Source organism: Schistocerca piceifrons, chromosome 2, assembly GCF_021461385.2.
Source record: "Schistocerca piceifrons isolate TAMUIC-IGC-003096 chromosome 2, iqSchPice1.1, whole genome shotgun sequence".
Lineage (NCBI taxonomy): Eukaryota > Metazoa > Arthropoda > Insecta > Orthoptera > Acrididae > Schistocerca > Schistocerca piceifrons.
In genome coordinates this window covers 3,263,588-3,335,676 of record NC_060139.1, presented here as the reverse complement: position 1 = coordinate 3,335,676, position 72,089 = coordinate 3,263,588, and the positions used below count along the sequence as shown (strand labels likewise).

The following is a 72,089-nucleotide window of genomic DNA, read 5'->3' as shown; positions in this document are numbered from 1 at the left end:
GGCAGGTCTCCAACTACCAGGCACGGTAGCCAGTCCGTGTGTGGCGGCATACGGTGGCAGCCCCTCTGGCTACGCAGGGAATGCACTATTCGTATCCGAGCTCTTACCTCCCCACCCATGAAGGAGAGCAGGTTGCTGTCTGTTTCGCAGCACCGAGACTCCGGACAGTAGCCGTCAAGCCACGGTGGCCGTTACTCTGGCTGGGCAGTCATGAAGGACTTGTCAGCCGGTGGCCGCGAGCCCCAGTCACCGACTTCAGACTGACTGCAATTCTTCACTGCACATCCTTACGACCGTAGCATTTTCCCCTCCTTGGCCTCGCCAAGGGAAGAAAGCAAAACCAAGCAAAGTGCAGAAAACCAACCGAACTTCAGAAACTTACTCCTCTGTGCTCCTCGGTCGCACTTGGACAGCTAAAGGGTCCTTTCTACGTACTTGATCAATGTTCCAGGCGGAGAATGTTCAGAATGATTTGGAGAACTCTTTCTTAGTAAACTTCGAAGTGTGTGACTGGAACGGAAATCCTACCTTACGTAGCGTCTTTCTCTTGAAGAAGAAGTAGTTAGTCGTGTACTCGTTAACTCGTTAAACGCCCTGTAAAAGCTTGAACATCGTACGGATTTTGTAAGTTCTCTACGATTTAATGCTGGAAACGGATAAACTACACGAACATTTTAGTTCAGGGGTTCACTTTGCACATCGTGTACATAGAGGTCCAACAGACAAAAAGGTTGAGTGCAGAACAATCATCTTTTTTGAGGATGACTCGGCTTCCTGAGGAAGTGAAAAACATGGATTACCGTTGTGACATGAAGCCGTATTTCCACCTCGATGTGGTGCTTTAACAGCGCTTCCCAGTGTACATACATACCGATTTGTGCAATGTCCCCCCCCCCCCCCCCCCCACACACACACAGTTGATGAAATCTTACTGTGGAAACTTACCCTCTCTATTTCAGTATACTACCTTAATTAAGGAAAGCAAAATCGAGGAACATAGTCTGATAGCCTCTAATATTTTTGAAATTCGGAAAATGTGCTGTTTTTTATATCCTGACTTTCGCCACTACTATGGACAGCTCATCAGCTATTCGCTCTCTCCAATCCGACGTAAACCTCTGGTAGCTGTGCAAGTAACTTCGATCATTAGGGGGTCCCTTCCCTCTTGTGGTTCCTACATCACCACCGTTGGGAACCTCGACACCCCGCATTCGGTCCGAGAAGCAGCATTCTCCCCTGTCTGCCGATGACAAGGCCCCTTTCCGGAAACCCTCCCCTGTAAACCAGCTACCCGACACCCGCCAGTGGCTGAAGGAGCCAGACTGCAGGTCCCAGGTTGCCTACTCCTCTTCAGTTCCTATCTGCACGCAGGTAGTCCCTAGTTCCCACCGTTCAGAGTAGTTGAAAAGAAGGAAAAATCCAGAGGCTACTCTGCTGACCTCTCTCCCCTCACGTCATCGAGCCCCAAACTGATGTTTCTTCCACTCTCACTGGTGATAATGCTCCTGGATTGTGACCTGTAGTAACAACTGCTTCATGCCCAACCTGGACACCCTCAACTTGATGATCCAAAGGAACGGCAATGGATATTACTGTCACCTGCCAGAACTATAAATCAAATTCCTCTTGTTATGTGATCTGTGTTGCACTCAGTGAAACACATTTCATTAATCACCATTCCCCATCTTCTAGAGCTAAATGTGCATTCTGTTAGAACCATACTGTACGCAAGAAAGCATCTCGTTTGCACAGATATTAATCACTGGGTTCCCGTCCGTACCATGTTCGAAGCACGAGCGGTCACCATTCGTAACATCTATTTACTTTTAAGCAGGACACTTGTTCACTTTGCGGTAACCAACCTCCCCCCCCTCCCCCCGCCTCCTTCTTCTTGGGGATCAATGCACACCGCCTTCTGTAGGGAAATACCATATTGCCTGGTCGAGGCCTTCTGATGGACCAATGGGCCAGGTGCTTTCTGATTCTCTCTCTCTCTCTCTCTCTCTCTCTGATGGTACTCCTACCCACTTTGGTGCTACCCACGAGACCATATCGGTTACCAGTTACGACCGTACAGTGTCTTTCCTAAATCTCTTGGATTTGCTGCAGTGGTCGCTACATGACAATCTTCGTGACAGTGATCACTTTCCATTGATTTCGTAACTTCATTGTGTAATCTCCGCCGTCCTTCCTAATTTCAGTTATTGTCCACAATAAGCAAAGTCTTCTATGAATAATTTGAGAGGAGCGAAGATTACAATAAACTTTCTAGTTTACTTAGCTTTTCGTGTAGAGTTGGCTGCAGTTCTTCTTGTCTATGTGTCTGATTCTTCATGATGAAATTCTCACGTTTTAGGTCCTTATGGCTGAATTTATGAAACTTCCCCTTTGTATGTAAAGAATGACTGTGCTGGTAACACTTCTACGTCATTTGATTTTCAAACTCCAGAGTGAAACTGAACGTACTCAGACAGTTTTCTCTTTACTTACTCTGATCATTTCCAAACTGACACACAATATTTTAGCGCAACGCAATCTGACTTTTAATAATCCCTACAAATGAATGGCCCTGGCTAACAATAACCTATACCTTTCATGAATCACTTACCTCACAAAAATCTTCGTTACTCGAACTACTGCAATACAGCGAGCGCCAATAGTGCCAGCTGAATAAAAGATTCTAACTACTGATAGGCATATAGTTAAGAAATGAAAGATTTTAATAGAGAACAAACAATGTATTTGCTGTAATAGTGTTCCAAAGTCATATAAAATTTTTGACATCCAGTTTAACAGATTTCCTTTTTCTGATGGACACACGTCCAGACTGTCCGCTCATATTAACATCTCAAAACTCTGGCATCTCCCCCCACACACATCCACCATTGAGGGCCGCTCACTTTTAACTGCCCAACACAGCGGACTGTTCACATCCAACTGCCCAATACTTTTGATAGAGAGCGCTACGTGAAGTTACCAACATAAAAACCTAAACAGCCTCCTTACAAATTGATCGAAATAAATTTGAAGTTTGCTGTTGTATAATTTTTTTTACGTTTATGTGTTTTGTCACATTTCAGTATATCATACAACCTAAAATACAAATGTACTTTCGATCACATCAGAGGCATGGGTATTACTACTTCACTCTGCGGTAATAACAGTATTCCAAACGGCTTACAATTTTTCTTGATAAATGAATTTCTATTCATTTCGATTATTATTTCATAAATGAATCCAGAAATAAACATAGTAAACAGCACTAGATTGCGTAATTCATAGTAGAAGTTTTAAGTGTGGCAAATAATACGCAATTTCAATTGGTTTTAAGAAAAACTAACTGTACTTACCGATTGTAACATCAAAAATAAAGTAATTCCTTTTCATAAATTTTAGCTTGTTATATTTAGACATTGTGTATAAAATTATGAAATTCTTCAGAAAAGCAGCTGAGGTAAAATCGAGCTGTAAAAAATTCGAAAAATAATACAGGTATCGACAACTACTGTTGAGGAAAAGTAATGCTACAGGAGGATGTCCCGTTAAAATTGTCACTTCCTCTTCGACCAGTTACCACGTTGCGTTCTTCAAGTAGCCAACTGACGTGTCTATATCTCTGAAACGACCGTAGTCTCCTGTGACAGGTTGCACTGACAAGGTCGACGACGCCTAAGACACGATGATACTCCCTGGTAGCCGCTCCTCTACAGTTCCCATCCACCAGCGGCCAGTACAATGGTGGACCAAAGACATTGCAACAGCTACGTCGAAGGGCCTTGAAACGCCTCAAGCGACATGTTTGACTCCCTCCTGCGCCTCACTTTCAAGAGGTTCTGTACAGAGGCTCACTGCCGAATTATCTGCAGAGTGAGGAATGCTGGGAGTGCTAAGAGTCTCCTTTGGGAAAGTGTGCATCCTGATCCTAGGTATGGGGGGAAGGTCTGCGGTCTATTGGTCCGCCGAAGGTCAAAATTGTCCCAGGCATAATCTTCCATTATGGCTTATCTACCAGTGCATCGGTTCTTGCTGAACATCTCCTGACCCGCTTCGTGTTAGTGTCTTACTCTTCCCTAGCTACCTTGCGAACACACAAGACAAGTTCACGACATCACTGTATCCTTTACAGACATAACTCTGAATTACATAATGAACTTTGACTGGGAACTGCTTCAGGCTCTTGAGTCGTCACACAGTATGACCCCAGACCCCGATTAGATTTATAATCAGATGAGCGAATATCTGCATGTGGCTGTCAATCTACTCATTGTCTTCATTCGTAATTGCCTAGATGCTCCTCCTCCTCCCCAGTGGAGATATAGTGCAACCATATCAAGCCACCAGTCGGTTAGCCTCAGGTATATGCTCTGCAAGCTGCTTGAAAGAATGGTTGCCTGACGATTATGCTGCGTTCTCTTGTGAGCACTGTGGCCTGCAAGCCGACCCTACCCTACCCGTATAATGGCATCTCTTTGTAACTTATTTCTCATCTCTGGCATCCACATTTACTTCAGTGCTTAGATTTTACCGCTCATACAAACTATTAAAATTCGATGAAATTACTCGGAGAGAGCACTAATTCAAACTGGACTATTTCTTGATTGAGGGATTGACGACGACGCTGTCTATTCATTTAACCCCCTCCTCTCCCCAAACCAACAAATTAACATTTCGGTATACCCTTACAAAGTAGGTTGGAGAAACGGCATATACAGGCAGTGTCCTGTCTGACTCATCATCAACCAGCCCAAACGGCCGAGGATAGAAACTTGAAATTCGAAGAGAGCGTTGATCTTACATCGTTCAAGAAGGAATTTTTTTCGAAATTCCACTCCTAAGGGGATGAAAAGCTTTTTGAAAATATGTCGTTATTAAGGCAATTTCGAAGTTAGAACTGCGAAAATTGATGTTTGGTTTCGCAGTCACAAACAAAAAAGTTTTTCAACATTTTTGGAAATTCAACCAGTAAGGAGCTAAGTAGTGGGTGAATTTTTGAAATAAATAATTATTGGAAACCCTGAGACTCCAGCTGCCAGAATCGCTTTTTGCTCAGAACAACATTCGGAAAAGCTATGCTTCTACGGCCCTAACAAGGGTAGAAGGTTTAGAAGGTATTGCAATTTGTGAACAACATAGTAACTTCTATTACAGGAAAACAAAATCCTTGCAGATCACACAATCTGCACGAGCGAAGCAGCGGCGCTAAATTAGTTCTGTGTATAGGGAAATACCGCACAGTTATCCAGAAATCGCACTTGGACGAGACGATAGCGTTCTGACACCTGTAAGCAGGAGAAGCTTCAAACAATGTGTCGAAATTTTACAGTAGCGCGATCTCGGACAGTCGGGACTGGGGTTTATCGTTCCGTGATACAGGTCTCGCGTAAGTCTGGATCCCACGACTGTCGTGCGAAATTGAATCCTAGGGAGAAGGCCACACTTACATCATGCAGGGTATTTGTCGCTCCAGGGTGCGAGGGACTGTACAGCCACGTCACCTCGAGGCAGGGAAAGGGATTCTTGCAGCAAAAAACTATCCAGACGGACAGTCCGACGCCTGGGAGCACCACGGATTCTCAGCACGGCGACAGCCGTTGCGGCTTCGCTCGACGCGGCAGCAGAGACAGTGGACGCACGGGAGTGTGCCCACGATTTCTTTTTGGATGACTCGCAGCTGTGAGTTGAGCACCAGGATGGATTTATCGTTCTGCTGGAGGTCTGAACAAACCGAACATCGCCAGACAGCCGTCACCTTCAAACGGGCTCTGCAACCATCCTGATGGTATTGGGCGTTACTAGGGACACGAAATGATCACCAGTCGTTCTTGTAGCCAGTAATTTAAACAGCAGCCGCTGCGTTTGACTTCGCAACTCCGGTGGCATTGCCCTTACTTAGAGGTGGCGTTTTTTTATTCCAACTAGATGACGCAAGACCGTGCTGTCCTTAACTACCTGGATACAGAGCTTATTGGACTGATCCTGTGCCAGCACATTCGGCAGATCCCACTCACTGTAAACACCTGCTGGTGGTTTGCCGGTAGACTGGCACACCCCCAGTTGCCAGCCACTGAGGTTGATGCACGCTGGCATAGGTGAAGCAACGTCGAATGACTTATGCGTATCTGCAATCAAAGCTCAGTTCCACTCCCTGAGCAGCCGTATATACCACACTGAGGTGAAAAGTCAAGGGACAGCTATACGCACAGCTACACATGTCAGTACTGTCACGTACACGAGGTATAAAAAGGACGGTGAACTGGCGGAGCTCTCGTTTGTAATCAGGTGGTTCATGTGAAAAGGTTTCCAAGGTGACTACGGCGGCACGGACTTCGAAAGCGGAACGGTATTTGGAGCTAGACGCATGGTACATTACATTTCGGAAATACATCAAAAAAGGTTTTGCATCACCCTGGTTCCCAGAACTCCTGAAGATAGACGTTGACTGTGGGTATTTTATCGCAGACACGGTTCCTTTGACTGTTCACAGATGTCAGTAAACCCGCCCAGAGATGTAAACAACCATGCATGAGCAGCGCGTAATAGACGGAGGGGGTCCGACAGCCGGGCAGTTCCAGTCATTCCACGAGGAAGGAGGTACACGGCTCGTGTTGACTGTAGCTCAACCGTGCCTAGACGGTCAATACTACGGTTCGATCGCGTCCGCATTGTTACTTTGTGCCACGAAGGGCTCTCAACGAGGGAAGTGTCCAGGCGCCTTGGACTGAACCAAAGGCCGCGACCTACGGATTATGGCTCGGAGGAACCCTTACAACAACGCCATCATGTTTAATAATGCTTTTCGTGCTGCCAGAAGACATCGTGTTAAGACTCAAACTGTGTGCAGTAGGCTGCTTGATGCGCAACTTCACTCCCGATGTCCATGGCGAGGTCTACCTTTGCAACCACGACACCATGCAGTGCGGTACAGATGGGTCCAACAACATGCCGAATGGACCGCTCAGGATTGGCATCGCGTTCTCTTCACCGATGAGTCTCGCATAAGCCTTCAACCAGACAATCGTCGGAGGCGTGTTTGGAGGCAATCCGGTCAGGCTGAACGCCTTAGACACACTGTCCAGCGAGTGCAGCAAGGTAGAGGTTCCCCGCTGTTTTGGGGCGGCGATATGTGGGGCCGATGTAAGTCGCTGGTGGTCATGGAAGGCGCTGTAATGGGTATACGACACGTGAATGCCGTCCTCCGACCGATAGTGCAACTATATCTGCAGCATGTTAGCGAGGCATTCCTCTTCATGGTCTACAATTCGCACCCCCATCATGCACATCTTGTGAAGACTTCCTTCAGGATAGCGACACCGCTTGACTAGAGTAGGCAGCATACTCTCCACATATGAACCTTATCAAACATGCCGGGGATAGATTGAAAACGGCTCTGTTTATGGACGACGTGAACCACAAACCACTCTGAGGGATCTACGCCGAATCGCCGTTGAGGAGTGGGACAATCTGGACCAACAGTGCCTCGATGAACTTGTGGGTGGTATGCCGCAACGAATACAGCCATGCATCAATGCAAGAGGACGTTGCAAGACAGTAACTCGGCGGAGGAGTGAACAGTAGACAGAGAAAATTCGAACAACGGAGAGGGAGCAGGAATTTGTAGAACATACTGCCCTTGATGTCAGAATCCAGTATGTGCGTAGAAAGGATACAGTGAGCCCTCAATAGGACCAGAAAAAGTTTAAGGTGCCGAAACAAGGAATACAGCTAGCTGTGCGCAGAGCAGGGAGTCTTACGCGATATAACTATTATTCTACACTTAAGTATAGCGAAACAACTCCATTTTTAATGGTGGTGGTGGTTAGTGTTTAACGTCCCGTCGACAACGAGGTCATTAGAGACGGAGCGCAAGCTCGGGTTAGGGAAGGATTGGGAAGGAAATCGGCCGTGCCCTTTCAAAGGAACCATCCCGGCATTTGCCTGAAACGATTTAGGGAAATCACGGAAAACCTAAATCAGGATGGCCGGAGACGGGATTGAACCGTCGCCCTCCCGAATGCGAGTCCAGTGTGCTAGCCACTGCGCCACCTCGCTCGGTCCCATTTTTAATGAAAAGATGCATCTTTTTCTACGGAATTAGTTTAAACGAAGCAGCTTTTCGTAAAAAAAGTGGAAATATTTTTAATAAAGGGTATGTGTAGCAGAAAGGTACATTTTCACCTTCGTTTCCTTCTAACCAGATTGAAATTTGTGGTTGCCAGCAGACCTTAACATTAATTTACTTGGTTCCCAGCTAGTGAGACTGTAAACACTGATATGTGATGCAGCAGTGTACTCCTCTTTCCAAGAAGTATGCAATTCCACTACACTAAGAACTATGGGGTCGCCTCTGTGAGCGTGAAGGGAATCAACCTGGCTGGATCGCTGGTTTTCTTTTTTTTTTCTTTATTGTGATTTTGATCACCTTACACAAGGCGGGCTGTCAGCAGCAGAGTACGCCGCTCTTCAGCCTTGAGTTTTACAATAAGTAATACATATAGGTGGCACAGAGAATACAATCAAAACGGTGGGTAAAAAGGTAGACACCTAAAAAACAAAAAACATGGAGCCGTTCACGCTGGACGAGAAACATCACTGACACTAGTTAAAACGGCGCACATAACATGGATGATGGCGACGGTACACGTGAACAGCGGTGGCATGACGGCGAACTAACACTAAACACGAACGAAGGCACACACACACGAGACACTGATGGCGGTGATCTCCGGCGCGCGAAAGTCCACGTAGCGTGTGCGAGTCCGGGGACCTGCCAAGAGAGGAGGAGGGGTGGGTGGGAGAGGGTGAGGGGAGAACAGAGAAGCCACGGGCAGGGGAGATAGGGGGTAGGGAGGAAAGGGGAGGGGAAGCCCGGGGGAAGAGGGATGGAGGAAGAGGGATGGGGGAAAAGGAGAGAGAAGGGAGGGAGGGTGCCTAAAGGAAAGGACACCGGAAGTGGGGGTCCCAGGATCAAAGTTGATAGGAGGGGTAGATGGAGGGGAGGAGGACATCATCAGGGAGGGGGAGCTGGCGGAAGCCACCGTGGGAGAGGGTAAGGAGGGTGGTGAGATGGAGACCGGGTGGGACGTGGGAGGGAATACAGGTGGGGCAACGGGCGGGGGTGGGATAGGATGAGCAAGACAAGCGGGTGAGGAGGATCGAGTTGAAGGGAGGTGTACAGGATCTGTATCCTCTCAAGGAAAAGGAGGAGGTGGGGGAACAGAGTCAGATCGTACAGGATCCACGTGGGGGAGGGGAGACGGATGCGATAGGTGAGGCGGAGAGCATGGCGTTCAAGGATTTGAAGGGATTTATAAAAGGAAGGGGGGGCGGAGATCCAGGCCGGATGGGCGTAACAAAGGATAGGGCGGATGAGGGATTTATACGTGTGGAGGATGGTGGAGGGGTCCAGACCCCAAGTATGGCCGGAAAGGAGCTTGAGGAGATGGAGGCGGGAGCGTGCCTTGGCTTGGATTGTCCGGAGATGGGGAGTCCAGGAGAGGCGACGGTCGAGGGTGACGCCAAGGTACTTAAGGGTGGGAGTGAGGTCGATAGGACGGCCATAGATGGTGAGATAGAAATCAAGGAGGCGGAAGGAAGGGGTGGTTTTGCCTACAATGATCGCCTGGGTTTTGGAGGGATTGACCTTGAGCAACCACTGGTTGCACCAAGCGGTGAACCGGTCAAGATGGGATTGGAGAAGGTGGTGGGAGCGCTGCAGGGTGGGGGCAAGGGCAAGGAAGGTGGTGTCATTGGCAAAGTGGAGAAGGTGGACGGGGGGTGACGGCTGCGGCATGTCCGCCATGTACAAAAGGTACAGAAGAGGGGAGAGCACGGAGCCTTGGGGCATACCAGTGGAGGGGAAAAAGGTGTAGGAATCCGTGTTATGGATGGTGACGTAGGAAGGACGGTGGGAGAGAAAGGAGCCGATCAGACGGACGTAGTTAATGGGAAGGGCGAAGGTTTGGAGCTTGAAGAGGAGACCAGAATGCCATACGTGGTCATAAGCACGTTCGAGGTCCAGGGAGAGGAAGATTGCAGAGCGACGGGAATTAAGGTGGTCGGAAAGGAGACGAGTGAGGTGAAGGAGAAGGTCGTCGGAAGAGAAGGACGGCCGAAAGCCACACTGGGTAACGGGAAGGAGGCGGTGCTGGCGGAGATGCTGGTTGATGCGTCGGGTGAGGATAGATTCCAGGACTATGCTCAAGACTGAGCTAAGGCTGATGGGACGGTAGGAGGAGACGGCGGACGGCGGTTTGCCAGGTTTAAGCAACATCAGGATACGGGAGGTTTTCCACAGGTCGGGGTAGTAGCCGGTGGACAGGACTACATTGTAGAGCCTGGCCAGGGTGGAGCGGAAAGAGACAGGAGCTTCACGAAGGTGACGGTAGGTGACACGATCGTGACCAGGAGCGGTGTTGCGTTTTGTGCGGAGTGTATCAATGAGATCCTGTGTAGTGATGGGGGCATTGAGTTCCGTGTGTGCAATGTTGTCCAAGTACTGGAAACCAGGAGCGAGGGAGGGACAGAGGGGTCAGGTCAATCGCGGACATCCGGGAAGAGGGAGTAATCGAACTGGGGATCGTCGGCGATGGAGAAGACATCGGAGAGGTAGGAGGCCTTACTAAGGGTGTCAGCGAAGGGGGTGATCATCATGGAGAAGAGGGTAGTAGGGGGAGGGTTTAGTTCCGGTAAGGCGACGGAGGGCTGACCAGAACTTGGACGAGTTGATAGGTAGGGCAGCATTTAAACGGGTGCATGTCTGTCGCCAGTCCCAGCGTTTCTTAGCCACGAGCAAATGACGAATGTGTCGCTGGTGTTGTCGGTGGCGTCGTAGTGTGTCCGGATCATGCGTGCGGAGGAAGGCACGGTAGAGATGGTGGGATTCACGGAGGAGGAGGATGGCCTGTGGGGCTAAGGCAGGATGGTTGGGGTGGATGGCGACAGTAGCGACGTGGGCCTCCACGGCCTCAGACAAGGTCTGCTGGAGAAAGGAGGCGGCATGGGTTACATCGTCAGGGTGGTGGTAGGTGAAGGGGAGGCTATCGACCTGGGTGGAGAGGGTCTCCCGGTAGGCATTCCAGTTGGCACGGGAATAGTCATGGACGTACTTAGGGAGAGGGTCATTACAAGGGTCGGGGAGGGGGCGACGACCGTCTGAAATGGTGAGGAGGACAGGGAGATGGTCACTACCAATAGGCTCCAGGACATCCACCGTTATGCGGCCAAGGAGGTTGGGGGAGGAAGGATAACATCGGGAGTGGAGTTGGATTAGGGACGGGTGTGCTGGGGGATGGGGATGAGGTCGCCTTGAAGGGAGGAGAGGCACCGATGCCACTGCCGTAACTGGGCGGCGGAACGACTATGGATGTTGAGGTCGGCGGCGATCACGTAGGAGGAGAAGGTACGGTCAGTGTGGGAGAGGAAGTGGAAGGGAATAGGGGCGTTAGGGCGGACATAGATTGAGGCGCAGGTAATGGTAAGGCCGGGGAAGAAGAGACTAAGGATCAGGTGTTCGGTGGGGTCCAGGACCGAGAATGCTGCTGCTGCTGCTCGGCTGGATCGCTGCTGCTGGCTGGGACCGGGACCGGGACCGGGACCGATGCTGCTGCTGCGGCTGCTGCTGCTCGGCTGGACCGCTGCTGCTGGCTGGAACCGGGACCTGGACCGGGACCGCTGCTCCTGCTGCTGCTCGGCTGGACCGCTGCTGCTCGGCCGGACCGCTGCTGCTTTGCGGGCTGGCTGGCTGGCTGGCTAGCTGGCTGGCTGGCTGGCTGGCTGGCTAGACCGCCGTCACTGCTGCTGCTGCTAGTGCAGAAGGAGGACTGGTTGGCTGCTGCCGGCTGGACCGCTGCTGCTGGCTGGGACCGGGACCGGGACTGGGACTGCTGCTGCTGCTGCTCGGCTGGACCGCTGCTGCTGGCTGGAACCGGAACCTGGACCGGGACCGCTGCTGCTGCTGCTGCTCGGCTGGACTGCTGCTGCTCGGCCGGACCGCTGCTGCTTTGCGGGCTGGCTGGCTGGCTGGCTAGCTGGCTGGCTGGCTGGCTGGCTGGCTAGACCGCCGTCGCTGCTGCTGCTGCTAGTGCAGAAGGAAGACTGGTTGGCTGCTGCCAGCTGGACCGCTGCTGCTGGCTGGGACCGGGACTGGGACTGGGACCGCTGCTGCTGCTGCTGCTGCTGCTTGGCTGGACCGCTGCTGCTGGCTGGAACCGGGACCTGGACCGGGACCGCTGCTGCTGCTGCTGCTCGGCTGGACCGCTGCTGCTCGGCCGGACCGCTGCTGCTTTGCGGGCTGGCTGGCTGGCTGGCTAGCTGGCTGGCTGGCTGGCTGGCTGGCTGGCTGGCTGGCTGGCTGGCTGGCTGGCTGGCTAGACCACCGTCGCTGCTGCTGCTGCTAGTGCAGAAGGAGGACTGGTTGGCTGCTGCTGGCTGGACCGCTGCTGCTGGCTGGGACCGGGACCGGGACTGGGACCGCTGCTCCTGCTGCTGCTGCTGCTCGGCTGGACCGCTGCTGCTGGCTGGAACCGGGACCTGGACCGGGACCGCTGCTGCTCAGCTGGACCGCTGCTGCTCGGCCGGACCGCTGCTGCTTTGCGGGCTGGCTGGCTGGCTGGCTGGCTGGCTAGCTGGCTGGCTGGCTGGCTGGCTGGCTGGCTGGCTGGCTGGCTGGCTGGCTGGCTGGCTGGCTGGCTGGCTGGCTGGCTAGACTGCCGTCGCTGCTGCTGCTGCTAGTGCAGAAGGAGGACTGGTTGGCTGCTGCCGGCTGGACCGCTGCTGCTGGCTGGGACCGGGACCGGGACTGGGACCGCTGCTGCTGCTGCTGCTGCTCGGCTGGACCGCTGCTGCTCGGCCGGACCGCTGCTGCTTTGCGGGCTGGCTGGCTGGCTGGCTAGCTGGCTGGCTGGCTGCCTGGCTGGCTGGCTGGCTGGCTGACTGGCTAGACCGCCGTCGCTGCTGCTGCTGCTAGTGCAGAAGGAGGACTGGTTGGCTGCTGCCGGCTGGACCGCTGCTGCTGGCTGGGACGGGGACCGGGACTGGGACCGCTGCTGCTGCTGCTGCTGCTGCTCGGCTGGACCGCTGCTGCTGGCTGGAACCGGGACCTGGACCGGGACCACTGCTGCTGCTGCTGCTCGGCTGGACCGCTGCTGCTCGGCCGGACTGCTGCTGCTTTGCAGGCTGGCTGGCTGGCTGGCTAGCTGGGTGGCTGGCTGGCTGGCTAGACCAACGCTGCTGCTGCTGCAGGAGGACTGGCTGGCTGCTGCCGGCTGGCCCACCGGTGCTGGCTGGGACCGGAACCGGGACCGAGACCGAGACCGCTGCTGCTTCTGCTGCAGCTGTTGCTCAGCTGGACCGTTGCTGCTTGGCTGTCTGTCTGGCTGGTTGGCTGGCTGGCTGGCTGGCCGGCTGGCTTAATGGTTGGCTGGCTGGCTGGCTGGCTAGACCGCCGTCGCTGCTGCTGCTGCTAGTGCAGCAGGAGGACTGGCTGGCTGCTGCCGGCTGGACCGCTGCTGCTGGCTGGGACAGGGACTGGGACCAGGACCGCTTCTGCTGCTGCTGCTGCTGCTGCTGCTGCTGCTCAGCTGGACCGCTGCTGCTTCGCGGGCTGGCTGGCTGACTAGCTGCCTGGCTGGCTGGCTGGCTGGCTGGCTGGATGGATGGTTGGTTGGCTGGCTGGCTGGCCGGCTGGCTGGCTGGCTGGATGCCTGCCTGGCTGGCTAGCTGGCTCGCTGGCTGGCTGGCTGGCTGCCTAGACCGCTGCTGCTGCTGCTGTTGCTGCAGGAGGACTGGCTGGCTATTGCCCGCTGGACCACTGGTGCTGGCTGGTACCAGGACCAGGACCGCTGCTGCTGCTGCTCCTGCTGGCTGCTGCTCGGCTGGACCGTTGCTGCTGGCTGGGACCGGGACCGGGACCAGGGAACGGGACCGCTGCTGCTGCTACTGCTGCTCGGCTAGACCGCTGCTGCTTGGCTGGCTGGCTGGCGGGCTGGCTGGCTGGCTGGCTGGCTGGCTGGCTGGCTGGCTGGACCGCCGCTGCTGCTGCTGCTGCTGCAGGAGGACTGGCTGGCTGCTGCCGGCTGAACTTCTGCTCCTGGCTGGGAGTGGGATCGGGACCAGGACCGCTGCTGCTGCTGCTGCTCGGCTGGACCGCTGCTGCTCGGCTGGCTGGCTTGCTGGCTGGCTGGCTGGCACCTGAAAAACCTAGCACTTCGATTAGTGCTGGAATGGCACAATCGAATGGCAGTAACTTTGCGGAGTACCGCCGGAGGTGCTAGATCACTGTTTGCAGTGTAGACACTTAAGTGGTACAGATGTTTGTATCCAGAAGGTAATAATCTCGCACTACTTATGGGGCAAATACAGATGGGGTGCTTAGTCGCACTGCTGAGTGCGTGGTGAGAAAATGTCTCAAACACTGTCGAGAAAATGATTTGTGTATGACTTGCCAGCAGATTCCAGGTGAAATTAACTATGAAACATACTGTCCATGTTATTTCGGACACCTCAGGTATCCATTTTTGGCGTCGCCCTACTCGCTTGAAAAACTGTAGTGACTAAAACGGGCATCCAAAACATGCCGACGGCGGGGAAGAAAGAATGAGCCTTGACGAAGAATGTTTGCAGTAACTGCATAACACTTGTTAGAATTGTCGAATGTACACCATTTTCCTCTGATACTGTTGTGTACACAGTTCCGCGTAATCAGCGCGTACACAACTTTCCCACTAGAGCGCACCCCGCTAAGCACAACAGCGCAGGCGCAGCGCTCGTCCGTCTCCGCACTACGAGATGGCGCTGTCTTAGAGACGGACCAAATTCTGCTTCCGCCGATCCGCGTATTAATATGTAACGCAGCTAATGAGATTGCTGCTAACGTAGAACCTTTTCTCCTCGCGGATCACACTCGCGCAGTGATACCTGAACGCTCGAGGTATTACAACGAGTGTACAGACCTCCGATTAGTCAGTCTGCATTAGTCTGCAGTCGAGTTTCAGTCTGCGCCTATAAGGTTATCATATCCCTCTACATAGCCATGAAGATAAATGAGTAGACACTTTGTCAATTATCAGAGACATGTGAGAATAAGATTAGCGTACCAAGATCAAAGGAATTTCAGATTGTCAATTGTAAATAGCATCCAGAATCAACTTAAGTAAGGTTTATGATTGTTATTAGTTTAATAAATGTGTGTGAAAATTAATCAAGTTCTGTTTAAAGTTGGTCACCGTCAATTTGCTACCCTAAGCGTGCAAGTGGCATTTCTATCGTCTGACCTAACGGCAGAAGATAAACACGCCACGATAAGACCACGAGACATATTGCTGACACTCGCCTACTTCGCTAGAGCGACAAGTCAAATAATCTGATGGTATGTGTACTGAAGGTCTTACAGTACGCACACCACAGATACCAAAGCTGACAGAAAAATGTCCCACGTTCCAGAGCCACGTGTCAGGCTTGCAAACAGTTTCACACGAGGCAAGGGCTTGCGGCGTTGGAGATAAATAACTCCCCGCTTACAACGCTGATTTGGATTGTCAGGAGTTTTGTAAACAATCTGAGCCCCGACTTAGTTGCCAGACGTTCGTTTGCACACGTGGATACAGAGGATACAGAGCAACGTGTATTTAGTTTATCAACCAAGTTTGCAGGACCCATACGCTCTCTCTCTCTCTCTCTCTCTCTCTCTCTCTCTCTCTCGCTCACGCGCGCGCTAGTGCTGTCAGGTCGCCGGCTATCGCCAAATAATTTTCAGATGCACTTTGTAACCGGCCTACAATAACGGCGACACCATAAAAAAATCGTCTGAAATCTACAGGAAGGAAGCACTACAGAGTCTTAGCCAACAGACATCCAGCTTCAGTGGCGTATGAAGTCAGTGTTCACAGAAATGAATTCCTCAAGAGATGGTCTTCTTAGAAACATATCGGAACCTAGAAATACTAATACTTTCGTCACTTTCTTACTTAATATTTATTTTTTCGCTGCCTTTGCACTTTTTGCTTCCTCAGTGCAATAGCATTTCGTTTGATTTCTTTCCCCATTCAACTTCGTGTCCGCCCTGTACAGAAAAAGCGCGAGTGAGTGCGTGGTATGCCTTGTGCGTTCTGTTCGGAAACACACTTCTGCTGAGTCACGGTTCTTGCTGTTAACAGTAATGACTATTTTTACACTTGGCCCCTCGTGCTTGCATTCACTGCCTCTGGGTTGTGTGTGTGTGTGGTTGGTTTTCCCGGCAAGGCTGAAGCAGAATGGATAGGATTACTGAGGAGGAGGTGGACGACATGTACCTCGTCAGTAGGTACACTGATAGCACAAAAGTAGCGGGACAATGACGCGTTGCGAAGGTATTACCAGAAACAAAGGTAATTTCTTAACAAACCGAATAAGTCAGTTATATTTTTGCTCTGTAACGAGTCGCCAGAGACTTGAGGTACCGCGTACAAAAGTACTTCCAAAACCCCTCTGAACAACCCCTGAAATTTTGTCGGTAGAGTTAAAGTTCAGCCAGCGTACGTAAGTATAAAGAAGTCCTTAACACGAAGGTTGCCTTGAACACTGCTGTGCTTCACTAGACACGGGTCTCTTGGAGGTGGCAACACTTCCTTCCTGTAACCTTTGATCTGGCTCACCAGCCAGTCTTCGGACGACCTAAGGTTTAACATAGATTCTGAACCCAGTGCAACTCGGCATTTTTTTGCGATAATAAATCATTCTCTGGTATCAAAGAACCATGACTGTCATAGAACCTAGGATTGCCTGAACATGGAACGTCCTACGTTTTGTGTTGGGAAACAGAGTTGCAAGACGGCATTTCCGGCACCGTGGGTTTCATTTCGTTTGGTTGTAGCGAACATCCTTCAAAAACGGAACACCATAAGAAGGCTATTTGTAGCATATGGAAGGCATGTGAACGTGAAATGTGTTAGTTTCGGACCACATGCAGAATGGTGGACTGCAAACATACCCGTTCCCAGATACGAATTCCGTTCGTAACCTAGTGATGTACGATGGGCGAGATTGATTAATCAAACAAGATGTAATATACCACTGAATTAAGAAAATAACTATAAATTATCTTTATGCAGTGTTAACTCGAAAAACTTGTCATTTAGTAAAAAAAAGGGTAGAGGAAGAAAGACTGCAAAGCATCGGATGAGAGGCCAGCAACAGATGCTACATAGAAGTGAAATTAACATGATTTGCAGGGAATAAAATCGGAATGTCCGTACTAATATGCACATAACTTTAAAAACGATAGTCGTAGAAAAAGTAGTCCCATCTAAAAGATTACTGAATATCGTTTATGTAGGTGACTATGAACCGTAAACAGATGCCTGCAATGTAAATATTTGTCTGAGAGATAGTGGTGGCTGAAGATAAAATAGAAAGGCGGATTGATAGAAATCTGAATTACGTGGGATCAGCAAGACATTGAGTTTATTGTGCACCTGACAATTACCTAATTTAGTGGGAGATGGGAGATGTGACATAACAAAATAAGCACGTCGTTTGGTTCCTAATGTACGAAGCACCTGACATGCGCTTAGATTTGTTGAGATGCTGGATCGTCGCACAGACACACGATAAATGTGAGAACTACTAGGCGACCAGGTTTGCCTTCTCAGGTTCGTAAATTTGAACGTATGGGAAAGAAAAAGTTGATGGCACTAAGCGAAGAAACGCTTAGCATAAAGTTTATTAATTTATCAGAATAGCAGTTTCGTTTGTGTGCTTAGTAATGGAATCAGGAAAAAAATGTGCCCAACGGAGTTTGTAGATGTAAAGAGACCCATTTCAATTGTACGATATAATGCTCTAATGCCTGGGAAGAAAGATCTTATTCTAGAGAGGCAAAACCACTTGAAACTTAACTCGCCATTTCCTTACCTGATATCCTACAAGCCACGGATGGCGGGCAACAGGCAGAATCCACATTCCTCTGTTTCCGGAATGCATTTGACACGGCGTCCCACTGCAGATTGTTGACGAAAGTCCGAGTATACAGGTTAAGTTCAAACATACGTGAGTGGCCGATGACTTTTCAAGTAATGAAACCCAGACCGCGGTCTCGACGGCAAGTATTCGCCTGAGACAAGGGTGTCATCAGGAGAGACCCAGAAAGTGACACAGAACCTCTATCATTTTTTTTATACGTAAATGATGGGACGGACAGGGTGGGCAGCAGTCTGCGGTTGTTTGCTGAAGATTCTGCGGTTGTTTGCTGAAGATTCTGCGGTGTCGTCGTTGAGTCACTGCAGGAATATTCAAGATGACTTAGACAACGTTGCTAGTAGGTGTGGTAAATGGCACCTTGCTCTAAATGCAGAAAAATGTAAGTTAATGCATAAGAGTTCGGAAAACTCCTGTAATGTTTGAATACAGCATTAATAGGGCGCAGCTTCACACAGTCACTTCGATTAAACATGGAGCGTTAACGTTGCAAAGCTATATGAAATGGAATGAGTGCGTCAGCTTTATACTAACGAAGACGAATGCTATATTTCATTTTATTGGGAGAATTTTTGAAAAGTGTAGCTCATCGATAAAGGAGACGGCGTATAGAATGCTAATTCGGCCAATTCAGGATTCCTGTTAGTGTTCGGGTTCTCCACCAAGTAAGTTCGATCAACACGTAAGTATGACGGAGATGCTTCGCGAAATAAAATGGGAAACACAAAATGGAAGGCGACCTTCTTTCCGCAAGGCACTAGTCCGCAAATACGAGAACCGGCGTTTGACGCAGACTGCAGGAAAATTCTACTGCCGCCGACGTACTTTCCGTGAACGGACCATGAAGATAAGATGCGACAAATCTGGCCTCCTCCAGAGGCTTTTAGATAGTCGCTTTTCCTTCACCCTGTTACCGACCTGAATACGAGAGAAAATGGCTACCAGTGGTACAAGTTACCCTCCGTCACATACCATACAGTGGTTCACAGAGTATTAAGTAGATGCATACGAAATGATTACAAAAACGGATTGGGAATAATGAAATTCGGGAATCGAGTAAGAAACACGTGGAGGGAAGAGAGAGAATACGTAGTTAGAGAATATTGTTACTGTTTTTGTATGGCGAAGATGCACAGAATATGACCGCACAGGGAATATGATGGAAGAGAAATGTAGAGCATACAAATCTCTTGGAATAAAAAGAAAGGCTTATAAAATTTGGAAATTGAGAGTGCAAGATATTTTTTTTTGTTTTGGGAGGGGGGAAGGGGGTGGGGTGCCAGAGTGCAGCCATGCACACTAGACAAGGTCCTGGATGTAGCTGCAAACAGGCAACAGAGCGAGCACGTGGCGCTCGAGACAAAATTAAACCATTTTGTTAAAATTCACAAATTCTAACATTATTTAATAAACAAATGAACACACAAATATTCCCTCTTTTTTTTAACCTGTAGAACCATTTACAACTGAAGCTGTTGATTATATGAATGTACTAAGTCTTCATAAGCTGCAGTACATTTTACCCATTCGGCTCAGAGTCATCGTGTTGACACTTCTCGCACACTTCACTTATTGTAACATGTTGGTTCCAAACAAAATAACACCTTTCTGCGGGCTTTGCGTTCTTTGCCCGTCCACATGTTACACAGGGTCCACGTTACTTCGGACTAGGCTCTTCTTTAATCTTGTTTGTGGTCCTCAGTATCTCTGACGTTTGCTGAGTGGCAATTCGTTTTTGCTTTCTCTTGAAGGCATAGTTTTATCAGGGATGCAGCCAACTGCTTCAGAAATAAACGCCTGGGTGTTTAGGAGTTATTGTGTTTGCCAAAGTAGAGAACTTTCGAATTATTCCTCCCCATTCACATCGGAGAACAGAACACTATAGTCGGTCATCTTGTCGTAATGCGAGCGACGGAATGTGTGTCACTCATCTGCTCCACAGTATGAACACCATCTTTTGTTGCATTGTAGCTCATCACAGTATCTGACTCCCCAATTTTTAATCTGTTGCACAATCGTCATTCATAGGAGAGAGTATTAACACAGATTTTTCTTTCGAACAAAGTACAAAGTAATATCGTTTCGTTACCCAAAAAGAGATTGTGATGGAGCTCGAAAATCGTAAGGTAGAATTCTTGGATCTCTTTCTTCTCGGTTCCCCTGTGCATGTCAGTCGCTGTTCTAAGAGTGACGAAGCTAAAGCGTAGTTTGTATCGGTTGTCCACGCTCACATTTTTTTTGTATCTTGAAGAGTTCGTCATATTTTGCTAGCTTGTTAGGAATACGAGTATGTTGAATAAAACTGCAACGTCAAGGGGAAACCTGCAGTTTTTTGTCAGTGATGACGTATTCACTGAGACCGTAACTACTTTGCAGTTAGCCACGAACTCATCCAGAGAGCCACGGATGGGTGCTAATTTTTCTTTGCTTTTCTTTGATCTCAAATAGTCTTGTTATCAAAATTTAAATATTTAAGAAGGAATAGAAACGTCTTGAAACTCACCACAGCATGACTTATGTCCATTCCTGATCCCTCCGTGCCCCCTAGTTCAGTGACATCACTATGATTTACTTGACATTTGAGGAAAAGTAATTCCCAAAGTGTCATTATTTCTATTCTCGACGTCGAATGACTCTCGAAAACAACACTGTTAGCTTTAATTTCAGTATAAATATTTCTGTATTTCAGTGTCAATGATGTCCAAAAATACGATGCTTTTGAAAGCAGTTAATTCACTTCTAATAGTACCAGCAACAGATTTTGGTCCAAGAAATATTTTCATATGTTTTGTTTTACTTTTGCTGACAGTGCAGATTTTCTTCCATTTACTCTTTCTTTCCCTATGACATACGTCTCATTTGGCGGTGTAAAAAGTGAAACTTCTAACTCAGTGCAATCACAAGTACAGCCATTTACGTCACATAGACACTCGCAGACTCTCAACAAAACCTATGGGGTACTTAACGTTGACGTATAATCATAAAATTTGGCAAGGGGCAAGGTTTCACAGTAAAAGTAAAGAAAAACAATCCGAAAATTATCATCACAGACCTTCTCGTCTTTTGTTATCTGACTTCAAACGTAAAATTAAAAAAAAAAGAACCTCCAAAATCTTGGAATCCCCGGAACCGATATCTTGCCATTATCAATTTTGATAACAAATCGTAGAGATTCTCGATTCTCAGTATCCATGAAGTGTCTATATACATAATCCCCAGAGCCCGACTCCTCCTCGCACCTGGCCAGTTTCTTCTGCTACAGAAGCAACGACGACGCACACGATGGCATTACAGTATTTCGTAATCAAGAACGGTACAGCGTAGCCAAAGAGAAAGGTTACCTTAGATGCACCGCTTGCTTCAAAAATGTAAATCTAACATAGCGTAAAATATAATAATACCAGTCTTCTGAGGACGGTTTTTTTTAAACTTGGTAGAGCTTCACCTCCGGATGAGCGTTAGATTTTTGCTTGCTGTATTAGTGGGAAAGGGTCTGTTTGTTTGGCCTCCAGAGTTCGTACTCAGTTTAGCCATCGAGAATGCATGCTTCCATAGAATACGTAATTGTACAGAGGAAATACATAAATTGCATCTTTACCATCGAGGTCCTCAGTGGTATTTACAGAATTGGAAAGTCAAGCGGTCAATTTGTTTTCACAACAAATGTTTAACAAACTGAATAAGTGAACTAGACATTTATGTTACCAGTTCACGCTACTACTTAAATGTAATAATAAATAATACAAATTAATGGAAATCTTAGATTTTTCCCTATTCTCCTAAGAAAATTGACGATCAGTTTTGATACTCCTGTACCTCTTTAGAAATCAAAACTGAAGACTGTTTGAGGGAGCAGGTAACCCATACTCATCAAAGTCTTCAGAAATTCCGATCGTTCATTGTCAGATTTGGAACACGAAAACAAGATGTGGTTTACATCGGTTACTGACTCAGTCACACTCACATGCAAGGGAATCGTAAATGTTGATTCTGTATAGATGTTCAGGAAACGAGGCATGGTTAAAGCGTATTTAAGTGAAGGTGGAAATTGTAGATCGGTCCAAATGCAGCCTTTTAAACCACCGCCTTGTAAGAATTTGAGGTTGTAATGCCTCATAATAGCCACCTTTTTTCTGTTGTGAGACATTCCGCATCTCTTGCCATTGTTTTCCGTTGCTCTCGACTTCGCGTAAGTAGTCTGTATATGGCAATTTCAAATCTAGAACAGTTCCTGTAGATACAGCTAGCTTCGCCAAAGCGTCAGCTTCCTCATTATAGCAGATGGCAGCGTGGGAATGCACCCACAGCAAAAGATTGTCTGGCTTCTCCGTTAACAGCGAACATATTCCAGTCTCACATCCAAAATACAACGGTTTGTTGTTTTATTTCATCTCCGGTGTTGGTAATTTCCAAGAATGATTGTCTATCGAAGTCGCGGGGTCAAAGCGATACGTATCGAACGTGCGATCGTAGATCGATCACGCGATTCTGGTGGCGGGCGTTATGAGTGTTTATGGTGGTCGCTACAGCAACGACAAAAGAACGGTGTTGAATACTTGGAACAGCGCTCTGGGAGTCGGACACGAAAATACCTTTAAGAAGGAAGTTGCTACAGTCTTCGCTGTAAAAATTGAAGCACTTCTAGGCAGTTTGTAGGCTTTACTGATTTGTATCTGAGGGTGTAGAAAAGCACACACAGTATACTCCCCTGGTGTAATTTTTAATCCAGATATGACCAGAACACTAAATTCCAGTGAGACAACTAAATCTGCAGTTCACGTTAACACTGAGCTATCTTGTCATAATAATAGATTGGAATCTGGCAGCTGAGTGTGTCAAGATCTTGATCAAAGGCAAATCACGTTTCATGTATGACAGGTTACCAAGGGTCGAAGTTTGTACAGACGGCTGGAATTTTAATTCTACTGTTAGAGCCACTCCGTATACCGAATAACATAGCTTACTAGACACAAGTGTGACGTAGCTAGTTAGCAAGGAAAAAAGTAATCCAGCTTGGGCGAGGTCGAACGAAAACGTAGCCTTGTGACTTACCTGCACCGCAGTAGTTCTGTGAAGGGTGAAACCCTCACCAGATGAAAGCATATTAATCACTGAGAAATCGTGCCGTTTTCTTCAGTCAGGATCGAAACAGTATATCGATAGATCATGGGAAATGTGATAAATTCTAGTGTCCGATACCACCCATCGGCTTTGACCAATGACGTCATACGTAAGGCAAAGATGCTGCAATGGACAATCTATGAATGGAACGGATTTTACTCGTAAACAAACGAATGTAGCATGCCATATAAAATAATACGTTTAATGCGACTATTATTTACGCGCGAATTTCATTTAATCGAGTTGAAGATGACTGAAATAAATAAGAACACGAGAGCAATTGTGAGTGCATGTATTATATTTTCCACATGTACTGCAAGAACAATGTAAATAATGAACCGTCGACTACTTTGAATTGGTAACTAGAAGAAACCTATGTAGGTCATTTCTAGTTATCGATTCCAATATTACTGTTTGTTGCGCAAAAATCTTACCAGAAACGCGCTTAAAAATGATTTTGTTAGCAAACTACAGAATACGACTAGACTTTCAAAAACTGAAAACCTTTACACACATTAAGCAGAAACATTGAAAAGAAAAACATAAAAGTGGCTAGATCAAAAGAAACTTACCGCGTATGAACTTCCAAAGGAGTCAAAGACCGAGACTGACAATAACGAAATAAGGGCATATCAATAAATAATAATGCTTGAACGTCATACTGTAACGGAAGGGGCAAAATCCAGAATAAATAGTGAAAAAAATAATAAGAACCACAAACTGCCAGGAACGAATGAGGTACCATTCTTCCCTACCACCCGCCCTCAATCGGACGCAAAATTTTAAAATAATAATAAAAATGAAGCCACGAGTCAATCACATAAACCCTCCGGCAAAGACACAGCAATGCCCCTCGGCCCACCATTGTAACCAGAAAATATTAAAATGACAGAAAAACTACCTTCAGAGAAACCATTTGTGCACTCGCACAATACAGTAACACAAAAAAACGCAACGTAATACCAGAAAAAAGTTTCAGACCAACCAACACCTAACAAACAAAACGAGGCTTGTTCATTTTACTGACTACTTTCATAAATGCAAGAAATAAACAATAACTTCTAGGAATACTCTTCCTCCAACAGTATTCATCTAAATGGCATTACAACACTGAAATCCTTCTCTTTCCCCGCCCGACAACAGATTTTGTAGCCCCTCCCCCCCCCCCCCTGCCCCCCCCCCCCCATACCCCTCGATGGTATTAGTACAGGCCCCCGTCTTATAATCTTTAAACTGAATACCGTGATTCACCGCCAAATGATGATAACCCCTTTCACCCAATCCCTTGTACGAAGCAAACCCATCCGACATGACTACAGAACCTTCTTACACATAATCTTCTATTAAAGATGTCAAGACTTCCTTAGTTCGATTTGGTACAACCCTAAATACAACATCAGCACAATCTCCTCCAGAAACTACTATTCCAAAAACCCCAAGTCCAACAACCACGTGCCCCCTTTCGTACTTTCTCTTTTCACAATGTGACTCATCTACTTCAGCTATAACCCCTGCCCCCCCCCCCCCCCAATGACCCCCCTATACTTTATAAATTCCCCGCAGACTTCTCTACAAAACGAGAACCAGTCGACTACAGTGCCACACGAAACCCCTGCTTCATGCATGACAGATTTGCAAGAATAATCATAGCAAAAATAGTAGGTTAGCATGACAATTAATTCTAAATTCAATCCCGATCTTTCGAACCACGTCCCCCTGCGTATGGATGTCCATATGTTATTTTTTCTGCATCTCCACATGTATTCGTCGGAAGTTCATGATAACGCAACCTTCTTCAAAACCATATAATTCCCACAGACACTGCACTTGCGTAATTCAGCAATGATTGCAAAAATTTTATAGTTGACTTACTGTCACTCATTTTCTGAAGCAGAATTTTCACAGTAAAAACAACTGACTCATCCATAACGAACAACGTGAGAAATCAAGACCTTATAAATCATGACTGCTTATAAATCACGACTACTTTCATTAACAAAAGATGCCGAAAACAATGACGAGATGAAAACAAAACAATCTACATCGAATTTTTAATATACGCGCGTAACGAGGAAATCCAGAGAAATCATTTAACGTTCATCGACAGCAATCTGCGGCACAAACAAAATATCACACATTACGTCATTGGTCAAAGCCGACGGGTGGTTTCGGACACAAGAATTGACCTGGAAAATGTAAATGGCTCCTATTACAGATTTAAGAACTGATTGAAAAATTCCTGTGCCAGTAGCCTGATACTGCACTAGAGTATAAACGTCAGTTAGACAAAGTACTATTTGCTCTCAAAGAACTTCTAAACCCACGCGTAGTTCTTTGTTGTTCGCTGAATGTGAGAGTATCGCTGACGTTTCAGGTGACGTCAGATGCTGAACCTTCACTTTTATTCATGGAAAAGCGCATAAACCGTTTGGTTGGAGGTGAGACCCTATCCTTAGTTTTACGACCTGCACCTTCTACGTTAGGAAAAGCCAGTATTTTATAATGTCGGTGCAATGACGATGTTCTCGTGACCCTTGACATTTAGCATCGACCACTAAAGGGAAAGTTCACCACGCCCATCTCCTGTTGCTCTTTCCGTGCAAATCAGCTTGCTAGTCGGGACTTAACGCCGTCCATTGTGCTCTACACTTTGAAGTGCACTACCATTAGATTTTAGTAAGGTGCAGCGCTGATCTGATTTCTGAAAATATTTTATTTTTCACAGGTTTTTGTTTCCCGGTTAAAATTCAGTCAAGAGAGATGACAGCGCACAGTTAATGAATACTGCGCAGTACCGCAGCGTAACATTAAAGGAATTGACTTTACGAGAAAGCATTTAATGCGCGTTTGCTACAGAGACAAAATTGTAGCTCTTTAGTGCAGGGCGTCCGCGAAGTCTTGACTTTGGACAGTGCAAGTAGTTTGTGGCAAACAATCCGGGTGCTGAGAGTCAGAAATCACAAACGCTCGATTAATCATAACACACTGAACGAGCAAGCGAAAGCCCGCAACAGAAGTGAAGCAAAGAACATCGGCACCAGAGAAAGAAAGTCAAATAACAGAGTTAATGTTTGTCACATTGTAATAAATACAGTCGCGACACAATGCGGTGTGAAAGTTGTTACACTAGCGCTCTAAGTGGTAACAAAACAGTGACATACATCGAAAGATAATGAATGTATTTACTTTCTTGATTAAGTAACGAAATCTTGTATTTTTGCTTTCCATGCACCATTAAATTATCAAGAGACATGAATTGTCGGGAAATAAAGCTAGAAACAACTTAATTTCACTGATTTAGTGAATAAGCTAAAACTTATTGATGAAGAAATTTCTTCGAATTTATGAATAATTGCGGCTTTCTACGCTGATAGCAAGAGAAAATAAATACATACTTCGTGCACAAAAAGCATATATTTCTGTTGTCTGTTCTTATAATGATTGGAACTTTCCTTGACATGTAAAAAAAAAAAAAAAAAAATATGGAATCCAATGAGTCGCCCATTCTTGGACTTCATTCGATTTTCTGATACATGAATATTTTTGTAAATGTGATTATTTTTACTTCAAAAGCGAATATTTGAAGATTTTTGCCGTTTGTGACTCACATGTAGAAACAACTGTGGAACTGATTTCTTCCCTGCTGCAAAACAGTTTTGTAGCTTTTCACGCTTTATGACGCCTGTGCTGTTTTCCCTTCAGTTAAATGTGAGGTGGCTTTTTTGGTGCAGTAAAGAATGTAGGTATTATACTCCAAACCGGTTTCCTGCGTTCCACGTTTATTGGTTTGGCCGGAAGTGTAGCGATCAAAACTTTGCGTTGCTGGGTAGATGTGAAGTCTTATTGTAAAGCCGGCCGACGTGGCCGTGCGGTTAAAGGCGCTGCAGTCTAGAACCGCAAGACCGCTACGGTCGCAGGTTCGAATCCTGCCTCGGGCATGGATGTTTGTGATGTCCTTAGGTTAGTTAGGTTTAACTAGTTCTAAGTTCTAGGGGACTAATGACCTCGGCAGTTGAGTCCCATAGTGCTCAGAGCCATTTGAACCATCTTATTGTAAAAGGTCAGGTCTTCTGGCGTTTACCGGCAACTTTTTGTTGTTAAAGGCTAATGACATCCTTCAGTTAGTATCCGTGTGTCGCAGAAGACTCATAAAGAAACTGTCCTGTGATCTAGTTTCATACCTCCCAGGATCCTTAGGAAACTAAAGAATGACGAATGTTATTTTTTTAATTATTGTCGAATTTTACGGCACTGCTTAGACTTTTGTTGTAAAAACTGTTAAAATTTAATATAAACGATAGTGTTCGCACCCATGCGATACCGTACTCAGAAGTGTTACTTTCTGGCAGCTTGGCGCGCTCTTCCGCAGTGGGTAATAAAGTGGGACTTTCCATCTGAGGTCATCAGAACTACTTAAACTTAACTAACTTAAGGACATCTTACACATCCACACCCGAGGCAGGATTCGAACCTGCGACCGTAGCAGCAGCGCGGTTCCGGACTGTGAAGCGCCTAGGACCGCTCGCTCACAGCGGCCGGCTGGGTAATAAAAACCAGAGTATCGGGACTGTTATGTTAGACAGTGATGTTTGTGGTCGTTAGTCGCAGCAGATTGTTTCATTGTTTGGCCTGCTTTAAAGTTACGGGAAATCATCGTTGCCGCTGTTGTATTTTTTTGTGTCAGTATAGCAATGTTTGTTATGAATCCACGGCTAATGTGATCGGACACAGAATTTATTGAGAAACTATATGTATGTGTGTGTGTGGGGGGGGGGGGGGGGGGGAGGAGGAGGAGAAGGACACCACAAATATTGCAAGCAAAGAGAGAAAGACAATGTGTTCGCTTAGACATCGCTTTGGAAAGGCCCCACCTCGTAAAGCAACCGTGCTTGATTAGGAGAAACTTAACTTTGGTTCCAGGCAGCGTCAAGAACTGTCCGCGAAGTGAACGTACAGAGAACGCCAGAGGGAAACGTGCCGCTCAATTGAGCTGTTTCCGAATAAATCCATTCACTAAACAGCAGCGGAACTGAAGTACCGCGGTCAACAATGCATGATCAAATTTTAAAAAATGAAAATAAAATGATACACACAGATGTTTGTGAACGAATTATCTGACGACGACTCGAAGCAGCGAGTTTGTCTACAGTGTTTTGTTGGAACAATTTGAGTTTTATTTTTGTGGTGGATGTACGATAATTAAAATTCAAACAGAAGGAATGTTATTTTCTATTCCTACGAAACTCTCCGTGTTGAAGCCTTTTCAAATAATGAGATGCTCTAGAAGATGTAAAGGACAGGGAGGCGCAGAGATCTCTGTGTCGTAAGAATTGATTTACTAAGAATTAATTACTAAGAATTTTCTTAGGCATATCGCTATCAAGTGCCAACTCTGACTTCACCATGTTGCATTAAGCATTATGAAAACAGTATGTGTTGTATATTAGCAACAAGACCAAACCACACCCACATCGTCAGATACTTCGTAAATATGTAATTCGTGTACCGTATGGTACTGGACAAGTATGTAGAAAACTTTTCCTCTATTTCGAGAAATATTTCGACGAGAGCTCCGCTTTATACAGGTTTCTGGGTTTGTAATAGTGACAGCTTCCAGAATCACATTAGCTGATGAGTTAGTCTCACTGTGATACTGCTTTCCCATTATGTCACGGGTCGACAAATGAAGCAAGAATGAATGCAATAGTGTAGATCAGTGGTCAGCAAACTCATTCGTCACTAGAACCAAATATCGGCTGTAAGGCGATTGAAATTTCCTTTGAGAACAATTTTTTTATTTAAACTGTATACCTAGGTAAACTGTATACCTAGGTAAACTGTATACCTAGGTAAACTGTACACCTAGGTAAACTGTATACCTAGGTAAACTGTATACCTAGGTAAACGGTTATTAAATTAATTGGGGCATTCCTAAGTAGGTCTTCGCTAAGGACTTGCTTAGTGTAAGAGCCGGTAGTTTAATCCTTCCAACATCTCCATCAACTTTCGTGTTACGCACATGTTTCGTCTGTCTCAACACAACTTTCTGAATATTCGATCCGACACATTCTTTCACACTATTTTGTAGGGAGTGAACTGTGCTCATGTGGGAGCTATATAGATGCTTGAAAAACAATAAACTGGTAGCCAAGATCGCAGGAATTATTTTTATTCCCTGATTCCAGGTTTCGGCGAAACTAAAGCCGCCATCATCGGATCTAGGGAGGACAGAAAACCCTATAAAAGTGGGCTTGGATTCCACTTAACATGTATACATATAAATTTAGTTATATACCTTAGGACACATACAGGTTACATCATCAAGGCAAACAATGGTGATATTAATATTTACCTATAACACACACACCATTGTTTGCCTTGATGTTGTAACCTGTATGTGTCCTAAGGTATGTAACATAAATTTATATGTATACATGTTATATAAGTGGAACCCAAGTCCACTCTTATAGTTTTTTCTGTCCTCCCTAGAGCCGATGATGGCGGCTTTAGTTTCGCCGAAACCGGTATTCGTGGAATAAAAATAATTCCTGCGATCCTGGCTACCAGTCTGTTTTACATGTTCTTTCACTCCACACTGCTTCGTATAATTAACTCAGTAACGGTTACTTAAAATTTCAAGTCTCGGTTAGACTATGACACCTGAGGAGCTACTTGATTGGGAAGTGTCGGCTCCAGTCACAAAACTGACATACAGCCGGGAGAGCGGCGTGCTGACAACATGCCCCTCCATATCCGCATCCAGTGATGCCTGTGGGCTGGGGATGAAACAGTCGTCGGTACTGTTGGGCGTTCATGGCTTATTTGGATGGAGTTTAGTTAAACTAGAGGTATGTTGAATAAAAAGTTATATTACACTCAATAACAATATTATTTAATAATTATATTATAAAGTATCCGTAATATTAAATCATGACAGTGACTGACGAAGACCAAGTTAAGCAATGGCCTTGCATATCCATGGAAATCGTGGGTGAATCAATTTTACTTGCTGTTGCTTTTAACTTTAGGCGCGATTCTAGGTCCACATCAATAAGACGACTTCTTCCTCTGCTCTTCGTAGCGTTCATTCTTGAATATGATAGTAGTGGGACAAACTGCGTTCTACGCCACTTTTGATATGAAACTGATATGCAAATTAGATAAATTGTGACAGCTGATCGATTTATGAGCTTTAACTGTTATTCTACTATGTGGTTCTTCATGTAAACCCCCCCCCCCCCCCCTCCTCAACCTATTGTTCTTTTACTCTATTTAAGGCCCCTCCGGGGATAATTCATCCTCCTAAGACTCATCATCATCCTCCTCTCTGGGAAATCCCCTTGCTGATACAAGCACACCTCTGATATCGAATTAATTGACAAATTAAATCGATAAATTCACCCCTCCCCCTCTGGTAAATTCCCGTCCCTCACCTGGAAACTGGCAGTAAAATGACTCAATCTGAGCTGGAGAGGCAGGATTTCATGGCAGGAAATTAAAGGCCATGTCAATTACCTAGCAAAGAATATATAGTGTTCGTTTACAAAATTCAGTTTGCAGGCGTTGGATCTCTCTTTCATTCTGCAGGGAAAACCACATCATTAGCTGCTGTTTGGAAGATGCAGGTCTTGCAAAATACATACGAAAGAAATAATTAGACTGCTTTTTTTCGATCGCGCAAAGTATATGGTTACGAAATAGACGTCAACGTAACTCACCACACGTAATTACGCTGTTAAAAATCTTCCAACCGCATCTTCGCACCGACCGCAAGGCAGACGTGCCGCCCGCTTCCTGTATTCCTGCAGGAGCAGGTCAGGAAAGAGTCCCGCGCAGACTGGAAGTTGTGCTAATCCCCAAACAAAGCATCAGGTGGCGGCAACTTATTGCTATTGATAACTGAGGAGTTTCTACAGAAACATTGGCTTATTCTCTCTCTCTCTCTCTGACTGACTGATCAATTAAATTGATACCCTCTATGTGGGAAAGTTTCTCCTTGCCTCCTTTTGATGGATACTAGGACGAGTATATTTGGTGGAACTCGATCCTGCAACTACCTGGCTTCCAAACTCTTCTGGTTTTGTTCTCCCTTGCGTCCTGATGGTGGATACCGGCACAGTTACGTCATTTGGTAACAAGTCCATTACTCTGGAGGTAGATGAGACTTCCAAATTTCACCTCTGTTGCTTGCTTAAACAATCTGTGGAGCAGTTGGATTAATGTGTGTGCTCACAGTACCACTATTGGAAACAATAAATTGACGAATCGGGAATTTGATGTCTCGATTGGAAGCGGTGCTATATAAAATGATAGTTGGAATTTCAAACAATGGAAAGTCCAGGATGGAATGTAACAATACCAGAAAAGGTAAGTTGCTACTCACCATATAGCGGAATGCGATAGGCACAATAAAGAGATTCACACACTCATAGCTTTCGGCCATTAAGGCCTTTGTCGGAAGTAGACACGCGCTCGCCCACACACACACACTCACTCACTCACTCACACAAACGCAACTTGCACACACGTCTACACTCAGTGTAGTTTCAGCTCTCTGAGACTGAGTGTGTGAATCTTTTTTATTGCCCCTATCACTACTCAGCATCTCCGCTATATGGTGAGTAGCAACTTTCCTTCTCTGGTATTGATAGTTGGAATTTCACATTTCAGGGTGAATTTGTACCGTCACGATTGTGGAATTCCTGACCACTACAGAATTCCCAAGCTTGTGGTCTCAGCTACACCAGGATGGTGGTGCTGGAGGAGGAGGAAGAGGATAGGGTCTACTGTGTGATAGGATAGTAACAACAAATGCTACTACAAGACAGAGCGCACTGTAATGTGTTGAAGCGCTAAACCATGATCCTAGTAGTTGTCGTGGCTAGATGCTAAGAGATCACTGGAAACACTCGCACACACAGCTCCCTCACCTCCCAGATGTCTACACGCAGCACACCTCTCTCCTCCTACACTGCCAACGCCAATGGTCAGAGGCTGGAGAAAACTGCTGCTCTGACGACATCAGCAGTAATGGATATGCGTATCTATGTGCACCATCCCGACTGAAAGGCTTCTGGGAATGACTGGAGTGGTAGCAATTCGGATTTTATCAATACCTTGAGTGCCAAAACTTGTCAGAGATCGCTATTGAGTCTTCTAAATATTCATGTAAAATCGGAAAATACTCCAGGCACACGAAATCACAAAGCTGCCCAATGCATACTGAGTATTAGTTCACTAGTCACCACCTATAATGTGAAACCGTTGTATCTGTCTGACTGGTTCATGAGGCTTAGTGACAGTTCGCACCTTAAGCCGGAAATGTCCATTCATTCCAGTCATCGGCTGCCTCTGCCACATACCCGGATCCCCCCAGGGGGTCCACAACTCTCTTGTGGATACGTGTGTAGCGAGCACAGGACCCCGAGCTAGTGTGGCCCTCTTTCCTTTCCGGGCTGCATACCTTCCTTTTCCACATCCTTCCCTATCCCCATCTTCCCTCCCCCTCCCCCCTCAACTCCGCCTCTTCTCTTCCCTTTCTCCCCCTTTGGCAGTATGTTTAGTGCCTACGTCCGGAGATGGACGCTTGAAACTGTAAAACAGCCTCTCTTCTTCGCTTTCTCTGCTGGCAAGTCTCTGTCCTTCCTTTATCCTTCTCTTCTCCTTACCTCTTCTCCTTACTCTCTTCTCCGCTGTGGCATTTCAGACCTCTCTGCTTTCCTTTCCTTTTCTTTGTTCCTTCCTTTCTCTTTTTTCCTCCCTGTGCATGTCTGAAGGCTGATCCACGCATTCCCACGCGTAGCCGGTGATGGGATAACGCGTAATTCCCTGCCCCGGGTAGACAGGTAGGACACGTACATATCCCCTGGTAACGGCCAGGCCCAGGGAGGGGTGATTAGTCGAGCTGGTACCTTCAGAAAGTGCCGATTGGTCCCTCCATCCGTTTCTCTGGAGTTGTGACCTTGGGTGTGACCTGGGGTGTGACCTGGGGTGTGACCTATCACAAGGCGGGAGTGCCCTCAGAGAGGGCCCCAACAAGGAAGGAGCGCGCCATCGGAGACGCCGGTAATCGTGGGGGATACTTCTGCAATGGTTTCCTCATCATCTACTATGTCTGCTCACAAGCGAAAGTTAGATCAGACTCAGCCACGGACAATTCTTCCATCAGTGCCACCGTTCCTTGTTGTTTCTCGGTCTGACGAAGGTCAAGATTTCTCCACAGTCAATCCTTTCATTATTCAGAAAGGTGTCGACGCAATTGCAGGTCCTGTAAAGTCTTGTTCCAGATTACGAAATGGCACCTTGTTGTTAGAAACAGTCAGTGCCCTCCAGGCACAAAAATTGCTGCGTACTTCACCGCTACACACCTTCCCTGTCCGGGTGGAAGCGCACCGCACCTTAAATTCATGACATGGGGTGGTTTATACACGCTCCCTTGACGGATTGTCCGACGAGTAAATTCAAAACTACCTGTCTGACCAGGGCATAATGGCTGTTCATAGAGTCATGAAAAGGGTTGACAAGGACTTGGTTCCAACCTGTACTGTCTTCTCGACATTTGACAGAGTTCAACTTCCACTGAACATAAAAGCAGGCTATGAGATAATTTCCGTTCGCCCTTGCGCCCCAAACCCTACGCGTTGCTATCGGTGTCAGCGGTTCAATCACACCAGCCAGTCCTGTTCCAATCCGGTCAAATGTGTTACGTGTGGCAAGGATGCCCATGAGGGTGCTTGTCCACCTCCATCCCCTCGTTGCATCAACCGTATGGGTGACCACGCTGCTTCCTCTAGAGATTGCCCCATTTTCAAAGACGAACGGCTCATTCAGGAAATCAGAGTGAAGGAAAAGGTGTCGACCTTTGCTGCTCGAAAGTTATTCGCCAGTCGAAAGCCCACTGTGCCTCACACAGATATGTACAGCACTGTCCTTGCCTCTCCTCGGCCTACAAAGGAGGCGGACACGCTGACTTGTGATCCCACCTTTAGCGCCACGGTCGTCAGATCGGCCAGTGCAAAGATCGCCCGCTCAACCTCCCCACCACCACCTGCTCACTCTATGGCTCATCCTTCATCAGGTTCTGCTAAATCATGAGCCCCAAAATCGGACACCCGGACTTCCAAAAAAGAGCCTACTCGTGAAGATTTTTTACATACCCCAACTTCACAACCATCGGTTCCTCCCTCACCCCAACGTCCTGTTTGCAAGAAGGCTAATTAGAAACCCAGTTCTTCTCCTTCTCCGCCACGGCGTGTCTCATCTACAACACCACCTGACGGTAACCACCCTCGGCCGTCTTCTGTGTCGAAGAGGCGCACTGCTGGCGGACGATCAATCGGCCGATCGCTGGTGTCAGGAGCTGCTCCTGACCAACCTATGGATCAGGATCTTCTGCCTTCGGCTGAATGCCATTCCATGCTGTCGGCCACCGGCTCTGAGCAGGCGTTGAGTTGAGGGCAACCTTGGTCACATTCTTCCCTTTTTCTGTCCACCCTATGTCCATTATCCATTGGAATACCCGCGCCATTCGAGCCAATGGGGATGAATTGTCATCCTCTTACGATCCCACTCGCCGGTCATCTTCTGTCTTCAGGAAACAAAGCTGCGTCCCCATGACCGCTTTGTCTTCCCCCATTTTCAGTCCGTCCGATTTGATCTCCCCTCTGTTGAAAGCACTCCAGCACATGGAGGACTCATGATTCTTCTCCATGATACTCTCCATTATCACCCAATCCCCTTAAACAGTTCCTTCCAAGCTGTTGCTGTCAGTCTTTCCCTTTCTGGATACACCTTCTCTCTTTGTACAGTATACATTCCATCGTCCACACCAATGGCAAGAGCTGATCTCCTTCATCTTCTTGGTCAGCTTCGGCCCCTCTATTTGCTGGTTGGGGACTTCAATGCCCACCACCCGCTTTGAGGATCTCTGCATCCTTGTCCGCGCGGCTCACTATTGATAGAAGTCTTCCACCAAGCGGATCTTGTTTGCCTCAACACTGGCGACCCTACATTTTTGTCTGCCTCCACCACAACTTTCTCTCATTTGGACTTTTCTGTCGGTACCGTTCCACTAGCTCGGCGCTTCGAATGGTTCGCTCTTGCTGATACACACTCGAGTGACCACGTTCCAAGTGTCAGATTGCAGCCACAACTGCCATATATGCGCCCGAGACGCTAGAAGTTTGCCCAAGCCGATTGGACACTTTTTTTCATCTCTAGCGACATTCTATGACCGTTACTTTCCTAGTGTCGACGATGAGGTCACTCATATTACAGGAGTTATTCTCACAGCTGCGGAATGTTCAATACCTTGCACCTCCGATTTGCCCCGGCGCCCCCCAGTTCCTTGGTGGAACGAGGCATGCCGTGACGCAATACGTGAGCGGCGACGTGCTCTTGGCGTTTTCCGCCACCATCCTACTTTGGCCAACTGTATCCGCTACAGCAGTTCCATGCGCGATGCCGTTGCGTCATCCGCGATAGCAAGAAGGCAAGCTGGGACTTCTTTACTAGCTCATTTAACGCCTTCACTCCCTCCTCGGAAGTTTGGAGTCTGATTCGACGGTTATTTGGCGCATCTAGTTTCTGCCCGGTCTCTGGGCTCACTGTCGCGCATGATACCTTAGTAGACCCAGTCGCAATTTCTAACTCATTGGGTCAACACTTTGCTGAGATTCCAACCTCTTCAAATTACCCGCCAGCTCTTCTCCCGAAGAAACTTGCAGCGGAAGTGCAACCTCTTGCTTTCTCCTCTCAAAATCGCGAAAGCTATAATGCGGGAACTCCGACATGCACTCCCTTCTTCTCGCTCTTCCGCCCCAAGACCGGATGGTATCCACACCCAAATGTTGCTGCATTCACCATACCATAGTCTGCGCTACCTCCTTCGCCTTTATAATCGAATTTGGACCGACAGTACTTTTCCCAGAAGATGGCGGGAAGCTATCGTCGTTCCTGTTCCGAAACCTGGAAAGGTCAAACATCTCCCCGCTAGCTATCGCCCCATTTCTCTCACGAGTAGTGTATATAAGGTTTTGGAGCGTATGGTGAATTGCCGTTTAGCCTGGTGGCTGGAATCCCGAAGTCTTTTAACACCTGCCCAATGCTGTTTCCGAAAGCATCGTTCTGCAGTTGACCATCTTGTTGCTCTCTCCACTTATACCATAAACAATTTTCTCAGGAAACGCCAAACAGTAGCAATATTTTTTGATCTGGAGAGAGCATACGATACCTGTTGGAGGACAGGCATCCTCCGCACACTGTTCTCTTGGGGCTTTCGAGGTCGGCTGCCCCTTTTTCTTCGTGAATTTATGGCAGAGCGCACATTTAAAGTGCGGGTGAGCACTACTTTCTCCCAAGAAAACGGGGTACCCCAGGGCTCTGTGCTAAGTGTTGTACTGTTTGCCATTGCCATAAATCCAATTATGGATTGTCTCCCTCCCGATGTCTCGGGCTCCCACTTTGTGGACGATTTTGCTCCACTCTTGGAGCATCGAAACTGGCTTCCGCTTTTCTCCCAGTAAGAGCGTTTGTGCCAATTTTTGGCGTCGTACGGAGTTTCTTCCACCTTCCTTACATCTAGGCCCTATCAACCTTCCGTTCGCGGACGTCTCTAAATTCTTGGGTCTTATGTTTGACAGAAAACTGTGTTGGTCCTCCCACGTTTCCTATCTTTCGGCTCGCTGTCTGCGATCACTCAACACCCTCCGTGTCCTGAATGGTACCTCCTGGGGAGCAGACCGAGTGGTCCTTCTCCGCCTCTATCGCACCTTAGTGCACTCGAAATTGGACTATGGAAGCATAGTTTACTCCTCTGCTCGGCCGTCTATTCTTCGCTGCAGTCTCGACTCTGTCCACCACCGTGGATTAAGTTTAGCGTCTGGAGCTTTTTACACCAGCCTTGTGGAAAACCTTTATGCTGAGACTGCTGGACCTCCGCTGTCCAGTTGGCGAGCTGTCCTTCTGAGTCGTTATGCTAGCCATCTGTCTTCCATGCCTGCTAATCCGGCCCATGACATTTTTTTCGACGCCTCCTTGGATTTAGGGTATGCAGGCCGCCCTTCCTCTCTACTACCACCGGGAGTCCGCTTCCGTCAACTGCTCCATTCTCTTTCCTTCCGCTTTCCTAAAACCTTCTTGACAACTTGGGGTACAGCACCGCCTTGGCTCCGTCCCCGGACCTGCCTGCTCCGTGACCTCTGTCAGTTTCCCAAGGATGGTACCCCTTCTCTTATTTATCGTCGGGCATTTGCTGCTCTATCCGCATAAATGAAGGATGCCACATTTATTTACACTGACGGCTCAAAAACATCATTTGGTGGAGTGCCTATATTGTTGGCGACACCCCTAATCGATTTCGGCTTCCGGACCAGTTTTCGGTGTTTACTGCGGAGCTTTATGCTGTTCTCTAGGCTGTCCAATACACCCGTCGCCATCAGTGGGTACAGTATGTTATCTGTTCAGATTCTCTCAGCTCTCTCTTCAGTCTCCAAGCTGTCTACCCTTTCCACCCTCTGGTCCACCGGATTCAGGACTGCCTCCACTTGCTCCACTTGGGGGGCGTCTCTGTGGCGTTCCTCTGGATCCCAGGACACGTTGTTATCTGTGGAAATGAGGCGGCCGATATAGCGGCCAAGGCTGTAGTCTCTCTTCTTCAGCCTGCTACTCGCATGATTCCCTTCGTTGATCTACGGAGTGTTTTATGTCGTCGTGTTGCATAAATTGCGGGACGTGAAAGCTCTTCCGTGTGCTTGGACCTCTTCCTCCCGAACTCGTCGTCGGGAGGAGGTAATTTTTACTAGACTCCGGATAGGACAGTGTCTTTTTAGCCACTGACACCTTTTAAGTGGTGATCCTCCCCCGCTCTGTCCCCACTGCTCTTAACTGTGGACGGTGAGACACTTTTTACTCGAGTGCCCCTATTTTACTCCGTTACGCGCCCGTCTACAGCTGTCGCCTGACATATCTTCCATTTTAGCAGATGACACGCGCTCAGCCGATCACGTTCTTGAGTTTATTAGTGCCAGCGAGATGACGTCAGTCATTTGAAACTCTTTTTGGGGACAAACAACCCCCTTCTATAGTGGTTTTTTAAGCTTTCCTTCTGTTTTGTTTCCCCACTTTTTTGAGTTTCGCTCCCATTGCTGCTGGTTTCCAGTTTGGTTTTTTACCTTTTCCTAATTCACAGACCGGGCGCTAATGACCGTAGCAGTTTTGCGCCCTAAAACTATAAAAAAAATACCCGGATGGCAGGCAGTGTGGTCCTAGGAGAGGAGCCACATGTTGTTGTTGTTGTGGTCTTCAGTCCTGAGACTGGTTTGATGCAGCTCTCCATGCTACTCTATCCTGTGCGAGCTTCATCCCCCAGTACTTACTGCAACCTAAATCCTTCTGAATCTGCTTAGTGTATTCATCTCTTGGTCTCCCTTTACGATTTTTACCCTCCACGCTGCCATCCAATGCTAAATTTGTGATCCCTTGATGCCTCAGAACATGTCCTACCAACAGGTCCCTTCTTCCTGTCAAGTTGTGCCACAAACTCCTCCCCAATCCTATTCAACACTTTCTCATTAGTTATGTGATCTACCCATCTAATCTTCAGCATTCTTCTGTAGCACCACATTTTGAAAGCTTCTATTCTCTTCTTGTCCAAACTATTTACCGTCCATGTTTCACTTCCATACAAATACTTTCAGAAACGAGTGCCTGACACTCGAATCTATACTCGATGCTAACAAATTTCTCTTCTTCAGAAACGCTTTCCTTGCCATTGCAGTCGACATTTTATATCCTCTCTACTTCGACCATCATCAGTTATTTTGCTCCCCAAATAGCAAAACTCCTTTACTGCTTTAAGTGTCTCACTTCCTAATCTAATTTCCTCAGCATCACCCGACTTAAATCGACTACATTCCATTATCCTCGTTTTGCTTTTGTTGATGTTCATCTTATATCCTCCTTTCAAGATACTGTCCATTGCGTTCAACTGCTCTTCCAAGTCCTTTGCTGTCTCTGACAGAATTACAATGTCATCGGCGAACCTCAACGTTTTTATTTCTTCTCCATGGACTTTAATACCTACTCCGAATTTTTCTTTTGTTTCCTTTACTGGGGTAATAAAAATAAATACCCAAAAGCTATAGTTTGTAGATGTCCTGATAGGGTTGTGGGTATGTTTGAGTTAGAAAGTATAAAGATAAATTAAGAAGCACATCTAGTAAGCAATAAGAGCATAAACTTGTGGAAAAAGTCTGAACAGCTACAGAAATCAGGTCTGTACACGTCAGATCCCTGTTGCCGATCCCTACACGATGGAGTGGCAGTCAAATGAACACGTGGAATTGTTTCAAGACTTAGATTGTCCATCAAGTGCAGCACTACATGAGTCGGTAGACAAGCTTTCTGATAGGTTGAAGCAGTACACGGAATTGTTTCCAGGCTTTGAGTTTCCAATATATCCATCACCTGCACGACGTGAGTCTCATGTAGGTAGAAGCGACTGTTACTACACTTTCCATGTTCGTTCTATCCAAAACGAATGCATGTGGATCTTTGGGAAGAGGGCAAGTCTTAGGATGTTTTAGTAGGATGGTGTATATGACAAGCAAATATTATTGTATAAAATCAAACAATACCTGGGTATGTCACCAATATGTCCAATACATATGGGAAACGGTTGAAAAAATATGAAAGACATGAAATAGGTAAAATTCGAGGAAAACCTGCTAAATCACGAAAAACTGACAAGAAATACGTAAAATTGAGGGAAATAGCATGAAATATGTAAAATCACGAAAACCTAGCAAAATTACTGAGAATGCATAAAATCTGAGAAAAAATACCATGAAATGGGTTCTGACTGAAATAAATAAAACTGTGTATCCTGGAGGAGAATTGACTGATGCTACATTTACACACCTTAATAGTGGAAAGAGGAAGCTTTCTAGAGACGTGGCGTCAAGGCCCTATTATCACGCACATCAGCAATACAAACTTACATTGGATCGTGACTTCTCTGTGCAAGAGGTAGGTTACGAGGGGCGCTGGTAAACTGCAATAAGACTGTTACATACTCTCTGGCTACTGATCGTGGTTGTTTATTTCCTCATAACATGTCATTGTTTCTTCGTATCCATTTTCAGTTGCCGATGATCATTTTGTTTGACTGTTGTGATCGTATCATAATTTCTGAATCGTACTTTGGCTTCAACTTATACCTCCAGAAACCTACGTTGTGTTTGTGTTAACAAAAATCGATGTTTTCTTTGGTGTGCAAGGTTGCCGTTTTTTCACCTTACAGTTTGTCACCACATCGAGCGGGATAGAAACCTTGCATGGTGAATGTATGTCTTGTTGGAAATGTATCTCTTGCACTGGAGTAATAAGTGCGTCATTGAATGCGTTTACCATATTGGAATCGACATTGCTTTAACATTATAGCATGCTGAAGTTCAGAGCTGTGTACCGTTAGGAGTACGTATTCCACAATCATTTCTGTATTCCCATTACCTTCTTGGTATGGAATCCAAATACAACAATGTTCCAGAATTGAGAGTACAAGTGATTTACGTAAAAGGTTTCAAACTTTTTCCGTCTGGAGCTCCATAAAGCTTAAACCATATGTTTCTTCTTCCTCTTCGCGGTCTGTTATATAACCACATTCTCTCAAATGCATCAGGTTCGTATTTCCTATATGCCAATAAGGAGTGCTAACCACCTCAACATGCATGCATGCCTGCATCTAGAGAGATCGTGTATGACGCAGCGCTTGAGGTGAAATCTGGAGACCAAAGGGTCAGCTCATTTCTAAACAGACAATACTTCGTGACCCCCATTCACATAGGGGGAGATGGCGAATTGTAATAAAATGTTACTGAATTTATAAATTTTTTTGGCTAACGAAAGTAGTTATTGTACCTCTTCTGTGCTGATGGCTCTTTCCTACATAAGAAATGGTATTTGTGTCGTGTGATGGAGGCAGGGTATCAGGGTTATATGTATATGGCCCTTGCAATGACACAGAAATTGTGAACCATGCTTCAATGTCATTGACTGATAGCATTTGGACCTCGAGTAATTGGATAAAATGCGTTGAAAATACGAAAACCGTATTAAAACTACGAAAATTGATGGAAGATATGTAAAATTGATGAAAATTACAAAAATGGGAAGGTATGAGGGTACTTACTTGTATAAAAATCGTTCCATTCCTGCATTGGTGTGATTGACAACTGATGGTGTATAGCTAATCGTTATCTGCAGGTTTAAGACCTGCAGAGTACCCCCTCTGTTTCTCATTTCTATTACTTGCAATGTCCAAAGATTTGGAGGTCAGGATGACTACCAGTACCACCTAGGACACAGGAACAGCGATCACATACCTGTGTGCAATGTGCTTCACCAGTATGATGAGGCAATGCTCTGTGAAGATGAGATTAAAACCAGAGGTCATCGCCGTTTGATAGGTGTTTGAAAACGCTTCGCAATGCTGCAAACTCTTCCAGTTAACGTATACTGATGTATCCCATATTTTTGTCGATAAGAAACTCCGCCTCTCTTTTATTTCAACCAAGCTGAATGTTGTGGGAGCAACACAGTTTATACCACATACAACGAACAGAAGCCAGAAAGAATTAGTTTTTCTAGAAAGTGCTAGAGTACAAAGGCGACGCCACAGGAAGGGCGATTGCGGGCAATGTCATGTGGTTGCAAGAGGTATCAATGTGGAGAAACTGCGAGTGTGGTAACGTGTTGGTGGGACCATATATAGTCACATGTGCGGCCGCAAAGGGCGATGGGCAGAAGCGCCAACGTGGAAAGGGCGACGCAGATAAAAAATGGCGGGATCGGCATATCCCGCAGGACAGTTCTGCACAGAAAGCAGTCCACAAGGGACGTCTGTGTAGGTCAGGCCCGGGGCTCGGCCTTCAGTATTCGCTCTGGCTCTGTTCGCGCTCACACTTAGCCGCGTACCTCCCTCCACGGGATTTTGCAATCGGGAGTAGTCTACTTTTCATTCAAGTCACTGTCCAATTCTTGCTCAGACGAGTAATCAAAGATTGTATTTATTCAAGTCTTGGATTATTTCGTGCCAGTTCCGTAAGCCTTTCAAGTTTCCACTTAGCAATCTCCAGTTTTAGCTGACTGGAGGGACCTTCTCCAGCATCATTGAGCGTCTAGAGGGCATGCTGGTTGCGACAAAAGATACCCTGACTGGTAAAAAGCTATCCTTATTGACTGAACACTTCGCGGAGCTCTGTCGCATCAATTCTCAAAAATTCGTTACAAATATTGTCCTTAAAGTATTGGAAATGTATTGGGTTATTTGCTTACATGGTCCGGGCGGAGGTTAGAGTCCTCCCTCAGGCATGGGTGTGTTGTAAGGTGTCAGGCAATTCCAACACCTTCCATGAAAACCCTGACATGATAAGCAAATCCAGTAGTATGTCACATAGCTCCGAATAAATCGTGACTTTAAATTAACCAAAGTAATACGAGTAACGAGTGAGCAAATGGAATAACACAGACTAACACAAGAATGACTAAATGCATGTCATACCTTCCCACCGTGAGACAGACGCAGTTCCGAGGGGAGAAACGAGAACAGAAGCCGAGAGCAGAACCATGTTAAGCTAGAAGGCCCTACGATAAGGGACGGAAGGACACCCACGTCGCCAGCTAACCGCTAGGACCACCCCCCAGCCCATGTTAAAAGCTAGAGCCCTCCAGAAGAACAGTATAGATCTTACGATAACACTAAAAGGACCACCCCAGCCGCAAGTTTTAGCGTGAGACTTTTTCGCGTCTCTGTTACGTCAGGACCACCCCCCAGCCCATGTTAAAAGATAGAGCCCTCCAGAAGAACAGTATAGATCTTACGATAACACTAAAAGGACCACACCAGCTGCAAGTTTTAGCGTGAGACTTTTTCGCGTCTCTGTTACGTTGCAAACTTTAAAAACATTGCCCCACCACGAAAAGTATAACGTTTCTCATCGGATACACAGAATTTTTGTAGGCGGAGCTTAAGGTGAACATTGAGATCCTGATTGGTCAGATGAAAACACAGCCAGATAGTTTTTTTTTTTTTTCAAACCAACTTCGGTAAGGAGAAGTTAGAGAGGAGTTGCTTCTGAGACAGTGAGGTGAGTGGAGCTGTGCTGCCCGCCGCCCCCTGACGAACACCGACAGGGTAATGAACGCACGCGATGCTGCATAACAGCACATAAAGCTTCACTCAGAATTGCAGAAGTCTCATCTGCTACACCCCCCCCCCCTTTTTGCGTAACACTAGTGTCGATCGTCAATTAAAGCTCATGGTGTTCACATTTGCCACTTGAAGTAAAAATCTGAAACGCCATGATTTTTCTGTTATATAGTTATTGAGAAGCCACATCAGCCACTGTAATTTTCAAGATAGATAAGTAATTATAGATAATTGAGGGTCACTGTAGACCATTTTGATAGTTTTCTCTTTCGTGAAACTTAATTTAAACCTACATTATAGATGTGATATGGCATAGGTCATGCTTCGATCCATTGTAGAACTTGGAAACCCATTCAGGGAATATTCGTTCACATTTTTGTTGAACGCAGTTGGTTTTTACCATCCTGTATTAAAACATTTCCTTTTATCAATAGTGCAATTTATAAACAATGTTTTGTGAGTAGAATAAAATTTACAATGGTAAACGTAACTGCTTTTTCGACGTTATTTTACCAGCTAACTAAAAATAGGAAAGCCTTGAAGCCCTTCCACTAAATTTAGTTAGTATTAAGATCCTTTTACAGCGAGTGCAGTGGAGCTGACGCTGAAATCATTAAGTATTTGGTTATATCATCGCTAGTCTCACTGAACTCTTCTGAACTCTACATGTCATGTGTGGTCTGGTGTCTCCTTACCAGCAACAGGACCCAGGTTCAAACTAGTCAATTCCCTAAAAAGACACGCTCAGAGCGTCGTTGCGCGAAAGTGGTAGGGAGACACGATATAGAACAAACAGACACCACGCAGAATGTTAGAGTGTGTGTGATTGTAGGATGATTTAGGTTAAGTAGTATGTAAGCTTAGGGACTGATGACCTTAGCAGTTAAGTCCCATAAGATTTGACACAAATTTGAACATTTGAACGTTTGAACATTTGAACATTTGCTTACACTTTTCCCTTTAGTCTGCCTCCACTGCTAAGTCACAAGTGGTTAGGTCCGGCGAACGCGCCAGACACAGTCCTTTGCTGACAGTCCTTTCTTCTGCGAATCTTTCGTGAATTCGTCAAGTGTGACATGCTGCCCTATCACGTTGAAAGGAAGTATTGGTACGTTCATGGGGAACACTACACCACACCACACCGTGAAGATGCTTTTTATTAATCGTACGGCGATTGTTTGCTGACTAGTATCTGTTGGTTCGTGAGTTAACACGACCCGTCAGATGGAATCAGGCTTCATCACTCATGAAACAAAGCAGCGCATTCAACATTACACTCTGTTTCTGACATAGCCACGTTCAGTAATTCTTGCGGTCTGCCTTGGCTTCCTGCTTCAGTTCTTGGACACAAGTCATTTTGTAAGGCTTCATCTATATGACGTGTAAAACATATTGACAGTACCAGCACGCAGCGTTAAATTGTTGAAAGTTCACGTGTCGACTTCTTTGGACTCTGCATCATTCTTGCTCGAATGTCCGTGATCACAGCAGGTGTATGGACAGACGGGGCGTTTGCAACTGGCCCTGTAGTACCGCCACTTTGTCACCAAATCCTGTATACTCCTCTTTGCTGGTATGGAAACGCAAGGAAACTGATTTGCAAAAATGTCATGCGTTTCCTTAAATGAGCCACGTGTGCCTTCACTATTGTGATTCTTTCTTCAAGGTTACACATCTCGCTGACATACTTACTTCGCACATCTTAACCAAGTTGTAACGACTTTCGTATTGACAATGGAAAATGTAGTCGCAAAAGCTTCGACACGATAGATGACATCTGGCGGTAGACAATAAGCAATCTAGTATTCGTTGCCGGTTTTTTGTGCGCCATTCTGTATTTGTCAGAGAGTGCGAAGTGTAGGAAATGTAAAACGCAAGTATAATTGTCTGCGAGCAAGTAACGAAGGCTAGACTAGAGCGCATACATTTAGAGAACGGAGGAGAGAGTGGTATGAATAGGAAACAACGTCCGCAGTAGTATACTACGTGTAAAACAAGGAATGTGTTTCACTCCGTTTCCGCTGTATGGAATAGCAATAGTAATTTTCTGTAGTTTTAGTAATTACCGACGTGAAAAACGTCTGTTCTCTCGTGCGTAAAACTTTGTGTGACAAAATAGTCGGATTTGAATCGTCATCAACTAAGACTAATAATGTGTAAACATTGGTTGAACCTACAACGGATAGATCATGTCTGTAATGTTTGTCGGACGTAGTTTGTTTTACCTGTGACTACCGGTGTAGATGCATGCGCGTGATTCTTATGGATTAGCTCTACGTAAAGTTATAAACTGGTGTAGCATGGAATGCGCTTAAGTGGGACATTGATTTGGGTGCCACTGTGAAGAGCTTTCGGAGCACTACAAGGACTCAAAATGTGACAGTAAAGATATTAGCCGGAATATAAGTGAATCACTATTAAATTCCAAGTTACAAAGATGTCGACTCGTATGGCTATACCCCATCCACCGAAACGAGACACACCCCGTAGGCAGGTCCAAGGGGGGTGAGCAATAAGGAGGGACAGCTCGCTCAGTGCGGCCGCCTCCGTGGCGAAGTACAATTCGTTAGTGTGCGATTTTAAAATCGGACTGTAAAGTTCATCACGTTTGAAAGATATTTTGACTATTACCGTAAGTATGTGTTCGTGATCACATTCATTATTCACTGTTTCTGTGCCCGCCAAATAGCTCTTCCTTTCCCTCGGGTTAGTATCACGTATGATCGAACTCGTTAAGTGAACCTCTACGGATACAGAGAGAGAAGCAGACGGTGTCGGCTGTGACCCGCCGGGCATCTCCGGCTCCCTCTCCATTGATGATCTGTTGCAGTTCTCCACGGACTTCTCTCTTCAGCGATGTCTCGATCGTCTTTACTCATGAGGCATCGACAATGGCTTTCGTTTTTCCACTTACAAAACCGTTTATATGAATTTTTGGCTGTGAAGGTGGTTTCTCCCATCATCTTTACACCTTGGGCCTGTTGCTCTTTCGTTCGTTGAAACTACGAAATTCCTGGAGCTAACGCTCGATAGGTAACTCTTGGTCCTCCCACGTGTCTTACCTGGCAGTCCGCTGCACGTGGTCCTTCAGTGTCCTACATGTCCTCAATGGTACTTCCTGGGCGAGCAGATCGAACCACCCTCCTCAGTTTGTACCCGTCCCTTGTCCGTTCGAAACTGGACTACGTTTGGCCGCTGGCGCCTTTTAGTCTGTATGCAGTAGCTGCCGAACTACCGCTGAACTAGAGCTTTCTCCTCAGCAGATATGCATGCTGTTTGTCTGCCATGCGTGATCATACATCGTACGCCTCCTCCTTTGATCGTCCCTCGTCTCTGTTACTTCCTGGACTTGGCGTTCGGCTCTTGCTAAGGCAGCTTAACTTCAAGCTACCTGCCACTTTCCTGGTGGGTGTAAACCCTTCACCACCTCGCCTTCGTGTGGCGGCCCTTATTAACCTTGGCCTTCATTCACTTCCTAAGGACACTACACCAGCCTCACTCTATCGCCTTCAGTTTCACGACCTTCGCACGGAATTTCGCGATAGTATCTTTGTGTACACTGATGGCTCTCGGCTTGCTCGGGGTGTCGGGTGTGCCTTCGCCGTTGGCGCCAACGTGCCGACGTTTTCCAGTAGCGGCTTCCGGAACACTGCTCAGTATTTGCAGCTGAGCTCTCCGTCCTGTATCAGGCAGCTCAGAACATTCGGTGACGCAGGCTTTTCAATTGCGTCGCCTGCTCAGGCTCTCTGTGCCCTTCAAAGTACCTGTGTGCTGCCCACCGTCCGTCCCTTAGTGCAACGGGTCCAGGAAAGCTGTAGCTAGATCACTCTTGAAGTACACACTGTGATGTTTATTATGCGGGTTCGTAGTCGCGTCGTGAAACGTCCCCTTTGAACAATTACACACGACTGTGCTTAAACTGACACACAATATTTTTAGCGCAACGCAATCTGACTTTCAATAATCCCTACAAAAGAATGACCCTGACTAACATTAAACTATACCTTTCACAAATCACTAAATCACTTACCTCACAATAATCTTCGTTTCTCCCACTACTGCAATACAGCAAGCGCCACTACTGCCAGCTAAATAAAAGATTCAAACTATGGAAGGCACTAACTACTGATAGGGATAGTTAGCAAATGAAAGATATTAATAGAGAACAAACAATGTATTTACCTTGATATCATCATATATAAATATAGCAGTTCATGACAAATTACAAAACTCCGCCATCTCTCTCCCCACATCCACCACTGCTGGCGGCTCACCTCCAACTGCGCAACGCTACGCGCTGTTCACATCCAGCTGCCGCTGCCCAACACTACAATGGCAGACAACAATGCAAACTAGCCACAGACTGCACACAGCACAGCCAGTGATTTTCATACAGAGGTGGCGTTACCAATAAAAAAACCTAAACAGCCTACTTACATAGAGAAAACATAAACAGCCTACTTACATAGCCCCCATGCTCCCCACAAAAAATTTTACAAATTTTTTTTTTGGGCAGTGGCCAATAATGATTTGAAAAATTTTTTTATAATTACAATAGCAAAGAAATCAAAGGCACACACTTATTGATACAATGTTGGTCAAAAGCTAAAATTTTCTCACAGTCCATAAAGACAGTCCTCATCATTCGTCACAGTAAAATTGCAGTGTTTTTCTCAAAGTCTGAGCAGTAAAGGAAAATGCACACAGAAGTAGTGGATTTCCATGCAATCTTGAAGAAGTAGTGTTGTCCTTCCAACGGAACGACAGTGCTGACTCTTGACATGCATACAGGTAATGGGCCACAACAGAGCAAACCCACAGCAGAGTCAGTCGAAATTTTGAAGAGTATTGGTAGGTAGGTCATCACAGAGCAGACCCACTGGAGTCCTGGTGGAGATTACGGTATTGGTGGGCCACCAGAGGTGCAGACCCACTGCAGTCCTTGTAGAAATAATGGTATTGATAGATCATCAAAGATGTAGACCCACTGTAGTCCTTGTAGAGATAATGGGTCATCAAAGATGCAGACCCACTGTAGTCCTTGTAGAGATAGCCAGCAGCCATCTGTTGTGACTGTGCAGGTGCACAATCACCATTGAAGAGTCTTGCGGACAATATAGCAAGTCCATAAACCACCACTTGTGCACTCACAAAGTTTTTGAAATTGTCCTTAGAACCAGCAATGCTGTTATCCAGTCCCTTGCTGAGTTATTAACACACGTGCAAACACTAACAGTCCCTACTTCTCACATATTGTCCAAATACTATGACCAACAGAAACGTGTGCAGTGAAATGTAACTAACAAGTTAATAATATCATGAACTGGTGACAATTACAATTTAATAACATAAGAATACAATTACAAAGGTACAAATACATCATTAAAGAACATAATAGTACAGATAACATTTGTAGTAATATGGGCTTTACAAAAGAATCGAAATAACATATACATCAGTGTTACAGGAATTATGACATGAGTACATACATAAAAGATCAGAGTAACTTTCGAAACATCAACTTCACACATGAGCATTAAACAGAACAGAATTAATAATATGTAACATCTTTACAAAGTAAATAACATATTATTAATGCCAATTATATTCGAGGATAACAGTATTCCTCATCATAGTGAATGTAGCTTAATATTAAAAGAACAAAAAAATTCTATGAAATTACACAGAGACAGGAAGAAAACAAATACACAAGGGTACACAAACACATAGTGGGATAACACCAATAGGAAAGGACAGGGTTCGTTTTCAGTGTAACCTGTGGTACTGCAGTCCAACCCAAAACTTCATATATCTTTCCTCTTATTTCATCCTTTGTTTCCACCAAAAAAAATTCTATCTAAGCATGCTTTCTGTATTTATATGTTCACACATTTCTTACCCCAACATTTATTTCCAAGAAAATCCTACCTAAACCCGTTTTCTGTACTTTTTTTTCGTATAACTTCTCTATGCATTTCTTCCAATTCATCGAAACTCATTCTCTTAGAGGCTACCCCCTCTTAAGCTAACTTAAATCTACTGAGCTCAGATGCTAAACTAAGGAACGAGGCAGTGCAGCAGCACAAAATAAGTAACACAAACAACAATGACCAAAAAAAATGGAAAATTGCAAAGCAAGCTACAGTAAATCTAAATTACCAAGCAATGCAACATTACAACTAATATGAGCCAATGTGCAGCAACAAGAAAAATAAATGAGTAGTAAAATTGGCTTAGCAGAGTAACACAAAGTCAAATTCAGTAACACTACGCCTGGCAAACAGCAGTAACTTATACCTAAACATGACATAGCTCAAGCAGAAAAAATATTACAGTAAAAACAACAATGCAGATAAGGGAAATGTATATTCACATCTTAATATCTATGTAATTAAAGTGGTGCACCACAACAATTGATTGTAAAAAGAAATATTACCATGTACTTGAAAAGAAAATTATGTGTTACTGTTACTAGTTCCTTCTTATTGTTCTTTCCTTTCCAAGTGCTCCTTTTTTAAAGAATGTGGATCATAAAATAATTATTTAATAGATCTGTTGACAGAAAGCGTTCACATTAGCAAATGCATTTCATTTTATAAAAGCAATGCTGCAACACAGCTGGAAACCAGGTATCAAATGAAATAAGCAACTATGAAAAGAAAAGCATAAAAATATCATTCAGTAGTCATGTGACATTTCATAAGTTAGTAGAAATTCTCTCAACTCTCATAGAAAGACGCTTGTCATAATCAGGTGTGCAGATGTAAGAATATTTCCCATCAGTTTATAAGCATTTCAGTAAGTAGCAGAAAGTAGGCGCTCCACAATATAATCATATGTTTCCAAGTAATGAGCGTGTCTTATTTGCGATGCTTTCCACAAAGGAATGTCAATAGCCAGGTTAATGGTCTCTCCTTTTTTTTTTTCTCCACCTGCGCCTCTGAAAGGCTAATGGCTTTTTTTTTTTTTCGGGCGGCGGTCGCCCAGGTGGGTGCCCGTGACGCATTACGTGCAGGTGGTCACTTAACTTTCTTACGGAAATATTTACGACAGCAGTTTCCGCTACAGTGACAGTCTCACATAAAAATATTTCACAGGTCAAGAATTAGCGTTGCAAATCTGTAGAAAGAAAATCCTATAAATATAAGTGTCCAAATAAAATATTCGTCAGCATTGTGAAACAGTCACGAATTTACGCACATTTCATAACTCTTAAAGTACGATTCTTGGTTTCCAACATCCTGTTTCACAAGTCAAGAGTCTCTACCCACTATTCGTTACTCCTTACCTTATTACACATATATGTATCCATCGACACTCGTCAATATTTCGTCATTATAAATATGAAGCATAATCAAATAACTCATATAGCCTCAGACTATTAATCATAAACATACCTCAGCAGCATAATACACATTGTCGTCGTAAAAATAACATCATAACACCTCAGTCAAATCTCAAAATCGTTTTAGCTTCCTCCAATAATTAAAAAAATTCTCTGCTCATGTCAAAAGTGTCATCTGCCTCAAACGTACTTTAAAACTCATGATCCCATACCAAATACATCATTCAAAGCTCTCATAGTATCACAATGGTTCCAAAAAAAATATGAACAGTTTACAAAGTACAGACAAAATTGATGAGAGATTAAATTGGAAGAAACACATTGATGATCTGCTGAAACGTTTGAGTTCAGCTACTTATGTAATAAGGGTCATTGCAAATTTTGGTGATAAACATCTTACTAAATTAGCTTACTACGCCTATTTTCACTCATTGCTTTCATATGGCATCATATTTTGGGGGAATTCATCACTGAGGAATAAAGTATTTATTGCACAAAAGCGTGTAATCAGAATAATAGCTGGAGTCCACCCAAGATCATCCTGCAGACATTTATTTAAGGATCTAGGGATATTCACAGTAGCTTCTCAGTATATATACTCTCTTATGAAATTTGTTATTAACAACCAAACCCAATTCAAAAGCAATAGCAGTGTGCATAACTACAATACTAGGAGAAAGGATGATCTTCACTATTCAAGATTAAATCTAACTTTGGCACAGAAAGGGGTGAATTATACTGGCACTCAAGTCTTTGGTCACTTACCAAATAGTATCAAAAGTCTGACAGATAACCAACAAGTATTTAAGAAGAAATTAAAAGAATTTCTGAATGACAACTCCTTCTACTCCGTAGAGGAATTTTTAGATATAAATTAAGAAAAAAAGAAAAAAAAATATTAAAAAAATAAAAAATAAATAAAAATAAAAAATAAAGAAAAACAAAAAACACAAAAAATAAAGCTGTTATATTAACTTAAGTAAGTTGTTAAATTAACCTAATTATGTCATGTATTAGAAAATTCGACTCGTTCCACATCATTACGAAATATCGTATTCATGATCCATGGAACTAGTATTAATCTAATCTAATCTAATCTAATCTTACAACATTAAAAACGACTTGTTTCGGATTTGCGCATTTTTCTTCACTACATAATACCTCTCATTCGTTTCTGAAGAAACTAATTGACGTGCACAACTGGTTTCTTTCGTGCCTTACAGTTTTCTATTACACCTTGAAGGTGAAGAGTCAATTTGTTCGATATTGCTCATAGTGTAATACTTAATTCCCAAGTAGTCCATACCGTAAAATTTGAAGAGTTTGCAGTGAAAAATGTGGTCTCTGGCTGCTGTGTGTTTGGTTCATTTCCAATGATTGATAAATATAACACCCACATCGAAATGGTTAATTTAAAGTTAGAAGGAAAGCCACATCTCACAACAGCATAGAGAAAATAGGAGTTACACTATTTTATTTGAACGCGTTGGCGCCGAACTCGCTGCCTGAGCGCACCACATGCTAGCAGGTTGAAACTGTCAGTCCTGAGTAGCTCGTGTAAGCAGACGCACATTTCTCGAAATGAGTGATTGCGATTTATTGTTGTATTTACTCCTGGACGAAAATGATGAAAAAAAAGACCTTTTACTCAAGCATTTGCATAACAGGCAAACTGAAATCCCATCTTCTTTATGACATATATCAATCCTCATGTATTAAACGAATATGTTTCGACATAATTTTTATAGTGAACTTACAGGTCTGGGCCTAACTCAGAAAGTTTGTATAAACTAAATTTTAATGCAGCCTACTGCCATCTTTTAAAGTAACACTTACGTGTTACTTTTAGATTGAAAACATGAATGAAAATTCCACCACTGATACAAACACACAAACTCGTGCAGTGTGTCCCATAACGGCTGTTTCTGTTGGAAGTGAAGTTGCTTTGTCAGGTCAGTCAGAGAGGAGAAGAATGAAGAAGTTGAATTAAGTTGCTGCAAGGAAAAAACGATATTTACAAAACCAAATAACTTCATTGTCCTCTGAACCTAAAAGCAGTGGCAGTTCTCAGCTTTCTCATGTGGCCTTTTAATTTTTAACTCAAACTTTATCACAACTTTTTTGACTGGATGTTCCCTTTTCTAAAAATCTTGAACCAGTTACGTTTCGTAAAAACGTCCAATTCGAGCCTCAGTAGTAAGCAGCCATCGGTTCACGTTTACTCGGTTTCAGTACGGCGCGGAGCGCAACGCTCTGTTTTTATACAAATCAAACGATCTGCATGCGCACCAAATCGGTAGAAAGTAAGTTTTTTCTTTTTCCTTGTGGCGGGGGGAAGGGGGTGAACCTTCACCACTTGCTTGGCCTTCGGCTTTAGAAATTCAGTAGAGATTGATGTCTTCACGGGAGGGGGCCGCGCGTAGTGTGTGTGCGAGAAGTTTACAAAAAGGGTGACTTGGCGACTGTAGCAAGGAGGAAATTTTGCCGTGATCGTGAACTGCGTAATACAAACTGTGCTCGAAGTGTTCCCCGTATCTGGAAATGGATAAAAATGTTTGAGGAGAGTCAAACCGAAATCCAGGCGACCAAGGCCATCAAGAACAAGCAAATCCTTAGAGAGTGTAAATCAGTCTGTTCATGACGATCCTAACCTCTCCATTCGTAAGCAGGCCACTGCTTTAAATGTGCTTAGATCATCACTGCACCGAATTGTGCAAAAATGCCTTAAACTGCACACTTACGAAAACCAGTTTGTGCAGGGAGTAAAGCCTCAAGCTGTCAGACATAGGCTGCAGCTCGTTAATGATGTGACTGACTGCTCGTCATTTAAGATCTTGTTTCCTGAAGAGGCACATTTTGACCTGAAGGGTCACATCAGTAAGCAATATTGCCGCTACTGGAGTGCAACGAATCCTTAAAAAAACCATGAAAAACCTCTTCATTCGCCAAAAGTTATTGCACTGGCAGCGATGTCGGCACGAGGAATGATTGGCCCGTACTTTCTCGAGGACGAGAGTAGTTACAGTAAATTTCAAACGTTGTGTGAAGATGTTGGTGCCTTAATTGTGAAACTTCCCTGGTGTAACTGAAGAACATGGGTTCAGCAAGACGGAGCCACAGGGCACATGATCATTGCATGTAAACTGAGAATCCGTGAAATTTCCACTGGAAAGTTGATATCCTGGAGGGTTGACATGAATTAGCCCCCAAGCTATCGAGATTTCAGAGCCATCGACTTTTTCGTATAGGGATACGTCAAGTCTAAAGTGTACATCAATAATATGGCTTCACCAGAGCAACTGAAAGAAAATATCCGTTGCAAAGTTTCAGCCATCCTATTGTCTACGTGCCGAACCGTCACGCAAAATTTTTTCATTGTTCAAAAGAGTGCCATATACTTTTTCGATTGCACTGAAATGCCATTATTTTTAAGAAGTAAATTCCTAAACTTTATATTTCAGTAATTAATCAAGATATTTTTAGATGTACATTAACCACTATTTTATTTTGACACATGAGATATAAACTTTCTTTTGAGACCCTCTGTAGTGCGAACACTAAGAGACATAAGTGTGGCTTGTTCCCTCTTGCTCCGTTTCTACCCCAAGGTTGTTTTTTTACTGGGTGAAATGTCCATTAATGTAGTGCAATAAAACATATCTTAGTCTTTTTTCCGATGATCCACATTTCATTCTATGTATTTATTAACTGTTAAACTGGGGCATTATCGTAACATAATGTGGTTCACTGCTGACTAAATACTAACTTCCAGAATCAAATTACTATCACTGTGTCGTCCAGTGACAAGGAATATTGCAACATCGCCGATTTAGCATGAAAATCATTCCAGTACAGTATTACACATGTACTGCATGGATATGGGGTCCCTGTCCAGACGAATATGGTAGCATACCGGTAATGCCTGAAGCTTTGGATGTTCATGCAGTTTACAGGGGGAAATTCTAAAGACACCGTGTTGTCACTCACGAACTTCAGTAAGTATAATAATGTCAGATTGTCAACGATCTCAAAATTTATCAATTCTGTAGGTAAATAAACTGTTCCTCCAAGTTATTTTATTTAGTGTGCACACTTGAACAACTCACCTACGTGAGTATGGGCGCAATGAATATGCTAGTGGCCACCATTTGATGAAAAACGCACCCCACTTGTTAGCAAACACCGACTAAAGTGTCACGTACAGAGATAATTGGGAATAGAAAAAAAGGATTTGCCTCATCTGTGTTAATGAATGAACAATAATTAATCGACCTGATATTAAACCCTCCTCCAGAAGACAAGAATTTTTCTGTTTTAAAATCCTGGTTCTGCTTTCCTAACAGAATTCTTTCACTAAACGACAGACTTCAATAATTTAAGGGAGAAAACTGAAAACTTCCCACACAGCTGTCTGGTAGGCAAATGGCCTCAGAGTGCACAGGCTGGCTAGAATGTTACGGATTCTGAATGTGTAATGAAATTTAAAATCCCTGCTCCATCAATACCCTTGGTTCCCAATCAGATAGTTTCTGGGGCCTGAGGAAGTTGCCAAGGAATGCAGTGGAACCTCGCTTAAGGAGAACCTGCCGTAATGCGCAATTCGCGTAACGAGCAAAACAAATTGTAAAACAAGTGACTCGCTTAACGAGCAATGGTTCGCATAAGAGTAAGATTTAGTGTGACGTCACCAGCCACTCGAGCGTTTGGGGGGGGGGGGGGGGGTTCAACAATATGAGCACCTTTCATTGTTGTAATGGCATGTGAACAATGTGTTTAGTACGTACTGCAGTTCGGGTTTATCTCTGTTTCTGCTACTATCTTAGTGCAGCTTGTGATCACACATTTTTCTAAATTTGTGTTCACACAGTGTTTCTTTATGTGAAAATTTTAATAGCCTCCATAGAAATGTCCCGAAGATAAACCTGTAAGATGACCAAAAGAGAGAGAAAATGACCTTAGAAATGAAACATGAAATAATTGAAAAACGCGAACTTGGCGTGAGCGTTGCTGATGTAGCACACACATACAATTGGGTTAAATAAACTCAAGAGCAAGGACAAGATTAAGGAGACAGATGTTTTAAAGAGAGTGACAGGAGTCTCTAAACAACGGTTTCGTATTCTGGACGGTGTCGAACGGTTGCTCCTTACATGGATAAATGAAAAGCAGTTGCAAGGCGACACTATTAACAAGAACTTCATTCGTGAGGAGGATTTTCGCCGATCTCGTTAAGAAGACGCCAGGATCATCAGCGGCTGAGGAAGTGCTTAAGGGAAGCTGTGGGTGGTTCGACAAGTTTAAGGGAAGAACCTGCAGTCACAGTGTTGAGAGATGCCGCAAAGCTGCCAGCTCCAATACAAAGGCAGCAGAGAACTTAAATCAGCAACTTCAAGATGGTTGTAGATTCTGAGAGTTATATGGCGCAACAAGTTTTAAATGTGACGTAACAGGTCTGTTCTGGAAAAAAGATGCTGAAGTGTACCTTTATAATAGAGGAGAATGCATTGCTCGGTCACAAGTCAATGAAAGACTGTCTCACGTTACTATTCTATACCAATCGAAGCAGCAATTACGAAATTAAACCGCTGCTTGTTTACCATTCAGAAACGCCGTGAACCTTCGAGAAGTGTAAAGTCCAGAAGAGCACGTTAAGTGTGATGTTGAGGTCCAACAACAAGGCTTGGTTGACGCATGATCTTCTTTGTGATTGGATGAATGAAGTGTTTGGTTTTTTGGTGAACAAATTTTTTTTTGCTAGAGGTGAATCTGCCACTCTGTATCTTGCTTATTATGGATAACACATATGCTCATTCTCCAGGCCTATGAGACCGACTTCTTGAAGAATCAATTCATCAAGATCCAATTTCTGCCTCCTAACACCGCTCTGTTACTGAAGCCTATGGACCAGCAGATTATTTCTGACTTTAAGAAGCTCTACACTAAAACACTCTTTGAACATTGCTTTGAGTTTCCTGAAGCAATCAGTCTGGCTCTTAGTTTTGGAAGTATCAGTTTGTAGGGGTAATTTAACTACATAAAGGAAAACACTTGTGTGGAATTTATACTGTGAGCGACCACCTTTATTGTACCACACAAACACACTTCATACATACGTTACCGCGGGAAAAAGAACACTTGTCGTGTCCTCCAAAGAACCCGCTCGTAAAGAGAATCTCTCAGTGTCTTGTCGACTATCGACTTGTCACTCCCACACAGCCCCCCCCCCCCCCCCTGAAGTGCGGAACACCCGGTATGGTGGGGTACTTAAACTTCACCTCTCGGCCTGCCCGAGTGTGGATAGTGCAGGTGTGGGTGCTGCTTGCTGATTGTGTTGCTGCATTAGGCCCCCTGGGGTGGGGCTCATGTGGGACACAGCTGTCTGGTTCTGCGGAAGGTGTGGGTTCGTTGCAAGTTGTGTCTGAAGTCGTCTGTGAGACTGTCGTCGGTGCTGTCATTGTCCAAGCGGGCTTAACTCGCTCAATGGAAACTTTGGTCGACTTTCCCTGGAGGAGGATATCCAATGTGTGTGTGTCCTGTCCTAGCACTTGGTATGGTCCAGTGTACGGTGGCTGCAACGAATGACGTACCAGGTCTGTGCGGAGCATGATGTGGGAACAAGTATCGAGGGACTTGTGTATGAACACTAGATGCGTGCCGTGCTGAGACGTCGGGGCTGCACGTAGTGTCTCTGCCTGCTTCCTCATTTGTTGCAAGCGGTGGGGTAGTTGTGTGTCATCTGGGGAGGAACTGGTGCAAGGAATTCTGCTGGAAGTCGGAGTGGTTCTCCGTATACCAACTCTGCCGAGGATCAATTGATGTCTGTTTTTAATGCGGTCCGTAACCCCAACAAAACCAATGGCAACGCTTGAGTCCATGAGTCCTCGTGGCACATCAGGGCAGCCTTTAAGGTCCGGTGCCACCTTTCCACCAAACCGTTGCTGGCCGGGTGGTAGCTAGTAGTACGGTTTCGTTGGAAGCCGCAGAGTTTTGACAGTTCTTGGAACAGTGTTGACTCGAACTGGCGTCCTTGGTCGGTGGTAACGAAAAAGGGGCACCCAAAACGAGCCATCCAAGTTTCCAAGAATGCGCGTGCAGTAGTCTCTGCAGAAATGTCCCTGATTGGTGTAGCCTCTGCCCACTGCGTGCAACGATCCACTGCCGTAAACAAGTACCTGTAACCTTCTGAAGGGGGGAGGGGTCCAACCAAGTCAATGTGTACATGCCCAAAACGTGCCGTTAGGTTTGGGAATTGTCTTACTGGAGCGTGAACATGGCGTCCCACTTTGCTACGTTGACACTGATAGCAGCTGCGGGCCCACTCCCGTGTATCTTTCTTGATTGAAGGCCACACAAAACGGTCCGACACTAATTTCACTGAGGCATCAGTTCCCGGGTGTGCCAGGTTGTGAATGCTGTCGAATACCTTTCGTCGGAACTGGGGCGTGATGTATGGGCGTGGTCTAACCGTGGAGGTGTCGCACCATACCTTACATGGGCTGCAGGGGACGTCTACAAGTTGTAAACGTAGGCCAGCGGACGGGTCCACCAACAAGGATTGCAGCTGCGTATCTGAAGCCTGAGCCCTTGCCAATTCGGAATAATCTAACATTGGACTTATCCCATTAATACGTGAGAAATAGTCTGCCACAATGTTTTCGGCACCATGGATGTGACGCACGTCTGTCGAAAACAGGCATATAAACTCTATATGGCGGGCCTGGCGGGGGGAACACGAATCGCTGACTTTGTAGAAAGCTGCCACGAGAGGTTTGTGGTCGGTGTATATGGTGAATTGCCTGCCCTCAACTAAGGGGCGGAAGTGCCTGACGCTTTCATACATTGCGAGGAGTTCCCTGTCATATGCACTCCAACGAGTTTGACTCATCTGTAGTTTTTGTGAGAAGAAACTTAGTGGCTGCGAATGACCCTTCACTCTCTGGTGCAGTGCTGCCCCGATTGGGACTTGGCTTGCGTCCACTACTATGGCTAGCTGAGCTCCTGGTGCAGGGTGTGCAAGCCCCACTGCGCTGTGAAGGCTGTTTTGCAGTGCCTTGAAAGCCGAGTCCATCTCAGGTGTCCATGGGAGTGGGCGCTTGCCAATTTTGTTGTATCCGGCCAAGGCATTGTTCAGTGGCGTCTGGATTACTGCTGTTCCGGGGAGGTGGCGACGATAGAAATTTATTATCCCTGGGAACCGTCGGAGATCGTGGTAGGTTTGAGGCCGTGGTAGGGTACGCAACAACTCGAGCTTCTCTGGCAGTGGGAAAATGCCCTGAGCTGACACTTTATAACCCAGGAAGGTTACCACGGGTTCCCCAAACACGCACTTGTCCTTGTTAAGTGTAATTCCATGAGCACTAAGCCTGCTTTGCACCTCGCTTACTTGTTTCTGATGGTCAGAAACATTATCCGAAAACACCAGAATATCGTCTAAATAGGCGAAACAATATGGTAGTCCTCTTAGTACGCTGTCTAGGAACCGTTGCCATGTCTGGGCCGCATTTTTCAGCCCAAATGGCATCACCAAAAATTCAAAGAGCCCGAATGGGGTTGTCACTGCAGTCTTTGGTATGTCCTGCTCTGCCATTGGGATCTGATTATAAGCCTTACGGCAATCCGAAACGCTGAATATGGATACCCCGGCCAGTGAATGGGTGAAATCCTGTATATGTGGCACAGGGTATCTGTCTGGAACAGTTCGGGCGTTCAAAGCTCGGTAATCACCGCACGGGTGCCGTGACCCATTCTTTTTACGGGCGAGATGCAGAGGAGAGGACCACGGACTGTTGGATGGCTGTATGGTTCCTTCCTGTAGCATCTCGTTGAAAATGGCCTCGGTTTCCCGCAAGCGATCAGGTGCAAGCCTGCGAACACGTGGGCCTGGAGTTATACGGATGTGGTGCACCGTCTCATGCTTCGCCCTGCTCTTTCTTGTTCCCTGTTGTGGTTTGGGTGTCGCCTTTGTGGTTGAAACAGCAGGAGCCTGTTGTTGTGTCGTTAACTGTTTTGATGTCGTTTGAGCCGTGTGCCGGTCAGCTTCCTTCGTTGCTATGGATGACGCCGTCGATGTCGCGGAAGAGGTTCTGTGCAGACGACATGTCGATACGAGACGTCGCGGAAAATATCTCAAGAAACTTGCCTACTGTCACACTGCTTAGTTACGGGGTCATAACTTATGTAGGGGTAATTCCACTACATAAAGGAAAACACTTGTGTGGAATTTATACTGTGAACGACCACCTTTATTGTACCGCACAAACACACTTCATACATACGTTAACGAGGGAAAAAGAACACTTGTCGTGTCCTCCAAAGAACCCCGCTCGTAAAGAGAATCTCTCAGTGTCTTGTCGACTATCGACTTGTCACTCCCACAAGTTCAACATCATTACCTACGTCAAGATGATCAAACACGCATGGGAAACGGTTACCAAGAAAACTATCACTTCTCCTTGGAAGACGCTTTGGCCAAAATGCATTGTAGAATGTTACTTTGAGGCATTTGAGTTACTACTTCCGGAGTCTGTAGTCAGTGAGTTGTGGCTTTGGCCAAGAGAATGGGACTAGAAGTGGATAACAATGATGTCAATGAACTTGTGGAAGATCACAGCCAAGAAATGACCACTAAAGAGCTGAAGAGTTCTTCAGATGAGGAGGTGGAGACGGTAAAGCAAGGCAAAGCAGCAATCTTCTGACACAATAAAAGAAATGCCGAAAGCATGGGAATCGGTTGAACTGTACATTGAAAATCATCACCCCCAGTAAAGCAGTGGCTACATGTGCTACAAATTTGACAATAATGTGTGTCATATTTTTGCCAAGTGTTGGAGTGTCAGTGGAAACAAATGACTATAGACAGCTTTCTAACAAAAAAGACTTAGTTATGTATCATGAATAATAAAGTGTGTAATACTGTATGCATAATTTTCTTTGACTATATAGCGTGAATAAGGTAAAAAATTTAGTACTTTTTCTGCATGGAAAGCATTAATGTATTTTACATTAATTTATATGAGATAAATTGTTTTGCTTAACGAGTGTTTTGCACTATACGAGTAAGATTATGGAACGACTTATGCTTGCTGTGTGACGTTCCACTGTACTGCATATTTGAGATGTAACACAGAAATCTTTATATTCATGACCAGGTTTATCTAGGTAGTTCGAGGTAGCTGTTTTCATCAAATGCATTAATAAAATCTAGCAGATACAATTTATTAAATTCTACCCACTGTGATAAATGGAGTACAGGTCATTTATAAAATACAGACACACAACATGTCAATTACACCATGGACTGATTCCAAATTAAACTAGAGTCCCTAGTAACTGGCAGTTTCATTAGTTTCTCATGTTCGAAAAAGTGAAGGGTTTCTTTTTTTTTGGATAGAATTATAACTAGCATTGGTATAGCACATGTTCCAATTTATGGCTGATTACACTTAGTTGTTAACACATGTTGTGCATTCGAGGTATTTCTGAATTACAATATTGAAATTATAGTCCTTCCTTTTTTTAGGAAACTTGATGATGAATGTAAGAAATTATTAATTTTTCCTTCTTTCACAGGTGGTTAAAAGACCTCTTTAAGAAAGGAACTGAGAAGGATCTTGAAATTGATGACCTCTGTGATGCCTTAAAGAGAGATAATTCACAAGATCTAGGGAACAGACTTGAAGCGTAAGTTAAGCCCTCAGAAAGTTTTTATATTTGTGATTTATTGGTACTCTTGGAATGGTTTGTATATGAAGTTGCCAAAAGTTTCTGATTCATAATATGGTAGTTTTTGTGTGACTTGTTTAAAATACTATGCCTTATACACAAATACATGATGCACGAATTCCAGGAAGAAAAGGTAGAGTTTCACAACAATACATACAAACAACAACTCATGTAGACAATATTATTTACTAGTGCACTTAAGTGGAATGCTGTTTTGGATACAAGTTGTATGTGTAATTATTTCCAACTTCATACTCCCACATACATGAAGACCAGGATGAATCTTTTACTGTGCAATTGAGTATGTGCTGTGTTGAAACTTCCTGATGAATTAAAACTGTGTACCAGAGGATGACTTGAACATAGAACAATGCCAAAGTTTCTGAGCGAGTCCTGGTCCAGCAGACAGCTGTAATCCTTTGGGAAGTTTCATACATGAAGAAAAACAATAACTGAATGGGACTATCTTTGTTGCAGTATTGATTTTATCTTAAATTAAGATCTATATTTACATCAATTTAAAGATAAAATAATGCATGTTCTCATATGGTGCCTCACAAGAGCACTATAAGAAGGTAGTTACGGTAATACAGAGATGTTAACTCTTTCACTCTGCAGATTCCGGTCCTAGCTGCCAGAGATGACGCTCATGTGTGCATGAGGTTTGCTTGTGTGTTTCCTTTCCTGATGAAGGCTTTGGCTGAGAGCTAAATGTGTAACTGTCTTTACATTGTGCCTGCCTGCAACTCATTGTGTCATCTTTATGTTGAGTAACAGTCTGTGTTTTCCTTACATTGTTGATATTCCAAACTGGAATTTCCATTGTTTGATTTCACTCTAAAGATGCATTTTTAGATCTATTCTACTTTGTTTGAATGCATAGATTTCATGTGAAGTATGTAACTTGAGTGTTTAGTGCCAAATAGCAATGTCAGGTTTTTCATTATAGTCAGCTCATGATATATGTAATTCATACCTGTAATAGAATAGGGATAAGAATGTGTACTTCAAATGAAATTTTCATGGACATAAGTGGTAAGGCTATCTGGTTATAAGATCACCTCATGATAATGGAGAAATGAGTCATTTTAAATACAAGTAGCATTAAAGTACAAATTCCAGTTCATTCTGAAGATTTGAACTGTAACAGATTGCCTCCTGGATTATGCACTATAAAGTAACCAGAGCTACATCTGTAGTATAAAATACACAGCCTGACAAAAAAGAACACGCACGCAGAAGGGGAGGAGAAAACAAAAAACTTTACAGGTTGAGAGGGTATGATATGTTATTCCACTCATGATAAAATAGTCAAAATTTACAAACGACTTGGCAGCATGAGCCCCTTAACATTATGGTGATATATCCTCACTGGCTGGTGGATGCAAGTACTGTTTCAGTTGGAACAGTGTCGTGAAGCTGTCGGAGCTCCTCCAAAGGCGGACTAGCCCACGGCTGTGGTAACTGGTTGACGATATCCTGAATACTGGTGCTAAAGTGGAGTTGACATTCGAGGTGCTCCCACAGTGTCTGTCGAGGACAGATCTGGGGGTTCTTGCTGGCCACGTGAATACCTCAGTATTATTCACACAGTTCATAGAGATGTGACCATGTCTCAGTGAGCATTGTTACATTGAAAATGGCTCCATGATAGTGTAGTATGAGAGGTAAGACATGAAAATGAGGCCTGTCAGCGACATTTGCGATGTCAGAGTTCCCTCGGTAATCACCAGCAGAGACGCGAAGTCGTACCCAAAGGCTCCCCACACCATGCTGTCAGGAGTAACACTGATGTAACATTGGAAGAATAAGTCCCCTCCCCGGGTCACTGCCTTACCTGCCAATTGTGGTCATCCAGTGTAGTGCAGAATTTTGGTTTGTCACTGAACACAATGTGAAGCCAGTCATCAGCAGTCCACGCGTCAGTCGTGCTACCGTGCCAAATGCAGCAGTTTGTGTTGTGTTAATGGCAGCCTACACTTTGGACGGTAATTCCCAAGTCTGCTGCTGCTAATCTCGACCAATGATGCAGGGTGACACAGAATGTCGACGTGAGTACATTACTTGTCATGTGCCAGTCGCAGATGTGAAGTAAAGTGGGGTACAATGTGCTTGGTGCAGTCGTCTTTAGTGATCGTCAGACATGGTTGGCCAGATCCTTGACGAGTATGCCGGTCCTCACATTTGCGTGCAGCTGGACATTGTACCACTTTCACATTCGAAAGCCCCGCAAATAAGGATATTGTGTAATTGGACCAGATGGCCAGTGACCTACAATGAAGTCCCTTTCAAAGTCTTGTCAGATGCTGATAATGCTGTGTCACAGGAGTATGTGGCATCTGCACGTCTTTCGGTGGTCACCCACTGTTCACACCTCTTACATACCCTATCAGGCCTGGTAAACCACAGTAATAAGGAACTAACTAATGTGCTCTGTGGTGGTCGTAATACCTGTCACAGAGAACTGCAGCTCTTAATTGTTTACATACCGTGTGTGGGTGTGTTTGCTTCTGTTGTGACATTAAAGGAAGTTTTCTGTTTCAGGAACTGGAAGTATGAATTAGAGAGAGTTCAGGCAAAACATGGCGCAAAACCAAGTCTGACTAGAGCTATTTTCAAAACTTTCATTGGCCAGTATGTAATACATGGCTTGATGTTAGGTTTTTATCATTTAATATTAAGGTATGTGTGCTACATAATTTGTGTAGTTTGTAACATTGCAGGCAGCATCAACATTTAAATATGTACCTTACACCAAATATGCCTAGGAAATACTGAAAATTGTGTGAGGATTTATCCTTATGTTCATAGATGATTTGGACGACTTTCCCAATGCTTTAGATTATTTTCACATATGATGAGTGGTTCTGTCTCATGACATTGAAGACTTGCTCCCAGTGAACTTGATGGGGAAAGTGTACTGGTCTGATTACTGCAGTCATTTCCCTCTGGTAAACTGTACATATGAATGACTTTCATTACATATAATAATGTAAAAGGAGAAATTATATGCTCCTTGGTGGATGTATTTGTGAAATGTAATATTTAACATACAAGGTATGCATTTCTATCTGAAACTATTCTGTACAGACATGTATGGGTGGTTATCTGTCCAATCTAAATTTGCACCAGAGAGTATCTCATCATCATCTTCATTACATGCACAACACACATGAAAATTGCATAATATTGAACCCAAAACATGTGAAATGTATTGTTACTGGGTACTCAAAAAGAACTAAAAAGTGAAGTGACATTTCTCAAGTAATTGCTTATCGCACATTCAAAGAGTGATGAGCAGAATTTTTGTCTTACCAAAGCAGGTGTACATATCAAAACAGCCAACAGATGCTTTGTAGCTTTGCAGGGATAGACAGCTTGGAGCACTTTGGGATAATTTACATATAACATAGAACAGGCATGTTCAGTGACATAAGAAGTAATAGCTCACTAAGCTAATCTGTTTGTACAAGAGACTAGTTTTGGAAATGGTCGTACTATCACCAATCATTACTTATCGCAGGGGTGATACGAGCAGCCTATGAACATACTGTGCTTAATCCATTACTCAGTTGACCACTGTAACACTGAGATGTCCCTTTGCCCAAGCAACCACTGAAGACACTGCACAATCCATCACTCAAGCTACCACTACGATCGCACAGCGTGGGGCATTGATGAGGCTCAGGTGACCACTGAAGTGGGAACTGCATGCCACATTCGCAGACTGTAGCATTAAGGTTCTGTGTTTCTGCTTTTATGTCAGATGGCCAGTGCGCGCACTAGCAGCAACATGCAGAGGTACGTGCTGTAAGCTAGCAGGTTGGCTAAGGCTGTTACCAGCTCTGCATTGCAGTCCGCACTGTAGGTTCGCCATTGGCTGACACATGGCAATGCTGTGGTTAGCTATCCTTGCTAATCGTGGCTGGTAGTCACACACAGCTGCACCTCTCCCCCTCCCCCTCCCCCCCCTTCCCCCTCCCCCTCCCCCTCCCTTTCCTCACAGGTAGTGGCAAGCGCACTCACTGCACAGAATGTGACAGACAGTTTTGAATCGGTGGTGGCGGTGGTGGTGCCAATCTCACCACCACCATCTGAAGGTGCTGGAGGAGGAGGAGGAGGAGGAGGAGGGGGGGCTTGAGTAGTGGTAGGGATAGGTTGGAAGGTGTAGGGCCAACCTCCAGTGTATGGTGACCTGCCCAACAATCTTATGAGAACCGGAGTTCGTAGTTTGGAGACCAGGTGTGGTGCCTTCACTGCAGAAAATTACATGTGAGGCAGCATCCAAATCTGTGTGAACAAATGAAGATGGGATGTCATGCTGAGAGCCGAGCCAGGTTGATGGATGCTTGCAATGTGTGAGTGCAGTCCATCCAGGAAGGCTGGTATGTCAGAGGGAGAAATGTTAGCAGATGGCTTGACTAATTACTCAGGTATCCGTAGGACCTCACCTTAGACCTGCCCAGTCACTGAAGTACAGAGGTATATCTCGAAACTTGTGCAGAGGCTGGGAAGGAAGACGGGGTGTTCAGTAGTCATGGTAAAGTATGGCAATCCTCAGTGTGTGATGCCATTGCTAGACCAATACCATTGCTGGCTGGGTGGTATGTGGTGGTGTGGTGACAATGAGTACCACAGTCTGCTGGGATTAAAATTACCTTCTGCAATCTGTTGTGATGTTGAGGAGGAACCAAAATGAGTCACTCATGAATGCTTGTGCCACAGTTTCAGCTGAGGTGTCTGGAATTTGTGCTTCCTCCGGCCAGCATGTGCAACAGTTGATGGTGGTTACAAGATACTGCTGGACATTAGAGATGGGTGGGGACTGACAGTAAATATGGCCTGGGTAAACCTTCCTTTAGCCTCAGGCAAATGACAAATGGAAGCGTGGACCTTACTACACTGACAAGCAACACAACTGTAGGTCCAGCTGCGAGAGTTTGTGCAGATGCCAGGCCACACACAAACTGATGGGGAACAAGCCTGGCATTAACAGCTTTAACACTATGGTGGCACAGGGTATGGATACTGTCAAAGGGCTGCCAGCAGAAAGTAGTTGATAGGAAAGATTGTGGCTTGCCAGTGGTGTCACAGAACAGTTTCATATCTGTGCTAAGAATCCAGTGTCTGGATTGTGGCAGTAAGTCTAGCTCCATATTGACCTGCTGGCTGCAGTGAGAGAGACAAAATTGATGCGACCAGTGATCATGACGGACAGTCAGCAACAGTATTGTCAAGTCTCGAAATACGCCGAACTTGCTGAACAGAGACTTACGGTCCAGCTGGTGGAACTGGTTCGCTGAGGAGTATCTGATTGTCTGCTGCAAGGTGTATGTGATGGGTTTGTGGTTTGAAAACATCATAAAGTTCACAGTCTCCCTGTGTTTGGTGAAAGTAGCAGATTGCCTCATACAGGGCAAACAGCTCCCTGTCATACACACTCGACTGACTTTGTGCAGGTGTAAGCTGCTCCAAAAATAAGGCCAATGGTTGCCAGGAACTGCTGAAGTCCTGCTGCACCAGTGACTTGCTGGCTGGTGTCAGCCACCAGTGCCAGTCGGGTATCATGTGCAGGGAGCCAGAAGTGCAGCATCAGCAAGGCTGTTCTTTGCAGCAGTAGAGGTGGTGCCCATTTGGTGCATCCAAGGAGTGTGATTGTTTTCCTTAGTGTTCCAGCCAGCAAGAGTGTCTGTCAACAGCTCTTGAATGGAGGCTGCATTAAGGAGATGGCGGTGGTAGAATTTCAGCATCTGTGGAACCAGCAGAGTTATTTAAGAGTTAAAGGGAGCTGAATTCCTGAATAGCCTGAACTTTTTCAGATAGGGTAGCAAATCTGGTGACCCAGGAATGACACATGGGAGACTCTCAAGATGCATTTGGAGGGATTAATAACACTGCTGACAGATGTTTCCACCTTTACTGCAGCAAAGAAGCAAACAGAAAGATGTTGTTGATATGGGTGAAGCAAAGGTGTAGGTCATGAACCATACAGGGTGTTACAAAAAGGTACGGCCAAACGTTCAGGAAACATTCCTCACACACAAAGAAAGAAAATCTGTTATGTGGACATGTGTCCGGAAACGCCTAATTTCCGTGTTAGAGCTCATTTTATTACTTCTCTTCAAATCACATTAATCATGGAATGGAAACACACAGCAACAGAATGTACCAGCGTGACTGCAAACACTTTGTTACAGGAAATGTTCGAAATGTCCTCCGTTAGCGAGGATACATGCATCCACACTCCATCGCATGGAATCCCTGATGCGCTGATGCAGCCCTGGAGAATGGCGTATTGTATCACAGCCGTTCACAATACGAGCACGAATAGTCTCTACATTTGGTACCGGGGTTGCGTAGACAAGAGCTTTCAAATGCCACCATAAATGAACGTCAAGAGCGTTGAGGTCAGGAGAGCGTGGAGGCCATGGAATCGGTCCGCCTCTAGCAATCCATCGGTCGCCGAATCTGTTGTTGAGAAGCGTACGAACACTTCGACTGAAGTGTGCAGGAGCTCCATCGTGCATGAACCACATGTTGTGTCGTACTTGTAAAGGCACATGTTCTAGCAGCACAGGTAGAGCATCCCGTATGAAATCATGATAACGTGTTCCATTGAGCGTAGGTGGACGAAACTAAAATGAGCTCTAACATGGAAATTAAGCGTTTCCGTACACATGTCCACATAACATCTTTTGTTTATTTGTGTGTGAGGAATGTTTCCTGAAAGTCTGGCCGTACCTTTTTGTAACACCCTGTATAGTGAAACCTGTTACTGGCTTTAAGCCCTCAGGCAAAGGAATTTCATTGTAGACTTGATTACAGTTGACCCTTGCCTTCTGAAACCACCCAAAATATGAAGGACAGGCAAGGGAACAGACGGAAGCAGTAGGAGTTTATTTAGTTCCCTGTTGTCCACTATTGGATGCACTCCATCCTGTCTCTTCAGTATACCACAAAAATGGCCGCCACATACGGGCGATTTTGATGGCCTAACTACACCATCCACCAACATTTTTATCAATAGTTACTTCAAGCTGTTTCATCTGGGTGGCAGTGGGGACAACCCTTCTTTAGGATGACTAACCAGACTATTGTCAGCCAGCTAAATCACATATTCCTCATCCCACACTTATCCCAGTGGGTCTGACAACGTGTGATCGAACTCGTCTTCTCTTAGACACCAAGCTTGTTGAGCTTCTAGGTGATGGAAAGTGTAAGGGTCCACCGTGCAGAATCTTCCCCTGCTCCGTCTTCACAGATGCCAAGACAATGTGCAGGCACGGCATGCCACATCAGATGCAAAGTATGTCCCACCTCCAGTCCAGAATAGGCCCCATGTAATGCACTGCACGGCCCACAATTCTACTCAGTTGCGCGCAGGAAGTGTCAGCCCCTCCGAAGAACGGCACCAACGATGTGTGTTCAGCTAACTGTAGGCAGCCCTGCTCACCTCACCTGTACTGAGAGCTGGCACCACGACCACGCAGTCTGTTGCCTCCTCCACCCGTCACTCCAACTAGCCCCCACTCCCAGCTGCCTCGCGCCTTCTGATCTCAAGTTCATAATGGAGATTCCGTGGCACAGCTCTGTAAGGCCGGCCACCTACCTCGCACCCACCGTACAACTCAAAACGATGCAAGTGCTGTCCGCAAGAATAAATAAACACACCAGAATTATTAAACCCTTAACTTACGAATAAATGCAAAATTTTCGAATCATCATCATCATCATCATCATTTAAGACTGATTATGCCTTTCAGCGTTCAGTCTGGAGCATAGCCCCCTTCTGAAATTCCTCCATGATCCCCTATTCAGTGCTAACATTGGTGCCTCTTCTGATGTTAAACCTATTACTTCAAAATCATTCTTAACCGAATCCAGATACCTTCTCCTTGGTCTGCCCCCACTCCTCCTACCCTCTACTCCTGAACCCATGAGTCTCTTTGGTAACCTTGCTTCTCCAATGCGTGTAACATGACCCCACCATCTAAGCCTGTTCGCCCTGACTGCTACATCTATAGAGTTCATTCCCAGTTTTTCTTTGATTTACTCATTGTGGGCACCCTCCTGCCATTGTTCCCATCTACTAGTACCTGCAATCATCCTAGCTACTTTCATATCCGTAACCTCAACCTTGTTGATAAGGTAACCTGAATCCACCCAGCTTTCACTCCCATACAGCAAACTTGGTCGAAAGATTGAACGGTGCACAGATAACTTAGTGTTGGTACTGACTTCCTTCTTGCAGAAGAGAGTAGATCGTAGCTGAGCGCTCACTGCATTAGCTTTGCTACACCTCGCTTCCAGTTCTTTCACTATGTTGCCATCCTGTGAGATTATGCATCCTAAGTACTTGAAACCGTCCACCTGTTCTAACATTGTTCCTCCTATTTGGCACTCAATCCGTTTATATCTCTTTCCCACTGACATTACTTTCGTTTTGGAGATGCTAATCTTCATACCATAGTCCTTACATTTCTGATCTAGCTCTGAAATATTACTTTGCAAACTTTCAATCGAATCTGCCATCACAACTAAGTCATCCGCATATGTAAGACTGCTTATTTTGTGTTTACATATATTAATCTCACCCAGCCAGTCTTATGTTTTCAACATATGATCCATAAATAATATGAACAACAGTGGAGACAGGTTGCAGCGCCGGCCGCGGTGGCCGTGCGGTTCTGGCGCTGCAGTCTGGAACCGCGGGACTGTTACGGTCGCAGGTTCGAATCCTGCCTCGGGCATGGGTGTGTGTGATGTGCTTAGGTTAGTTAGGTTTAAGTAGTTCTAAGTTCTAGGGGACTTATGACCTAAGATGTTGAGTCCCATAGTGCTCAGCGCCATTTTTTTGAACAGGTTGCAGCCTTGTCTTACCCCTGAAACTACTCCGAACCATGAACTCAATTTACCGTCCACTCTAACTGCTGCCTGAATATCCATATAAACACCTTTCATTGCTTGCAAAAGTTTGCCTCCTATTCCATAATCTCGTAGAACATACAATAACTTCCTCCTAGGAACCCGGTCATATGCCTATTCTGGATCTATAAAGCATAGATACAATTCCCTGTTCCATTCATAACACTTCTCCATTATTTGCCGTAAGCTAAAGATCTGGTCCTGACAACCTCTAAGAGGCCTAAACCCACACTGATTTTCATCCAATTGGTCCTCAACTAATACTCGCACTTTCCTTTCAACAATACCTGAGAAGATTTTACCCACAACGCTGATTAAAGAGATACCTCTGTAGTTGTTACAATCTTTTCTGTTTCCATGTTTAAAGATTGGTGTGATTACTGCTTTTGTCCAGTCTGATGGAACCTGTCCCGACTCCCAGGCCATTTCAATTATCCTGTGTAGCCATTTAAGACCTGACATTCCACTGTATTTGATGAGTTCTGACTTAATTTCATCCACCCCAGCCACTTTATTGCACTGCAATCAATTGACGATTTTCTCCACTTCCTCAAATGTGATCCTATTTCCATCATCATTCCTACCCCATTCTATCTCGAAATCTGAAACATTACTGATCGCATTTTCACCTACATTGAGCAACTCTTCAAAATATTCCCTCCATCTGCCCAAGGCATCCACAGGATTCACCAGCAGTTTTCCTGACCTGTCCAAAATACTTGTCATTTCCTTCTTACCTCCCTTTCGAAGACTGCTAATTACACTCCAGAATGGTTTTCCAGCAGCTTGACCCATAGTCTCCAACCTGTTTCCAAAGTCTTCCCAAGATTTCTTCTTCGATGCTGCAATTATCTGTTTGGCTTTGTTTCTTTCTTCAACGTAATTTTCTCTGTCTACCTGAGTTCTAGCATGTAGCCATTTTTGATACGCCTTCTTTTTCCTTTTACAGGCTGCCTTGACTGTGTTATTCCGCCAAGCTGTTTGCTTCATCCTACTTTTAGACGCTACTGTTGCAAGACATTCTTTAGCCACTTCTCGTACTGTGTCCCTGTACCTTGTCCATTCCTTTTCGAATGACTGTAATTGTCTACATTCAACTAACTGGTACCTTTCTGAGATCGCTGTTATGTACTTATGCCTGATTTCCTTATCCTGAAGTTTCTCCACTCTTATCCTCCTACATATGGACCTGACCTCCTGCACTTTCGGCCTCACAATCCCAATTTCACTGCAGATTAAATAATGATCAGTGTCATCAAAGAATCCCATTAATACACGTGTGTCCCTCACAGCCTTCCTGAATTCCTGATCTGTTATTATATAGTCAATGACAGATTTGGTTCCCCTGCCTTCCCAAGTATACCGGTGAATGTTCTTATGTTTAAAAAAGGAGTTTGTGATTACTAAGCCCATACTGGCACAGAAATCCAAGAGTTGTTTCCCGTTCCTGTTGGCCTCCATATCCTCTCCAAATTTACTGTCCTTGTCCTTTACTCTAGCAACGACATCACTGAGTGCCTCATAAAAACTATCCATCTTATCTTGATCTGTCCCTTCACAATGCGAATATACTGACACAATGCTAATTTTCTTGCTAGACACTGTCAAATCTATCCACATCAGTCGTTCGTTTACATACCTTATTGCAACTACGCTGGGTTCCATTTCTTTCCTGATGTAAAGCCCTACACCCCATTGTGCTATTCCTGCTTTGACTCCCGACAGGTAGACCTTGTATTCTCCCACTTCCTCTTCTTTCTCATCCCTTACCCGAATGACACTAACAGCTAAAACGTCCAGCCCCATCCTACTTTCAGCCTC

General features: G+C 45.1%; 1 protein-coding gene across 1 annotated transcript; it reads right to left on the bottom strand.

Moving 5' to 3' along the window:
• Window positions 1-11,802: 11,802 nt before the first annotated feature.
• LOC124777942 (mediator of RNA polymerase II transcription subunit 15-like) lies at window positions 11,803-66,911 on the bottom strand. Its single transcript, XM_047253493.1, has 7 exons — window positions 66,619-66,911; window positions 14,003-14,214; window positions 13,745-13,889; window positions 13,431-13,585; window positions 12,932-13,342; window positions 12,351-12,515; window positions 11,803-12,200 (listed from the first exon to the last, which is right to left on the bottom strand). Exons 1-7 carry the CDS (start codon window positions 66,909-66,911, stop codon window positions 11,803-11,805), a joined length of 1,779 nt encoding a protein of 592 aa, XP_047109449.1.
• Window positions 66,912-72,089: the final 5,178 nt, after the last annotated feature.

Coding starts and splice junctions, on each gene's coding strand:
- LOC124777942 (XM_047253493.1), bottom strand. CDS start 66,911: ATGATACCCGACTGGCACTGGTGGCTGACACCAGCCAGCAAGTCACTG. Junction 14,215..66,618: donor CCAGTTCCACCAGCTGGACC/GTAAGTCTCTGT, acceptor GTGCCATTCCAG/CACTAATCGAAGTGCTAGGT. Junction 13,343..13,430: donor CAGCGACGGCGGTCTAGCCA/GCCAGCCAGCCA, acceptor GCAACGGTCCAG/CTGAGCAACAGCTGCAGCAG.